This window comes from Nyctibius grandis, chromosome 16, assembly GCF_013368605.1.
Source record: "Nyctibius grandis isolate bNycGra1 chromosome 16, bNycGra1.pri, whole genome shotgun sequence".
NCBI lineage: Eukaryota > Metazoa > Chordata > Aves > Nyctibiiformes > Nyctibiidae > Nyctibius > Nyctibius grandis.
Genome location: NC_090673.1, coordinates 2124077 through 2196165, shown reverse-complemented (window position 1 = coordinate 2196165; position 72089 = coordinate 2124077). Strand labels below are relative to the sequence as shown.

At 43.5% G+C, this 72089-nt stretch overlaps 1 long non-coding RNA gene across 1 annotated transcript; it reads left to right on the top strand.

The window, feature by feature from the left end:
• The first annotated feature begins 17026 nt into the window (after positions 1-17026).
• On the top strand, positions 17027-54828 carry LOC137670693 (uncharacterized). The gene is made up of 3 exons (XR_011049331.1): positions 17027-17116; positions 35949-36052; positions 54752-54828. It is a non-coding gene; the product is annotated as an uncharacterized lncRNA (long non-coding RNA).
• The last annotated feature ends 17261 nt before the right edge of the window (positions 54829-72089 follow it).

Here is a 72089-nt window from a genome sequence, read left to right as displayed (position 1 = left end):
GTTATCTGTGATTTCTCTACAACAACATAGAGGGCTACAACGTCAACTTCAACAAGCCACTCCTGGCAACCAGTCTTCAGCAGAGCAAGGTGGTGTCTACCAGCTGAAGACAACAGACTAACCAGAAACTTTATTTTCTGAATCTTTTTTTCTGCTCCTACAGGTGTAGAAGGCACTTTAACCTGTGGTGTGTCTGCAGCTGGCCCCAAGGGTGCAAACACAGCTCTAAGGGATTATCTGAAATGTGAGCTTTAAGGGTCCCGCAGTTACTGCTCAAGCTCTACTGAGTTACTGCACAGCTTTAGGCAGCGGAGTTTTACTGACTGCAGCAAATTTGCTGTGCTTTATGGAGCACGGAGAAGCTTGTTTTCAGAATTTTAATCGTCTCAATAAATTGTGTTAAGATTGTGTTCTGTTAGACTCCAGGAAATTAATGCGAGCAATTCAAATATGGACATTATTGGGAAAGTGTGATGCTAACAGTACAGTTGGAAAAAAGTTTTAAAATTTGGCTGAGCCAATAATGAGGGCGACAAGGGTTGTAGAGATACACAGTGCAGCTACCCAGGAATCCTCTTCCACTCTTGCTTTGTACCTACTGGGATTCTGTTGCCCCACTGGGGAGTAGCTAGTGATGATTTTCAGCTTGCACTTCACAGAGTGAGGAAACATTAGTAATGATGATCACATAGCTCGGATATAGAGATTGTGAAAAGGGCATTTTTTCTTGTCACGCTATAGTTCTGGATCATTTAAGGCAAAAACAGGAATCACAGCCACTGAAGTTAGCACTTTCATCCTCAGCTGCTTTGTGGCATATGATGTATACTTTAATATAGTAAGAAAAGTAATAAAGGAGAAAGATCATATTTAATGGGGAAGTGCAGTAGGATGAATGTAGCATCTTCTGATACCAACAAATTAATCAGACCAGCAACATCAACAAAAATATTTTGATTCTGTGACTTGAGAGTTTGGTGCTAATGACTACAGCAATGAAATCAGCAAATTTTACTTGTAGCCTCTTCTTGCCCCTGCACTAAGCGGAGGAATATTCGTTCTTTTCACTGAGGGAGTAGTTATGCACCTTCGGGTCAGAGAGTGCACACAGTGCGTGGTTCTCAGCCTTGCTGAGGCTTGTCGTTTGCACAGCTTTCAGATCTTTACTTGCAACATTAGAATGTTTTCCAAAAGATACGCCAGGTTGAAGCCTCTTCATCGCTGTATCTCAAAACATTATATTAGAAAGCTGTAGTGACTGACGAGCATTCCTCATTGCAATTACAGATGAGGAACAGCAACCAACAAATCATGCCACGCTGGTGTATGAATTACTGAGGCGCTCTCTGTAGTCTGGCCAGCAAATCATTAAATCAAGCGAAGATGAGCAAGGGGCTGCCGGGATGTTCTCGCCTCAGCACAAGCAGCTGAGTAAGCTGCTGTCTGTCTAAATCAATCCCTGTTCTGGGAACTGAAACAGTGGAGACATGAAGCCTGTCTGTAGCCACATAAAAGACACATTATGGCTGCAATTTAGGGGGCTACGGCTAAAGCAGTGCTTTGAATCCCTAATCCTGTCAGCTCAAAGGAAAGAAAACGGGGAGGCCACACTTAACTGTGTAAAACTTGTCTCTGACTTTTGCTTGAACTGGGGGATCTGGCCTACAGTTAAGCCAGTTATTGGGGAGTTTATGCACAGTGTATGTTGTAATGGGATTTTACAACATGGATCTTGGCAGATATATTTAATATCTGACAATTAAAATAGCTTGGCTGCCAAACACACTGAACATTGCTAGATTTTTATAAGATCCTGTGAATTCCTGACCTAGATGTTCATTGGAGGAGGGCATTCAAGAAGAGGGAGGCATGAACCAAGTATGGAAGACTGGACTCCTCACTTCTTACCCATTTCCCTTATTTCTTCTGAGTCGTAAGAGTAAAACATGCAAAATGGGGTTAATAAAATGATTTAGGATGATCATAAGGTCAACTTACTCTTAAAGTTGTTCCAATTTCAGTCTTTATATAATTTACCTTATGCTTGGGTACTGAGTAATGAAAAATCTAAACAAACAGAGCACTAAGCCTCAGTCCTACATGTAAATCTGTGCACATGTGCTGCAAACAAGATAGCACCCATGGACAGATTTGTTTGTGTTGCCATGTGAGCCAAATGCTTTGGTTTTGCTGCTTTTGATTATTCAGTCCTGAAAGAATTTACTGTGAAATCCCACCAGGCAGAGATAAGACTAAAAACCTTGTAATCTACAACTGTACAGGAGGGTCAGTTTATGGCCTGAGTGCGCTGGAGAATTTAGATGTGGAGAGAACCTTTCATAGTGAAATGGGAGGAAAACCTGTATTATTTTAGTGCTTTGCAGCATGGAAACTATTTTTGTTGATGATGAACCTAAAGCTTGGAAAACCCACATGACTAGATCTAATCCAGATTTGCTATTCAGATGAATTTTTTCATTCTCAAATTAATTCAGGTTGTCAGATTAGTTCAGTCTCAACATGGCAATGGCAAGACAAATTAATTAGCTTAAGCTCCACGAGTTCTGAGGGTTTTGTCTCTGTACTTCATCTGAGGATACGCATGGCACTGCCTTCAGATGATGGGGCACTAATAGGGGGAGGGTCCCTTTAGCTCGACACCCACCCTAACACCACTCCCAGCCAAGTGAGAAGATTGTCAGTGAAAATATTTGAATGCTCTTACAGTTTGGAACTGAAGACCACATTCCTAGTGCAGTTACAATTATTAAACTATTCTGTATTCTCCTGAGACTGCTGAGGAATCGCAAGTAATGCTTTAAAAAACATAGAATGTTTAGTTGGAGAAAAAATGGCCAGGTCTGGTCTCGTAAAAACAACCAGCCAATTTTTAAAAAATGTTGGGTTCCACAGTATCTGGAACTCTTACACGTCGTAACCTTGTTACATGTCAGATAGTTATGGTAAATGGGTTTTCTGCAAGGGAATCCCCTGACATTCTTACTTGGAAGATTACCTCTCTGCTGCAGGTTCTCCATCAGACTGAGAGTAAAGTCACTCTCACCTCCTTTAAAAATATCACCAGCCAAAGAGAAGACACCACTTCATTCTTTTTTTCCAAAAGGAAAAGAAAGTCATGTCTTGAGAAGAAAGGAAATCAAATAAAAAATTTAATGCTAGAGAAGAAAAGCAAGAAATGCAGTTGCCGTGGAAACCAGAGCATAAGTAGAAACTTTCCAGCAAAGAGCAGAAACTAAAAATGAGAAAGTGGAGTGGAGAGACTTGGCAGATAGCCAGCAGCTTCCACCGCCTTCTCCTGCTAACTTGGTGAGATTTTCTTAGTCATCTTTGGCACATTTTGGAAGTGCTCTGTGCATTCGGAGAGTAAAGCTGGGCCCGTGGGGCGGTGTACTTCACATGGTGAGTGAATGACAGCGTTGCTTGAGATAAGGCAGGCCATGCCAAAACCCACCCTTGGTATGATTCAGCTTGGTGCCACTTCCACTGAAGAAGGGGAAAATTCTCTGGGAATGGGCATAGGGTCATATGAGATGGTTTGGAGAGCGGAAGCTGCTTCGTCTGATTGTCACAAAACACTGAGCAAGTCCTCCTGCATCCTTACCTTGCTCAAACCCAGGCTCTCCGAGTGCGTTGCAGCAATAAGGTGCATAACTCTTGGTGAGCCTGAGTACTTCTCTGATCGCTTTTTAGTAGGGAGAACAGGTACCCGAAAGTCTGCTCCAGGCGCTGCTGTGACTCAGACAAGGCTGGCACGCCGTAACTCGGATCTCTGGTCCTCTGCTCTCATCTCGGAGTCACACGCTGCTCCCTGCCAAGGGCCTGCCTTGGGCACAGGACGTGTTTCGTGTTGGGTTGTTGCATCCGATGTATTTCTGAAAGCGGAGGCATATTTCAGACATTCAGTTCTCTCTAGGGCTCTGGGATTGTTTGTTGCTGGCACGTTTGTGTACAGTAAAGTAATAGAGTCATTGGATTAGCAATTATTAAATCCATATATGCTTTTTAGCATGCCAGGGAAAAAAGCGGGTTGGGAAAGCTGGGAAAGTTACCAGGCAGCGCTGTAAAACCTTTGTCATGGCCAGGAACTGATTTGGATAAAAGATTTTGAGCGTACCTAGGACTGTGTGTGGACAATCCTACCTCAGATGATACAACACCATGAGTTATGAACCCGCCTGTCTCTCAGTTTATCACTAATAACAATCACAATAGGGCCTATGCATAATTAAATCTGTTTTGCCACTGACTTCACCGCTGAACCGTACTGTAACTGTCTCACCTGGACTATTTCTTTGCCTTGCCTATGTCTCATTTAATTATTATTCCAAAACAGAAGGGTTTGTGTTGTTTTTTTTAAGTTGAAAGTGTTGAAGCTTTGAGTAACTCACTCGGATACTTAACTGAGGCTTCCGACCAAGTAAAATGGATGTGATTTTTTTAAATGTTCTTTAGCATCTGTGCGTGAAAATGACTGTACGCAGCGATTGCAGAGTATGACCTTGTATTTATTTCCTAGGCTACTTTTAATGCCAAAAGCAAAGTTTATTCAGCTAAAATAACGAGTACAAGAGGCCTGGCCGCAGTGTTTGAGTTCCTGGTTTCTGGGGAGGGGGAAGGAGAAAAAAATGTTCTCTAAGCTCCGCAAAATGTGTTTTTAAAGAGGAAAACAGCTCTTGGGAGGAAACGTGACCACATGTAGATTGGGTTAATGTGGGCTCTGGGGACTGATCTCCCTGGCAGGGGCGGTTTGTTCCCCGCGTCCCGCAGCAGCGGAGCGGGGCCGCGCGGGCACGGGGGGGCGGCGCGCTCCGGCCGCCAGGGGGCAGCAGAGCCGTGCGCAGCGCCGCGGGCGGCACGGACAGCGCCCGGCTCGGCCCGGCCCGGCCCCCGCCGCTGCCTTCCCCTGCCTGCACCGGGGGCTGCCGGTGGGGAGAGCTGCTTGGAGGAGAACCTGGATGTTCACGGGCCGGGTCAGAGGCACGGCAGCGATGGAGGAATGTACCTGGAAATACAGCTTCGGCCAGGTTAAAGATCTCACGGTGGACACTTCTGGGGGGTGTTGCCTTGTTATGGAAGAATCTGGTGTGACAGAGAAAGCTCCCCTCGGAGAGGTGTTTGAACGCAGGTCGGAATCACAGAATCGTCTTGGTTGGAAAGGACCTTTAAGATCATCAAGTCCAACCATTAACCTAACGCTACCAAGTCAACCACTAACCCACGTCCCTCAGCACCACGTCTACTCGTCTTTTAAATACCTCCAGGGATGGCGACTCCACCACTGCCCTGGGCAGCCTGTTCCACTGCTTGATAACCCTTTCCGTGAAGAAATTTTTCCTAATAGCCAATCTAAACCTCCCCTGGCGCAACTTGAGGCCGTTTCTTCTCGTTCTATCGCTTGTTACCTGGGAGAGGAGGCTAACACCCTCCTTGCCAGAACGTAACAGTATTCCGTTAGACTTAAAAGCGCTGACATGGCACTCAGTGTTTCTGGCATTTTCAGCTGAAAAGGCTTCCTCGCTTCTGCCATGTTCCTCTGTGCTTGGTTATACAACAAATGATTTAAAATCATCTCCTGCTTGTGTCATTTGCCAAGTCCATCAAACCAGTAACCTACTCAGTTACCTACCCTGTCCACATCTGAGTGAGCAGCCCACATCACGAAAGTTACTCTTGCAATTTTAGAGAGATCTTATCGATCTCCTCCTGACAGTAGGCATCAAAACCAGATATAGCAGTATCAACGCTGAAAATGGGCTGCACATAAGAAGGTCAGTGTCCCTACTAAATTGTTATGTTGCTATTTTTTCTCCTCAAGGGGAATTCCCTTCATCCCCTTTCAGAAGAGCCTGTTAAACTCAGCCACTACCAAGCTCCCAACAAATGTCCTTTAATAGTTTCAGATTTCAGCTCCGTGGCCTCTGACTGTATGTTCCTTCAATATATTCACAGCTCCTCTGGGAGAACTAAGCCAGGAATAACCAACACTCTCTCAAGCCAGGCCTCCTGCTTTAAGGCGCTCTGTGTTTCTTTTCCTGCCGTATTCGTACTTGCTCATCTCCACAGCTCACACTTCCTTACGCTTTTGCGTTGCCCGTACTGAAATTAGGTGTTACCGGGCATCTGGGAGGAGAGCGCTGCATCCACTGCTTTCGATTTTGCTGGCTGAAGGAGGACAAAGAACTCCTAACATTTCTCTGCAGTCGCCTCTTGGCTTGGCATACTGTTCATTTCAATAATAAAGTGTTTCCTTTCATTCTCACACAGTCAGGCCCCTGCCAGAGCCATAATTGTTCGCAGATGACTCATGTTGGCTGCGGGATCAAAACGAGGGAAAAGCGCTGTTTGCACAGGCTTTGAAACGTACGAGATGGGAAGAGATGTTCACGCTTGGTATTTGTACCATATGTTGCTTCTAAATTTTATTATAGAGCCTTTACTTTCAAAAGAGATTCTAGTCTTGTCCTGGGGATGACTTAGAAAGAAAAAGAGAAGTAGAGTTTTGAGTTAGACTGAGATTAGCAAAGACCAACTACATAGTTTCAGCTGTGAAGCAGCAGTCTGCAGGGGCTGGGTGGGGGGCTGGTGGGTCTCTTTCTGCTCTGATACATGTATATGTCTGTGCATTGTTTAGGTGCTGCAGACTCCATTGTGGCTCTTATCAAAGTCACTCTGAACTTTCCGTTCTTTGTAGAATTTGTTTTGAAATCTTGCGGTTTGAGTTGTAGCAGGTGTTTGCATTTCCTTCTCTGTAGTGAAACTCTAATGACTGTACGTAGAGTGCTTCTAATGAACAATCACAGGTATTGGTCAGTTCTTTGCTCTGTTTGGGTGTTGGCTCTCTTTTTAGAGTTACGTGTTTACTCCAGAAGTGCCTGTTGTGAGGTTCAGCACAGAGGTGAAGCACAAAGTTCTTTTTTAGGGTGGAGAGTAAGGGAATAGTTTGATGATTCCTGCATTGCTGTTCGTGAGCAAGCATGTACTCTAGCAATTAGGAGCTATTATTTGTGTCTCCTAGGAAGAGTGTTTTGAGGACATCCAGCTATTTTAAATAAAACACCAAACAGGCATCAGCAAACTTTGCCTTCTTTGCATTAGTATATCATTGTGACTATTGAATTTTACAAACCCTGCAAAGCAGATCATCCAAGACTGCTGCCACATGGCTGTACTAGGACCATGAAGACGAGCTGTCGTTGGATAGCCCTTTGCAGGTGCTCAAAGGAAAGAGTTAGACTTGTTAACCCAGTAAAAGAGCATATATTAGGAGAATAAACGATACCCATTCAGTAGGAAGAGTTTTTGCTGTAGCTTTTTCCCTCTAAAAATATAATGGGCATATTAGCGGAATGGGTATGTGTAGACTGGATAGTTACTCTTGTGAGTGGAACATCTGTATGAGTAACTAGGAAGATAAGCAGAAAAAATTCTGTTTGAACTGATACTTGCTGGATGTTTTCTGACATTTTTATTCGGAGTGTCATTTATAAGATTATCAACCAGCTCTCTGCACAGGGCTTGTGAGGTCGTTGAGGTAAGGACATAGCGGTGTGATAATTTGCAGGAGTGGATCGTGACTTGGTAGATCTTAGGGACTGGAGATGTTCATTGTTTTCACTGACATTCCACACTTAAAAAAATCCCACCCCTGGTATTGCTCTTAGATTGTTTTTCATATTTCTGTTATTTTAAGGAGGGTCTTCACTTCTGCAATCAGCTGAACTTGGACAATAACTTCTCTCAGACCGGCACTGTGGTGTTGTGCCAGAAGGAAGAACGTAAATGAAAATAAACCACCCTCACAATGGTATTTAAAAATTGATTGCAGGATTTCCAGTTGGTTTTGTGAACCTGTCTTTAAAAACAATAGCTACATTTTCATTTTTTAACTTGTTAACAGGGTATTCTTTGAAAATAGATGGTGTTTTCTGTGATACAGTCATGTAAGCCTGATAAGGAAGGTGGCTAAAGAACGTACTTGCCAAAATATTCCTTGGAAGAGTAATCTGATGCCAAAAAGCAAATAAACCAAGCAACCAGCTTTGTAGAGTAGTTTGCAAATTACGTGGCAAGGGAAGGAAGAAAATAATCTGTCACATGAAAAATGAAATTTGGATTGTGTGCATATAAATCGGTGATTTGTTATATGAGTGTAAGATCATTATCAGGCATTTAAACATGAACTGGAAGTGTCTAATCTATTAATTAATCAGGAAGTAAGTTTTACATAGCATATGTAATCAAGTTAATCTTTCATTTCACTTGTCAACATAGATGCTGCTTTCAGTGGGACGTTATGAGATTAAACACCGAAGTGTTGATTCATACTGCTGTGTAAATCCCATGTGTCCTTATATTGGGCTTTGGAACCAGCTACGCATCAGGAGGTGAGCACAAAAGTGTCTGCTTCCCTTGGAGCCAACTGGATTCCTCAGGTTGGGTAGATGTTGTTTGTGAGTAACTAGGCTACTCTGACACCTGTGAAACCCTTTTCTTCTCCCCACCTGGAGTTAAAACAGTCTAGACTTCCATGCAAGCAAGGAATAACACAGAATACATAGTTTATTACAATAATTTATTATTACATATAATAATTAGATTCCTAACCTAAAGGTGATGATTTTTTTAAATTTAAATTTTCAGATAAGTAAATATGAGCATCTGATCATGTGTGCATAGGTAGGGAGCAGCACGTGAATGTGTTTTTTGTATTAACATTGATAACTAGTAATAATAACTGAATACCACAGTTCCACATGCAAGCTGTTCATGAGATGTTGGACTTCCCTCTTTAATTTCGGTACTTTCTTCCTTGGTGGCACAGAGTAGGCTGCTAGCTCCTCCTTTCTGCAAGATTTGACTGGCAGTACTTGTCTGACGGATTGTCTTCTGCATTACCTGTTGCAAAGTTTAAGTCTTTGATCATAAAAATCCATCACCTAGGCTCCCTTTCCCACAAAAGGTCGGACCAGATGATTTTTTGAGGTCCCTTCCAACCTGGGCTATTCTGTGATTCTATTCCATGATTCCTGCACCAAACAAGTTGCATGTCTCTGCTACTCACCGTGAATAACAGACTGCATCTGGTCAGGATGGGTACGTGTCTTTGGAAAGACTAAGTGACCGGAGCTGAATTTGGAAGGTGTAAACGTTGGGTTGCTCTGGTTGGTTTGATCTCTGGGAGGTGCAGAGCCATGCACTTCTAAGCTGTCTGGGATCCTCACTGTCTTCCACAAGTTTCACTTCAAAGCTGTCTTAGGAAACATTGACTTTTCAGTCAGTTATCCTCCAACCATCTTTTTAATCTTACCCCTTGAGCACATATTGAGTCCTCATCACTCACGGGAAATCTTACAAACCTGCACAACAGTGAAAAATTGGAGAGAAGGCAGCTCACAGAGCCCACATTCCTCTGGAAAGCAAGATAGATGAGCTGTTTAAAAGGTGATTAAAAAAACCCCAAGATAAGGACATTTTATTTTTTAAATAAAATAAACAACAGCTTTCCTATGCTGTGATGTTTTTGTAATCTGTTTCGTTTTTTCCCCTCAAATTTTCAACGTGAGATTTGGAGGATCTTGAGTATCTTCCCATTTATTTTTTCACAGTAAATAAAACTATTTTCCCATTTTTACTATACTAGAAAAGTGGTAGGGACTAATGTAAAAGTGCTTTTATTTCCAACTGAAAAAATAGTAACATTTTGACAAAACAGTTTTTTCTGAGTATTTCATTTGAACAAAAAGGCTATTTTTAAAATAATCATAACAGGAAAAAAAAGGTGCAAGGAAAAAAATTGCATTACCGTGTGGTAAATGTCGTGGTTAATATTAGCCCAAATCTGGGAAAAAATTCCCATCATTGTATATTACTGTAAATAAAAACCTTCCACACAGTTGCATTACAAGACTGAAGTGAATCATCTCTGAGCAATCCAGGCAACTTTCTTCATTCTCCTGTTGACAAAATCTCTTGAGTCTGGAGCACGAGTGGCCCCCGGTGCCTTTGGTGTCTGGTGTGGGAGCCAGCGTCGCCTGTCAGAGGGAACTCTTTGTGGCGGGGTCCTCCTGCTGAAAGGCCGTGTGTTTGTTTTAGCCTGGCTGGTGCGTGACCCCTGGAAATGGCAGCGTGAGCTCAGCTGTACTCAGAGAATGAGTAGAAACGTTTCAGTGAATACGTTCAAGTTGGCTGTAAGTTGAGTTCAGAGAAGGCCCCATGGGTCAGCTTACAGAGAACTGCTTCAGTTTTGTCTTGGAGAAGGAAATGGGAGATCTTTGGAAACCCAGAGCTGAAGTTACTCCGTTAATCACTCAATGGATCATTGTTAACATTTTATTTTAGTAATAAGGTTTTCTTTAAAGAATAATCAGGCTTAAACAAATATTTCCTCCCAGCAGCTACTCACAGAAGACGCATGATGCTAGGAAGTGTTGTACAGTTCCCGTTTATGTATGAGGAGCTTTGTTTGATACGGGGTTTTGTACAAGATTTTTCTTTCTGGTATGGGAATTCTTGCTCTACAATGGAGATTTTAGGCTCATGTTTTTTCTTTTCTCCTGGGTTATTTAAAGCAGCAGGCTGTGTTGAGGCACGGGATGTTTGATTCTGGTAAAAGTTTGTTTTTCAATTTGTGTTGGACTCCATGTGTTTAATTACTTCATTAGAGCTATGGAAATCATAGCACAAATCTTAAGATAGATTTTGACTTTCTAAATTTTCTTAGCATCATTAGCAGTCAGGTTATAAACCAAGTTATCCAAGCAGAGTATTCTTTGTCGTTAGGAATACATGTCAATAAATTTGGAGTAAGTTAACTGATTTTACTTTGGTCTCCCCCAGCTAGATGAAAGCAGATTTGAAAAAGTTTATGCTCTTTAGCTCTATTGTTCTACTGGGAAGTAGTCAGGAAGCGTGCTCTGCTTTGAGGTCAGCCTGTGTGTTTCTTCCCCGCTCTCTCGCAGCGCAGGGTTCACCGCGCGGCGCAGGAAACGTCCCCGGTGGGTTCTCAGACACGCTGGCTCTCCGTGGCGTTACTGTAACCTGCCCGGGACTGAGCAGCCCTTCCCATGTGAATCACTTGGGGTGTTTTTCACAAAGCACTACACGTCCTTCCAGCACAATGAGTAACGTGTTTGTTGGCCTCCTGTTTGCCTGTTCCACTCTGATTTGGAGCCGGTGTGTTGTGCTGAATTCCCGCTGTCAAGAAGCTGCCTACTGAATGCAGAAAGCAAACGGGGGCCAGAACTCAGCTTGTTGATAGACTTGTTGGGAATTAGAGGCAGAATTCCTGGGCTCTGGTTTTATTTCTCTTGCTTCCTTTTTGTGTGTGATATTTGACAAACGCTTTCATTCACATTTTTAAAATATATTACAACTAGTTCTTAAAATCAGGATATTTATTAGAAGCAAATAACTGACTTTCCTGCTTATTCTTGGGCACATTCCTTTGATTTTTTCTTACCTGAGTGAACAAGAGGAAGTTTGTATGCTTTAAGTACATTAAAAAGCTGAACAAGTATTTGCAAAAGCATCTATGCTCTGTTGGATGAAAGACGCTGTAGAAAAAAAAGGTATTTTTATGCTTAATATTTATTCATCATGAGGGGCTTGTCTTGAGAGAGCAAGGAAGCTCCATTAATTCTTTGGGCAAGGACTAAGGGAGCCGGGGTGTACGCCTGGCTCTGCCCCAGCCGTCCCACTGACCTTGTGTAGATCACCGGGGGCTTCACTGCTCCACTCGTGCAATGGCCGTGGTGATTGTTGTGCCTGCGGTGTGGGCTGTAGTGTGCGCTGAGTTGGATCATAAGTACTGTGGCCAAGGAGTCATCTCTTAATTGGTGGTGTACACAGATCCCAAAACAATGGGACATGGATCTTTTTTCACATCTCTGGGCACTGCCATAGTAAATATATAATAAACATAATGACAGTAAACAATAGTAGTAGTCTGTATGTGGGGAACACTAATGCTAAAAGAATTCATGTCCTGATTTAACTTCTATAAGACCTCCTGAACGCTTGTTTAGTATTAAATTATTCAGACGCACATTCTTCCTCTTGCCTTTTTTATATGGCACTGCTTTTTCTACTCATTAATATCATTAAATATCTATATTATGTGTAATCACTACTTTCCACTAACATTTGGATTTCATCACCATACAGACAACAAGAGTATTCCCTAGTGGCTGGGTAGGTATGGCACCCTTCAGTAAATGGGGAGCAATTAATTCTGTGTACCACTTTGTTGCAAGGCTATGAAAAAGCTGCTACATTCCACCTAAGGTGGTAAGGAAATTAATTTGCCTGTGTGTAGTCTTAAAGTAATAATTGTTTTCCATTAAAATATTAAAAAGAAGTCGTTTACTTTTAATTGTGTGTATGAAACTTTCCTTTCTAGCTCTTCAAACAAATACATCACTGAGGGTTTTGGTCTGGGTACAGCTGAATTGAAAGTTAAGTTATCCTTACACAGAGGAAATTACCTTCCTCTCTGGCTCTGCGTATGGGCTTATGTATCCCTGGTAGCCTTGAGGCAATAAGCCTGGAAATCTTCCAGCTTCATAGTATGCTGAACTGAAGACTGCAATGGACTTGTAACCAAATTCAAGCAGGCACATCTTGAGAGTGTCCAGGATCACTGACAAGAACACTGTTGTATTTCTCATATGTTTTAAAAGACAGATACTTCGTAGAGATTATCCCCTTATTGCTTTTGCCTCAGATTGTGAAAGGAATATAATCATTCTTCAGAGGTCGTGTAGTTACACGTGACAGGGAAATCTGGGCTGCAGTCTGATTTTTTTCGACTTCTCGATCATCTGTCTGCAGTTCATTGACCTAACGCAAATGAGAAATTAAGCTGATATTCACCACTCCTCTCTCTACTGGCCAAGGCAAAACTTTTTCTTGTTTGTTTGTTTCAACTTTTGAAAGCCTCAGTTCAGTTGTGAAAAAATATGGGAAACTGAAATGAAATTACTCAAGGTGCTGTCTTCCTGAAGGTAGTCTGAATTGAGAGGCCGTTAATTACTTGTGTGGACAAATCAGTGTATCCTCATACCTGCACAAATGGAGCTTTTGGGGCCGGGCTGGGCCCCACTGATGGAGCCCTGAAACTTTCACTTTCAGGATAAGGAACCCAAGTTCCTTGCCATAAAATCAGAGGGAGTTAAGAGGAATGATTGTTTCCCTCTAAAGCCCTTTGGGAAAGCAGCGGGTTTAGTGGTAGGGGCTGCCTTGGGAACATGCATTCTGAAGTACAGTCATTATTTTCCCAGCACAAAGCAATAAACAAATGATAAAAAAGGCAAGTGTGAGCCGCCGGGGAGGCATGGCTCTGTGGGCCTCCTGGCCCCAGCACCCCCAGAGCTGAGCAGAGCCGCAGGCACCAGCCTGCGCCTTTTGATGTCAGAGCAAACAAGCCAGTGTTTGTGTAGCCCTCCATCCCAGAACTTCACTTTGGTGCTAATTTAAAATTTATTCCCCTGCTGTTAGTTTTGGTAAAGGAGTGAAATAAATCCCGTTGTAAGAAGGCTCAATGGCCGGGTAACAGAAGCAGGTGACGGGAGGCCGGGTCGGCTGTGGGTGCTCCAGTTTTCCTCTACAGCTCAACAGTGTCTCAAACTGGGTATTTCACTGAGATATTACACTTTGGTGGGTATTTAATTTCATGGGTTAGGTTTGTGTTTGGTGTTGGGGAGGAGGAGTTAACACCCCAAAAATCACTGCTGTGTTGGGCTCCATTTGCTCCTTTTATTGAGAGATTCAGCAGAGCCCGTGACTGAACTCGTCCTCCTGCTTTGTGGAGGGAACAGCCGGGCTGTGATGTGTTATTTTAGAGATAGAGATTTTCGTGTTGTCAGCTTTCCTCCAGAACACTTAATATATCTAACGTTTGCGAGTGATAGATTCTGCTGTACACAAAAGAGCGTTTGTATCAGGATGTGGCTTTCAAAAAGGATAAAAAAAAAGAAAAGAAAGTAAAAAAAAAGAGCAATGCTGGATTAATTGGAAAGGTCCAGACCAGTCACGTTCCCTCCCAGATGGGTCATTCATTTTGTTGCCTGCTGCTATGTAGCATCTGAACTTAAAGCCTTCAAATACGTTGTTGAAGTGAGAGAGACAGAGCCAAGCTGGCTGAACTGCACCGAGCCCCCGGCCATTTATGCTTCTAGAGAAAGGCTGCTTTCTCTTGTCAGGATAGTTTATGGTCCCTCATTAACTTCTGGTTTATGGTCACCTCTACGAACGTTTCTGAAGGTACTAGGATGATTAAAAATAAAAATCCCTGAACAGGGAACAGATGCGTAAGTCCCCGTGGGTGCAGGCGCAGGGCTGCAGGCCCACCCCTATCTCCTGATCATTCCCACCTGCTCCCGGAGGTGAGGAGACCAGCCTGGCGTCCTGCTGCATCCCAGCTGCTCCGCGATGAGTCACCTGGCTCCAGTTAAGCAAAACCAGCCCACGTGAAGCTTCCCCTTTTAGATTGTCTGAGTTTGGGTGAGCTTTTTAAACGGTTTCATTTAAGCTTTCATTTCCATCAGTGCCTTTTTTTGACGTGAGGAAAAATAAATTGGATCGGAAAAATAAACTGTTTTAAAGACATTTCTAGTGATAAAAGCGTAATTGTGAAAGTTTCTCTTAAGAGCTACCAGCTCAGCTATTAAGACACAAAAATGCAGAGAGACACCTGAATATTTGGCTTCTTGTCTATAGCAAATCTTTAACTGAACCTCACTATTTTCAGACTTTCCCATCGCTGTCTTCTAGATGTTCTCAGCTCTGTTTGTGAACCGAATCAACTGCACAGGATGAGTCTCTGGTCATCTGGAAAATGGTTATAGTTGTTCCTGTATTCTTTGTTGGCTTTTTTTAATCTACCCACATATGAAAACAAAATATTGTGGATAACAAGAAGAGGGCAGATGTGTAATAACTGGAGCCTTTTCCTTTTTGCCGGGATCTGCCGTGGGGTTTGGTGGCTGGCGGTGCGCGGGTGGGAGCGGCAGAGGAATGTCCCTGTGCAGCATCCCCCTCGGAGGCGGAGGGAGCCTCTGCTGTCCAGCTGGGATCTGCCTCCTTGACCCGAACTTGTCGTTGCCCTTTTGATGGGCCGTTCCTGCACCGCCCGAAAGCTGGCGCGGAATTCCTTACGTGTGGCCTCAAAACCAGGCATGGACTTCACTCAAGATCGAGACTTGTTTTGTCCTCCTGAAGGGCCTTTCTCAGCTGATAAGCATCATGGGTTTACGACTTGTGGAAATAAGAAAATACAGATTTTGTAGAATTCTGGTGTTTTCCACGACGGCACAAGTTTATGAAATCCTAAAATGAAGGTGGATGGTTGGTGGTGGGGAAGGGACTCAGACCATGGTGAGGGCACTGAAGTCTGATAGTTTCTGCCTCATTATTGAAGGTACAACACAGTGTAATCCGGGGAAGCTTTCAAACTTCTGAAGAGGCTCCTGCCAGCTGGGGAGCATAGCTCGTCCTCAGCCAAGCCGCTCTAGTCCTGCAGCTTCTGAACACACCACAAAGATAAATTTGCACAGACGTCTGGGAAAAATGACAAAACTAGGACACAATACAGAGGGGTATTGTGCAAATGCCATTTTGCGGTTCATCCCACTCTGATGAGGTTTTTCTGTTATCTGCCAACCTGTGAGAAGAAGTAGCGGGGCGTTAAGTTCTTGGCCACCATTCTGGCTTTCTGAAATGTTGTCTGTCGCTCTGCCTTCAGAGCGTTTTTTGTGCCAGCGAGGGAAGGAGCTTAGATGAGGGATTCTGGACAATTCACTTCTGGCCTTTTTAAACTGTAAATGTGGAGTGAAATTTTTTATCTGGTTAGTCTTTTCTTTTCTTTTCTTTTCTTTTCTTTTCTTTTCTTTTCTTTTCTTTTCTTTTCTTTTCTTTTCTTTTCTTTTCTTTTCTTTTCTTTTCTTTTCTTTTCTTTTCTTTTTTCTTTTCTTTCTCATATCTTCTTTTCTTTTCTCTTCCTTCTCTTCTCTTCTCTTCTCTTCTCTTCTCTTCTCTTCTCTTCTCTTCTCTTCCTTTCTTTTCCTTTCTTTTCTTCTCTCTTCTTCTCTCTTCTTTTCCTCCGTGGCTTAAAGTGTTAATTCTGCCCATTGAAATGTAATTTTATTGAGCAATATGAGCCGGAGGCGGAATCTTCACTGCCATCAGAACCCAAATGGTAAATAGGCTCTTTCTCTAATTTGTGGGATGTGCTATAACTCAGTTTGAATGTTGAAAGGAAATGGGCCTCCAGGGGAGTCTGGAGCTCTGTTCATTCAACTTCTAATTAAAGTTTTCCCCTCTCAAGTTACACTTTATTTTCCGGGGCTTTTGCTCCATGATGATTATTAACATGTGTCCCATGGCCAGGAAATCATTATACCCTTCCCCATCCCCGGCTTGCGTCGATACCTCCTGCTGCAGACCAAGCCGCCTGAAACTTCATCTCCGAAACGATCTGATGGCCGGGGCAGGTAGAAACGAGCCGGCACCCTGAGGCTTCCCAGCCGCTGTCAGGCAGCAAGCTCTTGATTTTTTCCAGCACCGTTTGATCAGCTGTCGCTGGCCGGCGGAGAGGATCCACTCCAGGATTTCTTCCAGCCTATTCTTCACGTTTCAGGAGCCCTGGCCAACGCTGGCTTCCGATTCCGACTCCAGCAGGCTTATCTGTTTGGGGGCAGGAATTGTTAGTACAGTTTATCTTACTTGCCGCAAGTCCTCCCTCAGCTGAGACATGTACTCTGTGCTGCGCTCTTTTTTCCCCTCTCTCTCTCTTTTTTTTATGTGTTCTTGTTGTTTTTCTTTTTAAATGTGTAAAGTGAAGAGTTCCTCTTCCCCCCTCTCCCTTTCCACTCCAAAGAACCAGCCGCCAGTCCATTAAACGCTGGAACTTTTGCTATTTTGCCAGAGGGGAGAGTGAACCTGTGCCTGCATGTGTGTATGTGTAAAATAGATACAAAAATGTCAATGAACAGCAGGAAAAGTTCGGGGAGACCGTCTTACTACTACCGACTGCTCCGGAGGTCACGACTTCAGAGACAGCGGAGCCGATCCCGGAGCCGGAACAGGCCGCTTAGTAGGGGTAATTGCAACACCAGTTCTCTTTATTGACAGTGCAAAGACATGGGGGCTGTTACTTACAGGTAGCTAAGAATGACCAGGGCGAGTGTTTGTAAGTGTACCTGCGCCCTGTGAAGTGTATTTTGAGCTTTACAGAAGGTCAGTGGCTTGTGTAGTGCTGCACTCACGTATGGGGAGGGAGAACCGGGGGGTTTTCAGGGCGTAGCTGGGGGAGTCAGGCTCGGGTGCTGTTCTGACAGTGGTGTTAACATCTTGTGTAACTGTAACTAACCCAGTCTTTTCAGTTATCCATGGTTCAGTTTTTTCAATTTGTGTAATTAAGCTAACTACTTTTTAGCTGAGATGTTTGGAGGCCTAATTGATGATGATAGAGATTTGAAAATCCTTGATTAAGAGACGGTATCTATACGCAAAGATGTATTGCTAGAACTTCTTGTTCTTCATGAGCTGAGTATCACCAGGGCTTTTGAAATTACAAAGCTGAGTACAGTTTAGGGGTAGGATTTTCAAAAGAGCCTAAAGATTATGCTCCCGAGGCGCTATGGGACTTGTATTCCCAAATCACTTTGCGCTTTTAAAAATCCTGCTCTAAAAGGGCCTATTTGTCCTCCTCAGCAGGAGTTAGGTCCACAGAGTAATGTTTCTTTAGGGCATACTCACTCATGCAGCCCATTTATGCTACTTGAGGCAGCTACTGACCCAGTTGCATTTTTAAAATAAGCTATTCTGGCTTTCTCTTCCAGTGTGAAGTAAATGTTTATTGATGCTTATGCCTATCGTTAAATGAGTCAAAGAAGCCGGAGTCTTTGAGTTGTTTTGCTGTTGAACTCTCTTTTCAGAAAGGAGAGGAGAGGTCTGGCCTCTAGTGTGACACTCCAGTCGTATTTATAATGTCTTGAGCTTAATCAAAGCCATTAATTCAAACGAATATTATTGTGTGAATAAAAAGCCATAATAAAAAGCACAACTGCAGCACTGCATCAGGTGTTTGTGCAAATCCAGGCTGGTACTTGTCTAACTGGAGTTAATTCTGATTTACGAAGCAGATTGGAAAGCAGACTCTAGCACTACAAGATTTAGCTTAGTGCAATGTCCTCTTTTGTCTTTTCGGGGCATACAGTACTTTTTTCAGGATTTTGAATCATCACTGAGAAAACAATAGGAAGCTAAATCAGTCCCTGAGCTTCATCTTTTCCTTTAAGCACACAATGTTTTTCTTTACATGATTTTTTTTGTGTTTTGCCTGTCAGGGAGGAGTGTTTGTAAACTCACAAGCATGTAACAGTTCCCTTTCCCCCTTTATTTGTATACTGTTCAAAACCAAAATATTTTACTGTCCTTTCAGTTACTGTGACAGATGAAACATGTTAGTTTCGTTTAGGTAACCCAGTATGAACTTAACTGCGTATTTTCTTATGAACACAAGGAATATTTGATGGAAATGGAAATCAGCCCTAATGTTTGTAAGCAATTGGGTTTGAACCAACTGAAATCTTCTCGCTGTTGCTCTCTCCCTGAGTATTTTGTGTTTGTCACCCATTGTCTCTGGGATTCCTGCCTGCTAGCAGGATCCTAACGCTCAGCAGTAGTTGAGCTCTTCTTATCTGTAGATCTTAAAGGGAGTTGCAAATCAGGATGAGAATTTTCTTTTAATTTTTGACATGTTTTTGTAGGAGATGCAGAAAGCAAATTGTGCAGGGGTGGTGCCATACAGCAAGGTCAGTGGTGGGACTCGGTGCGGAGTGTGGAGTCGCTGCCCGTGCTGCCAGTCTGGACAGAGCCGCCTGAAATGTTAATTTTCAAAATCTACAAGCCTGGATGAAGGAAAGAGCTGAGGGTCCCCTTCTCAAATGCTGACCTGCAGTGTAATTTGCTTTCTCTAGTTGAGAGTCAGAGATCAGATACCCTTAGTGGGAGGTTTCCATAAATTCATGACTATTGGAGTTATTGCACAGAAGTTGGCAATGGTCTGTTTTGCACTGGTGTGTTTCCCAGACAGCCTCTTGGCAACTTTTGGCTCTCTCCAGCCTCTGGACCCTTTGCCAGGATCCCCACAGAGCCTGGGTACGCCTGTGGCCCTACCTGCAGGATACCAGGAAGCCACCGAGCTCTCCCAAGGTGTGTCACTTCGGCAGGACAGGGAACTTGCTGAGGATCAGGCAGTTGTTACACATTTACCAGGGGAGCAGGAGATCTCTGCTGGCACACAAGCCCCTCTCCCCATCTGGAATCCTGCACTCTTGGTGCTGCATCCATCCATCCTGGAGGATCAATCCTGATGCGGGTGCTGAGCCGGGAGCTGCCAGTGCTGCCATCTGCTGCCACCACGGCTGCTGTTCCTGCTATCAGGAGGCTCCCGTGATCAGGCCTCCAGTGTGTTTAAGTTATTGCTATTTGATAGTGGATAAACAAGACAGCTTTCACCCCACTGTTAATCTTTGTTAGAATGATGATAATGTCTGAAATCTCCTGGCTCTGCTTTCCACAGAGATTCGGGACACGCTGCAGGTATACATTGATTAGTTAAAAATTTAACTGCAGAAACCCCATCTCTTCCTTGGACCATCTGTTCAGCTCAGAGATGTGTGTAACTATATGAGGAATCACGGCAGTAATTATGATTACTACCAGGCGATCCATCTAATGTGATGGAAGGTACTTGGGAGGCAGAGAGGGCAGAAGGAAAATCACCGATAAAAGCAACACCTGCTTCTGCCTGCAGTACTTTGGTCTGGGGCTTTCTTCATGGTACCTCTGCTTCTCCTTAATTATGGGTGTAATGAAGGAACAGGGGTCAGGGGCAAGTGTTCTGAAAATTCAGTTTGCTCATAGAAACTACTCATGAGTGCTCTGTTCATGGTTCCATGTCTGAGCCAAATGCAGCTTTGGCTGCAGGTCTTTCTTCTGTAAAACTCTGTAGGCAATCCGTTGTCATCAAAGCTCTAAGAATATGAGAATGTTTTGAGTTCCTGATCTTGAAGGTTTAGTGTTCCTGATACTTCTGCCTCTGTCAGCTCCTCAGACATGAATGTCTTGCTTTTTATTAACCAGGCTTTCTTCTTCTTTGCCTTTGATGGCTGCTGTGAAGAGAAAACGAACTGATCTTCAGCAAAGCCCAGTGTTTTAGTACACCAAACACTGAGAGCCTGGGGGCTAAGGTCAGACTGGTTTTTTCTCAGCACAGGCTATTCAGATACACGTCTCTTGAAAATGGCTGGAATTTAGTCTTTCTTCCTCTGTTTGATGAAATCAAAACCTTTTAAGTGACAAATAAGAGATCAACTTATACCCAAATAGCCAGTATCTTAGAGGTTAAGGCACTCGCTCGGGACAAGGTAAGCAGAGACTTGAAAATTGTCCCAGCACGTAACACAATGACAAAACAACAAAGGAGGGTTTATTATATTTAAAGCTAACTGAAATTTGGCACACTTGCCTCTAACGTTTCCTGGCTGAAAATCTATTTTGCAGCATGTTAACAAGAAGTGGTGTTCATCAAGGAATGCCACGTGGAACGTCTCCCTTCCACCTCTGCAGGACGTTGTCCTGGAGCCCAGGGCAGTGCCCTGGCCACGACTGTATCAGCTGGTGTGGAGTGAAGGGATCTCTCATTCTGATTAGAAATTTTGCTCTTACTGAAAATTCCCACTATATTGTTAAGTAAGATCCAGGGTTCTGTAATTACATAATTCACTGAAATGTTTGAACAATACTTTGTTCTTTTCATGACCCACAATTAACTTTTCTTGGAGTTACGCTTTGCGTGCCTTTCGGATGGTTGAAAGCATCTGTGTTTCAAGGTCTGGCTTTTGTCTACGCTTACTCTAAATGAAGTTCAGCTTAGATAGTTCTAGCTACGGCAAGGGCCTGGGTATTCGAATACCTGCATCAGATCCGAACCTACCTTTCCTGACTGATAGATCGGTATTGACCAGAGCTGTCTATCTCAGAACAGTGCCGTAATCAACTAATGAATAAATATGTAAATAAGTAGTTTGTCATGTGCTGCCCAAACAGAATCACTTTTCTGTTCCATGTTGTTTCAGTGTGTGCCCAGCTGTGGCTGGTGATCAAGGCCATTACAGTTAAACCCAGGGCAGCTGCCCCAGGCTGGCCCAGGTGTGTGCTGGGACATTAACGTCAGGGCACTATAAATGGGGAAGCTGCTGGAGATGGGGCTCTTTGCTCTCCTTCCCTCTACTTCTTCTCTCAACGTTTACTATCCCTGGAGGAACTTGCCAGAACTCTATGAGCTAAGTATAATTTTGTGTCTTTTGCATTAGTATAGATAGTAGTTTTCTTATTTTAGTAAATCTGTTTAAATTTCAGCCTATGAGTCTCTCCTTTTCCCAGTTCCCTTTCTCGGTTGGGATGGGGACACTGGGTGATAGAACAACTGGGTATCGTTTAGCCCTGGGTGTGGGCCAGACAGAGACAGCGTGCTGATATGTGCCCCTGAGCCTTGGTTGTGCTTTCTGTGGTCTCTATTTTTAACAAATTGAATAGTCATTATTAATCCAGTCCCACCATCAGAACCCATTTGTGCACCTGCCTGTAAAGGGCTTGTGTTACTATAACCTCCTCTTTCACGCTCACTTCTGTTACTGGGTTGTCCTGATCTTTTGGATTGCATCTAGATCATTATGTAATAAATTTGTTGAGAGAGACCATATCTATCTGACAAACATCTAGCAGCTTTTAATGGTCTGTATGGCTAAAGAATATGTTTTTTTATTAAAAGAAACTGATTCTGCATCAGCATGTAGAAGTTTGAAATATACAGCGTTACCCTTGCAAATACAAGTATGCTTATGTGTTGCACGTATTTATATTGGCAGGCAGAAATCTGAGTAAAATGTTCCAGTTTTACTGTTGTTCTCTGACTCATATCCTACAAAATTGGACAAGATGAGTGATTTTGCCTTTTCCGCACATCTTTCTGTACCAGTGGTTGATCCTGAATGAGATATGGTCAGTAGGAAGTCAAGTCTGGAAAGAAAGATGAGCATAATAACATATTACTGGTCAATCTCCTCTGTGTGAGATTTCTTGAAGAATCCAAATTGTGCCTTAGAATACTTCTATTTTTTTCTAAAAAAAAAATGCATAAACTATTTTTCTTTCATTTAAGGGCTAGGAGCAGGCAAGGGAAGAGTCCAGTAATAAACATTAGCAATAGGGTTTTTTTCCAAGGGTGGTGTCTTTTAAATGTCAGGAAAAGGAGACCTTCCTGCTTCACAGTTTTTAATGACCATTGCTTTGTTTTCCAAGTCTCTTTGGGGCATTTTCTATTTCACCTCAGAACTCTTGCAGTTTTTCATTGAAACTTTAGCAGCGTGGCTGACAGATGCCCATAGAAAAGATATGCAAAATTTGTTAAGCTATAACGTTTGTAGGAAATATTCCCTGGCAGCTGTGCTATTTTTAGCACTAGTGCTCCAGCTGAGACTTTGCTGTATTTGTTCAGTGCTTAATTGTGTAATAAAATTCTATACTAAATTTAATAACTTGGGAAGTAGCACATGATGGAGGAATTCTTGAATTGTTTTGATATTAAAACAATGGATGGAGAAATCTAAGTATCCCTTTAATACACAAAAATTTAGAGTAAATGTGTTGTCTATGGAGGCAAAGGTTAGATTGACCCCTCAGTGGGACCATGGTCATCTTGATCATAGTCCCATACCCGAATGTCCCGTGATCCCCGCAGATGCATCTTTAAGAGGTAACTAAATACAGCAACAGTCTTGATAGAATTGTGAGAACTGTCAATACAACTTAAGAGTAACTCGGGAAATTACTGTCCAAGGAACAGCTCATTTAATGCTGTGACAGAAATTTGGGAATTGTACCAGGAACTTCCAGGCAACCTGAAGATTGACTGTTGTCTCTTTTTGCTCATCTTTTGCTTTATCTCTACTTTAAGTCCTTTCCTTCTGGTAGTAACTTCACTTTCCCCTAACAGTGTTGCTAAGAGGGGCTCATTACTCTGAAAGGAATTAAGTAGCAGAGTTGCTCCCAAGTCATGCAGAGTGAGGTTTTATCTAAAAGCCATAGGTAATAAACGAGAAAGAGGTTAAAAACCCTGGTCTGCGTCCAAAGAAGAATTGCTTCCAAAAGCACGCTGAGAGGGGTTTCAGCAGGCTCTTCACGATCCCGTATGTATTAGAGCAAGTTTGTCTCCTTACAGCTCTGGCAGTCCAAACAATTTAGACACAGAGCTGCCTTTTAAAGCTTTTAAACCTATATTTCCCTTGAAGGTCTTCCAGTGTGCCACTAATCCCTTAAGTTATTGCACTGAAGGCACTCTATAATCCTTTAATTTACTCTGCTCTCCATAGAGACGGGGAACGAGCTGGGGCACTTGCTGTATATGGGCATGATCAGGTTTGGTTTCTTTGACTCAGACACTAGCTGAGGATAGTTTGCTTTCCTCTTAAACACTGCATGGGGTATTTTAAATTTAGATATTAATTGCTTGTGTGTTTGTGTATATGGTATTAAAAAAGGTACACAAACCCCAGAACTTCCTTACTCGTTTCCCTGTTTTATGCAGCCTTGGGCTCAGGCTTTTAAACTAAGTTGCCTCAGGCCCTCTTGGAAATCAGCGAATGTAAAAATTGATGGCTTTTTGAAAACTGTGAATTCATACACAGTACAGAGCTGGTGAGGGTCAAAAACAGTGTTGACCACAGGTAATTTCTGGAAGCCTCATCTCCCCAGACCTACAGGAGACAAAGCTTCTGGCTAACATGTCTTTGGTGGTGCTGAAGGTAAAGCTTTATGGTGGAGAGTAACACTAGGCAGGTGTTATGCTTTTGTTTGATAAGCAGAAATACTATAAAAGGCTGACTAGAGCAACACATTGGTTGCTTGGATTTGGAGTGTTTGTCCTGTCCATTGCTTCTTGCTCACGTGAGGAACACGTGTTTTTATTGTAGGTTTGCTCTTGAGAGCTAGGCTGGGAGTTCTGGTCTGCTCTCAGTTTATGAATGCTGGCTACTCAGCATTGCTGCAGAAGGTCACTTTAAGTTGAGCGTTGAAGAATTCACTTTGGGGAAAAACATGCCCTGCAATTGTAGAGACTTTGAGAAACATTGACAAGAATAAAGATGGCCAAAGTTTTGCTTCATTAACATTTTCACTGAAAGAGGAATCCTCGGATGCTGAGCACTTAATGTTTCTTTTTGAGGAAACCAATTTATTTGAAGTGCAAGTTCCTTCTGTACATTATGTGCTCCCATTTTTGATTTCTTGCAGCACTTCTGCCTCACTGAATTTCTTGTAGAGATGGAGAGCAAGCCTGGGCTTGTTCTGAAGTATCCAAATGTGGTAATAGGTGGACTGTTGTAAAATTTGGCATCTGGAGTTAAATTACAGGATGATGCTTAAGCTTCTTGGTTCCTATAGTAACAAGTAATAGTCATCCTTCATGATTAAGCAGTGTCCATGGTAACCAAACCAAGTTTTAAATGAAAGATGTTTTCCCTTTACATTTTTAGCAGTCAAAGGTTAACAGTTATTACCTTTATACCCTTAGACAGGAACAAATTTTGATCTGGCTGGCGTATTTAAAGTGAGACCATTTGGTGTTCATTTACATAACTTCTAGGACCAGCTGAATTTTGGGTGAATATCAAAATACAATTTCTGAGAGCGGGGTGTAGTGCATTAATCTCCCCAGGAAGAGTGGATGTTGTTCACAACATGTGCTAAATTGTTCTGCAGCGTTGCAGTGTTGCTGAACAGCTACTGTATTGCTCCTCGGAGTGACTGCAGGTCAGTAGTGGAGGAAGGAATCCGAACATACGCCCTGCATGATTTTTAGGACAGAAAATGCAAGTGTCAGTGTAGGTAAGAACATTCTCCCTCCCCAACTCAAAAACAGGATGGGAAATGTACAAGCAAGTGTAGCCCTGCTAGATCCCTTTTGGTAATTACACATTTTTGTTTGGAGGTGAACAGTGGCTGTCGCTTAAAGCGTGGCAGCACACTCCCAAAGCTGCACAACTGCTATGGGGTAGTTGCATAAAGGAATACAGTAATTTGAATGGTGGTTTCTGTGTCCATCTGTGGCACACTGATTATTTAGATGAAATAAGAAAACATGACTGCTTTTTAATGTTTTCTTTCATGTCTCTTTCATCGGCCCTGGCAATATTTGCTTGAAAACCCAAAAGCGAGCCCGTGAAGCTGACGCCTGCAAGTGTGTTTGCAGAGAATGTACGTGTGCGAGTAGCAGAAATACCCACCCACCCCCAAAGGAAACAAAAGCATCAGTCACAATAAATTAGGATCTACGTTCCAGTTGGGAATTGTGAAACGTAAAACAATTGCTTAAAAAGAGTCCGAACAGGTAGAAGAAAGATGTATGAGTAACGGCAGTGAGGAGAGGCAGTGTTTTCAGCAGCTCTCGGGGTATGCAGGCACACGGGTAGATGGCCAGCGTGCTGCGGGCACCCTGTGTCCTGACACACGTCTGTGTGCGTACGCTCCCACGTGCACACGTAAGCAAATGCAGAACATTGGTGTAAGCGTTCACCTTTAAAAAACAATCAGGCTGGCAGGGAAGGTGATGTTCTTTTTATAAGCACTATCTTCTATCTAATGCACATTAAAATGAAGGAGACTGGTTCCTGTTTGCTAGGGGTACTCTTCAGCCTCCTGTGTAAACACTCAGAAAAACAGACAAAAGATTCTCAGCTCGCCCTAAACCTGGCCCTAATCCTAACCCTTGATAGTTGTGACTGGAGGAAGAACAGTGCTTTCAGACTTCCCTGTCACTGCTGCTTTTTAATGATGTCTTTCTGTTGCTTCATCAGGAGAGATGCTGTATTTTGTCCAGTAGCTACCAAAAATTACGGCTATCCAGTTAGGCAAAATCTGTCATTCTTCAAGTGTTTCCAATGAAACTGCATCCTAAGTAGCCAGTGTTAAAGCCCAGCCTTCTGCTTTCTTGAATAGTATTAAAGTTCCATCAATGTTAAGGCAATCTAACTTGGATTAATTGGCTCTGGGCATTAAGACTCTTTCAGGCTGATGTAAGAGCTGCGTGTACTATGTGAATTCCAAATCTTAATGTTTGGTCTATTATGCAGATGGATGTGAACAGAGATATGGATGTGACCCCATTTATCTCTCTAATGAAGTGCCATCAATAGAACATCTGTTTCTTTGCCGTAGAAGATGAAACCTCTGATGAATCATGCTTATAAATTAAGTATTTATTTATTTAATTTGCATTTTGCCAGTACAGACCTGTTATAGCAGCCACCGCGCACGACTGGAAAACGGCTCAGTAATTAAACTGCGCAAAGTTCTCATTTATACTGTGCTGCTGCTCCACACACAAAGTAAACTGTTCTGAACCGCTTTGTAGTTCACCTGCCCAAGTCAGCTATTAAGCAAACCCCAAACCAAACATAACACCTTGCCAACGAAGCAGACCTCGCCAATGGGAGACAAAAACCTGGCTGCGGTGTGGACGGGTACCTCCTGCCTCAGGGGCTGCCACTGTGGCACCATGTGCCTCTGTACTTCTCAGTTCTCTCTGAAATTGGAAGCCAAGAGGGCCACCGTGCCACAGCACAGCCTGTTCCTGCGAGGGTTCCAGCTCCCTTGTGCAATCGCAGGAGTTTTAATGGAATGGGAGGCCTGGCAGGACCCACGTCACCTGTGCTGGAACCACTGGAGCCTTCGCTGCAGAAGGGACGGTCCGTTCTCCAGCCGCTCTGCTGCAGGTTAGCCAGAGGCTACGCAAGACCGTGTGGCAGGTCTCTGTGGTCCTCCACCACCATGTGCTGGGCCAGCAGTGTGCCGCTGCTGGCCACTGACGGTGCTTCAGCACGCTGGGGCTCCTGGCAGTCGTGGGGTAGGAGGGTTGTGTTCTCCATGCCCTGTCCCAGGAGCCGTGTACAGGTGGCATAGTTTACATCCACAGTGACAAAGATTAGAGACTGTAGAAGTTTCTCCTTTGCCTTGGATTGCCCCTGTGAACAGGCAGCCATGCTGATGAAGTGCTGCGAGAAAGCAGCGTGGTAACGGTGTTGGATCTTTGCAGAAATGTTAAGTATGATGGATGAATCTAATTTAAATCTCCCCAGAGCTGACTTCTTGTTCTCCAGGCTCCATGTTGCTTGTCTTTATCATCACATAGGAGGAAGCTGATGTTCCACTTCACTTTATCATCCTTTCCAGTTTAACCAGGGTATTAGCAGTCTCCATGATCTGGTCCCCAACCAGGCTAGAATTTCATCTTTTTCTGATATATTTTTTAAGTCTGTGTTTGATTTCAATTTTACCCTGGAGAAAAGGCTCCTAATGATATGCCGTTAGCGAAAGATGAATTTGTTCTCTAGGCATCATACCAAAGAAAGATAAATATCATACATATTTTATTGCAGAGACTGATAAATAAAAAATAAAAATCCCAAATATATATATACATATCTAATTAAAAAATACCAGACAGTAAACCAGAGTTTTAATAAAGGCTGCTCAATCAGCGTGATTTGCTATTTATTTTTAGAAAGGGGGTTAATTTTCTGGATGCCTTATAGCCTCACCCTGGCACCACGTCTGGGGATCTACAGCTGTGTTTTCATTTGGGTGTGGATCTGGTCCTTTAGTTTTGTGGTGCAGAGAAGTCAGTGTGTATATTTTCAGACTCCTCGTGCTGAGAATTATCTAAGCTTTCCTTCCCTGTGTTTTCGTATTTGTGCTGTTTTCTTCTTTCCTTTTTGCCCTCTGGGAGTATTTTTTTTCTTGACAAATACATCTAATTTGTCTCCTCAGGTAAGGAATGTGTTCCCCAGGTAAGGGATGTCCCCATCACTTCCCACGAGGGCAGGACGTGCCGGGTCCCGCTGGGCAGCGAAGGGGCTTCGGCTCCCTCTAGTGAGGCAGCTCTGGCAGAGCAGCACCCCTTTACCCTGCGCTGGGGTAACAAACACGGTTTGTTCCAGCTTTGAAGGGTGCGAGGCCGAAGTGAGCTCTCCAGGAGAGAGGAGGCTGCGAAGCCGGGCAGCCACAGCCCACAGAAAGGCAAGAGAAAAGGGCAGCGAGTCCCATTGCTGCTTGCGTGCATCAGAAAGCACCTCGGCGTGCTGCTGGGAAGAGTTCCCTTACTGGGTAATATTAGAGAAAACAGAGGAATAGCTACATGTCAAGTACACAGAAAAATAGCACAGCTTTTTCCAGTACTAGATTCAAGAGCCAGGAGCAGCGTGAGGAATATTAAATACCACCCGGTACCTGATACCCGGGAGCCTGACGCAGAGATGAGATGAGCTCCATTAAAGTGCACAGCGTGCTGTGGCAAAGGTCAACGTCACTTCAAATCATTATTTAACGAAGAAAAAGCTCTTCTTCCAGAAGATCTTAGTCCCACTTTGAGAGAAGATGATGATAATTTTTAGCTGATGGGAAACAGGGTGGTCTGATGTTTTCTGTGTGTCTTCAGCTCACACAACTGTCCCAGCCACTGTTCTTGTAGCTGCAGAGGATTGTGTGGCCCCGAGTGGTGCTTCAGGTGTCTTTTGGTGCTTTCAGGCAGGGACACGTTGAGTCAGAGACAGCATTCCCCTGGTAAGCTGAATGTAGTGGGTTTGTAACGCTTAAGTCATCTGTGAGGGAAACAAAGGTAATGGTAAGAAGCTGGATCTGTTTGGTGTAGTCACTGTGAACAGCTTTAACTACAGGCATACAACCAGCCGCTAATTGTTTAATTCTAAATATTTTGTGCTGGTGTAGCACAAAAGGCAAGTAATGATCCAAATTTATTTTTTTATTTTCTATGTAAATGGTTAGATAAGTGCGATTCCTTTTTTTTTTACAAGCTATGGTTCTGTAACCAGTCTCCTTAATTGTCTGAAAAGGTTGTGAGAGCATGAGAAAATGTGAAACTGTTTCTGCTTAGAGCATTAAATGAGTGGGGAGTAAATCACTGATTCTAATGTAGAAGAGTTGTGGGTACAGCCAGTGGGATTGCTGTGCTTTATAGAAGTGTATTTAAGGGAGAAATTCGAAGATGCAAAAAGAAATAATTTTATTCTAACAGAAAAAGTGGTGGTGACGCAAACTTTGATTAGCCTGGAGATTACCCACTCTGAGTGCTCATTAGCTTTGCTTTTAGATGACTCTGATTTTTCAGAGGGCAGCATTACCTGCCCTAAACTTTTGCTTCTCAACCATCTTTATTTAAAAGTCAATTTTATTGCCTAATAAAGGTTGGACTTTTAATGAATTTTGTGTGGCATAATGGTTATAATATTGCTGCAAGGGATCGACTGGCATTCACTGAGGGATCAGCAGGGCACTGGGCGATACGTGCCTGTAAATAGTTCTGGAGGTGGTTGAACAGGGAGACTGGCCCGCAGCTGTGTTGCTAGTCCAGCTGGCGAGCGCAGGAACGGAGCGGTAGCCAGGGCATTTGTGACCTGTTGGTGGCTCTTAACTGACCTCTGTTTACTGGAAATCAGACACTTCTGCATCTCTGCTTCCCATTCAAAGTGACTCGTGCCTCGTGAAGGGGAAAGTTGGCTCAACTCAGTATTTATTATTTTCTGTTGTTGTTTATTCCGGGGGTAATATTTAACTTTTTAAAAATGCCACTAACAGCAGCTTCTAAATACCCCTTTAGATTCAGATTAAAGATCCATCTTTCCCCCTGGACTCACGTGGTCACCTAAAGCTGTCTGAAATGTAGATTTTTCTGCAGCTTCTTTTGAGTGTTCGGAATCAAACAGACACTACAAATATCTGCTCTCCAGGGATTGTTTTTAATTCATAAATGCTACTGTGAGCCATGTTAAATAAATCACTTCTGTCACTATGTGCCTCCTCCTCTCCTCGGTTGGGTTTGTTGTAAGAAGTTATTAGATAATGCAGAAATTAGAGGAATAACACCTAAATTCATTAAGCAATAAAATTAATTCACAGAGTGTAATTGTACGAGCAGGAGACCGGTAATTCCTGTTCCCTCTGGTTTCACAGGGACTCCACCCCATAAGCTCTCTGGGGCACCCCAGAGATGGCAAGCACTGAACCGATGGGGCAGGACAGGGAGGAGCACACCTTCACGGGTGGCATTGCCTGAGGTCGGAGCCAGCCTGACCTCTCGGAGGGCTGCCCGCAGGACCTTTTCCACCAGCTTTTGGTTCTGATGAGCTCTTAGTTTTCTGCATTACATCCAGACGATCTGGTGAAGTTTTATTGTCCTCTAAAGTCTCCTTTCCTTAAAGCACGTCGCTGCGGTGCAGGAACCTGGCCTCCTGCCGCGTCTCCCCAGCGCTGCTGGCTCCTCGGGCATTCCAGTCATACTTCTCTCTCTTGCTGCCTCTGATGAAGTCATCATCTCTACTTCTCCTCTTATTCCTGGCTTGTTCGGGGTGCCATGGCATGTGCGCTGCTGACAAGCACGGCTTCCTTTTGGTGAGTTGAGGGAGACGCTTTCTCATTGCTGGCTTCTCTCATGCTTGTTCAGGTTTGTACCTCCCTGTCTTGCTTGGAGCTGGAACAGTTTCATATCAGAAAATCAACTTGCTGGGAAGTGCCTGCTTGTTCCTTCCAGCCGGTTCTCTTTGCTTTTGTTCATACTGTCTCTTCCACTGGCTGATTCTTGGAATTGCGTGTGAGAGGAGAGGGGGAGAGTGTGAAGAGAGATGAACGAAGAGAAGGAGTTAATGTATTTCATTCCCACTAATGAGAGCATAATCCTGATGATCTCTTGGACTAGCTGTGATTCACAAGAGCAGGTAATGCAAATGTAAAAACATCTCACTTGCTAAGTGAAAAGTAAACAGTATTAATGTTTGTTGGTGTGTTTGTTACACATAATGACCTGCTCTGTCGCAGTGTCAGAAGTTGCAGCGCAGGCGGCGGTGATGTTGAGGGGGTTAAACGAGCTCGGGTGCCAGGAGTTCCTCCCAGCCTGTTCTGCTGCCCATGTCCTGGACGCCTTGGTGGGGGGATTGCTGCGCTGCTCGGCAGCTATTCCGCAGCATGGAGAACAGGCATGGAAAGGTGTAGTAAGGATTAGTTACTCTGTCAATTCAAATGCCTTGAATTAATTAACAAATCAACTGTGGTTGATTACTGTACAGAAACAGTTTCAGAAACATTCATGAGCCCTGGGTCCTAAATGACTGTGGGGTGTTTGCAGCGCTGTGTTAGTGCCCTGTTGGCAGTGAACTCAGTGGGATACTCTCAGCCCTGGCAGCTGAAAAAACCTGGTGCAATACACACCAAGCAGCGTTTGGGACCCAGCTATGCGTGATAACTAGGAGAGGTTTCAGGGGTTTGATAATTTCAAGGAAGTTTCTCTTTGAAGATCTTATCCTGCACTGGGGAAAACCCAAAAGGTCGCAGCCTTCTGTAAATATTTGGAAAAGCAGGAAGCACTTTTGTTTGTTTCTTCTTGCTTCTGTGATTGCATCAGGACGAGCCTCAGTCTGCCGCAGACACTGAACGGTGCTGCTCATGGGGAGACTTGGTACATGTTCATGAACAAGAATTGGGAGGGCCCCCAGGAGCACGGTTCTATGATGTGCAGGGTGGGAGTAAAACAGAGCGTGTGTAGAAATGACTGGTTACCTTTGGGCAAGCTTAGAAATGTACAGGAAAAATGGCATCAACAATGAGGAGGAAATTAGATGAGGAATTTTGATCAGAATGGCCACAGTGCTCCTCAGAGTGACTTATGAACCTTTTCCAGCCTAATTTTGAGAATTTCAAGAGCTTGTAAAGGGACAAGTAATATACTTAGGTGGGTCTGCCTGATTCAGCTGTCCAACAGTAATTAGACAACTTCTCATTGCTCATCTGTATCTGCCCCCTCCTTTATTTGGGTATTGCATTGTGGGCTGGTGGGAATGGCAGAGGATCTGAGAGCCATCCCTTTCTGTGGGCACCTGTTTCTGCACGCCAGCATCTCTGCTGCTGGGTAATGTGGCTTTCCTCGCTATACCCAAGGGATGCATTTTCAGATCCAGTATGCCTGCGCTGTAATCCTTGTTTAATAGACTGTTACTTCAGTGATTTTCAGGCCTCTGTGTCATATAAGGAAGATTTGGAGGTTTTACGTTCATAACAAGTTGAGGACTTTGGGACAGTAAATAGCGTCCTGAGATACTGTGTGTTTAAGTCCCCAGATCAAATCTGATCTAGAGCAAATAAATGGACAAATGAAGGTTTAATCCTGGAATTTCTATGAGCTGAGGGATAGTATTCAGCTAACAGAAATCCACTGTCTAGCGAGGATGTTATCTGATAATACTAAGTGCTTCTGGAAATGTCATTCCGTGGTTAGCTGCCTGCAGTAACACTGTTCCTCATTCTGGGATCCTTTATCTCAGGATACAAAAAGGATGGCAGACATTCAGTAATGAAACCTTGCAGTATTCCCGTGGGATTTTCAAGGTTTTTATCAGTTGTGGATCTGATAAAAAGCATTAAAATGTTCAAGGGTCACCCTGTGAGTCTGTAACAGAGGTCAGTGTAGGACCCTGCACTCTCCGTGCTGTTGGGAGGTGTAACTGCCATGGAGTCTGTCCAGCCAGAAATGGTGTGGAAGTTCAGGAGGGGAGGAGGATGCATTAGAGGTTGTAAAGAAAAGGCTGAAGTCAGATACTGAATCTGATCTCTTGTAGCTTGCTTGTCTTATGCACAAGTGAGCAAAGTTGTCAGAAATCACAGAGAATAAGGCTGGGAGGGATTTCAGGAGATCATCTGGTGTCTGTCCCACGAGAGGGGAGGGAAGGACGCTCATCGTACCTGAACCTCGCCTGACAGGGAGAGCTGTGCCATGTATTTATCTCTCTAGATGATCAGTTCCAATGTATAACTGTCCGTGCCAAGGGAAGACTTTCCGATGGCTAACCTAAATATCTTCTGCTGTAAATTAAGACATTTCTTTTTCAGCCTCTAGTGGCTATGGAGAGAGGTTTTATTATTGCCTTACAGCGACCTTTTACGTGGTGGCTGGCTGCGTGGTGTTACTGTGGGCTTGCTAAAGCAGACATCGCTAATGCTTGTGACCTGGTGTAAGAATTTCCCCTACCCCTGAAGAAGTAAAAAGGGCAGTACAAACCTTTATGTATTCATGTTGATCCCTATGTAAAACTGTTCTGTACATTTCTGGTAGTTAGGAGTTACTAATTTACCTGTAAGCTATTTTTACTTCCCTTTAAAATAAACAGCACCCCCTCTCCTCGCCCCAAACACCCACGCCCAACCCTCGTTCTAGTTATTTCTGGTTTCTCATGACGAGTTTTGTAATGTCTCTCCTGCAAAGCCTCCCCTCTCCAGTGATACCCACAGTGCTTAAACTAAGCTAAAATGGAGATTTGACTCCAAATACTTTATGAACTATAAGCTGAAGAACAAGAGGAAGCTTTAGGTCCTCACCCATCTCTGTATTTTGGTCTGGGTCAAACTGCTGTGTTTGCTGGCTCTGCTTTGGGTATATTTTAATGATGAAATAAGAATGTAAGGGTACAGTTTGTGGCTTCGGTGCAGTCAGACCCACATATTAATCAGCCCTGGGTCATAACACACCCTCCCTTTCTCTGGAGAGGGCTGACCTGTGTGGTTGATGGAGGAAGCAGGTTGGCAGATTACCGAAAGTGAGACAATTGTGCACTTTGGTCTGACAAACCACTGCGGTGCAAGTCAGTAGTGCTGTAACACCTGCACGGAACAGCAGGTTCTTTCCCTCTGTGCCGAAGGCGAGAGGTATGTTGGGCTGGGGAGCGCAGCTCCGTGCCTGTGCCTCAGGCCTCTGGGGAAGGGGATTTCTTGCAGCTGCTTTTCACGTAATACCATCATTCCTGTTTTCCACCCACTCCTATGAGAAATGCTTTAAACAATGTTTATTTTTCTGCTCATGAAGAAAATGCAAAGCAGCTTCTTCAGTTGTCTTGTCATCTTGAACTCACTTTCAAAGTGCTGTAATCAAGTAGTTTCTTTATGACAGTCCAAAAAAAAAGGAGGCCACTGTTCAAAGGAATGGGGTGGGAGCCGTGGTGTGGAAGGAGATGACACCAAAGGACTTCATTGCCTCCTTGGGATTCAGAGTGCAGCATTCTGCAAAGGAAGTGGCCAAGAAATTAGAAGGCTTGTCTGGATGCTGTGAAAGCAGTGAACTGGCTCATCTTGGCTGTCTGGCTCTTGTGCAGGTTATGTGGCCAGTGGTGAGGAATTACGGGTGGGATTTGCAACCAAGGAAGACATTGCTGAGCAGGCACTTCACCCAGTCCACGGGTGGAATCTCACAGTCTGTCCTTTTGGAATAGTTTAAGCTACATCTCGGGAATTGTTGAGTGGAATTGCAGGTATTAGTTGTTTCTTACAAATCGTGGGTGATGGCAGTCTTTGGCGAGGGCAGAACCTTGCTAAGGGGACAACCCTCCTTGCCAAGACCTGATGGCAGCAAATTGCAGATTGCAGAGGCTGAGAATTGGCAGACAAACCATCCAAAAGTTACGCTAGTTATGAGAATATCATTGTCTGAGACACTCTGAAGTATAGGTTGTTCCATCTTTAGATTTCTTTGCATGCTAATTTGTAGAAGCCTCCCTCTAGCAGAGTCTACCATCTAATTTCATTTTGTAGCAGGTATTCTTCTTCAGGCCACCTCTCATTCCCAACCAAAACTCCTAGCAGTGATGTAATATTCATTGACCTGCCTGTTGCATGTGTAATTGTGTATTAGGAGTTCCCTCAATGTTTATTTCAGCTCCATTTTAAAATTTATTTTTATGATCATTGTTTTTAAAAAGAGAAGAACTGTGTGAAAAATCTGCTTTTCAGTGTCATTCTGAAATTGTTGTTGACTTGCTGTTGTCTTTGCTTGGATTCCAAATTGTTTAGTAAATAACTCAGTGTTGCATATCCAGAGACTGTCTTTCAAAAGTTATAGGGGTTTCCTGAGAACACTGTAGTCAGCACACCTGAGGTTTTTTCTTGAAATTATCACTAAATGCCTACAGGATCACAGCCACAGGATCACCTGCCCATTTTCTAGACTTCCTGATCAACAGACTGGAGATGACACAGCTCTGCCTTTTGGGCGATGGAAGTGCTTGGTTGAGAGACTCTCGAATGTGGGAGAAGGGAAGCTGATTACAAGGTCTGAGCACCCTTGAGTGGCACCTCAGAAATAGATCTATTTTTATGAGCTCCATGGTGCTTTCAAAGAGGGTTTGTGAACTGAGGAAACACAGCTCATAATGCTGTTGCTGACCTTACCCAGTATCTTTCTAAATCTTCTCAGTGTCAGACACATTTGTTAATTTAGCCTTTCCAGCCCCCTCCCTTCCTCACCAGCAGGGAAGGAGGTCACTATTCCTATCCATATTTCATACTTCAGCAAATGCAGGATTTAATAATTTTTTCCTAGTTACAAAGCAAATTGCTGGAGGAATTAGAGAGGGAAGTGAAGCATCCTGTGCCTGTAACCCCATTAGCAGTTTCCCTCAGGAGTATCGAGTCCACAAGTGCACAGATCTGTACTTTGCATGTAATTGTCACTCAGCTCAATACATTTTCTGTTTACCCGTCTGCAGACTGGAAATAATGATAATGCCAACCTGTCAGGCATTATCTGAAGCTTACAGTTGTATAAAAAATGCTAATTGTTGAAGGTGAAAGTTGCTGAGTGAACGTTGTTCTGGGCGGCTGTGGGAAGTACGAGCAGACACAGTGGGGTGGTTGTGTTGGCTCATATGCAAGGGCATCTCAAAGGAAGAAGCCACATTTTGTATGGCCTGCTGATGTTCCTGGACTGTCCCTGTGCTTGGGTGTTTGTAACTGTCCTTTTTCTGTGCCATCCACAGAGTCCCCCCCAGAGAGGTGTGGGCAGAGGCGCAGCATGCCCAGCGGGGTCACCGAGAGGAACCCCACCATGGAGCCTGCTGCCACGACGCCCTTCCGCGTCACGGTAAGTGTCTCTTCCCCTCTTAATGATTGTTGTGGCATCTTAATGATTATTACAGGGTTTTGCCAGAAGGGAGAAGAATTTGCTCATCCTGAGAGAAGAGGTGGTGTATGTGAAACTAGTTGATTACTTACTTTTAAGTAAAAGTGTTGTTAGATACTGTTAGCAACAGGCAACTGTAAAATATTTCTTGGTAAAGCAACAGGTCTTGGAGGCAAATGGTCTCAGAGCTGTTTATAGGTTTTCTCTGCAGGCCACACCTACTGTACAGGCTCAGCTACTTCATAACAAACGTAGATGGGTAGAACCAGAATTGCAAAGGAAAGACAATGGTGCAATCTAAAAAAATCTGAGCACACCCAGTTCACCTGAGAACATTTGCACTGATGGATGAATCATTAATACCAGTTTGTCTCAGTAGTTTATTTTAGTTCTATAGATTGTAAGTTTGTGGATGCCTAACGTTCTCTGTGGAGGTATATTCTGTAGCCATTATGTGCAAACATGTGCTGAATATATGAGAGTGGTTTTTGGTACTGTCCTATTTGCTAAATGAAACGGGAAGAAGTGATGAAACAAGTGGATGGCAGGAGATGAGTTCTGTTGTGAAGGAGTGTGTACAGTACGTGGCAAATACTGAAGGCAATGAAACAGAAAAACAATGGCGTACGAGATGTCTTTAAGCGTTTGCTGTAGGGGCATGTTTGGGTTTATTTTTCTGGAGTTGATGAAAGTTCCTCTCCTAAGAGCTCCCTGTTCTAACAGGCCAAAACACAGAGGGATCATCTTTTGTCTGATTCCCCTTCTGGTATCACCTCTTTGCTAAGCAAGGCGCATCTTGTCTCAATGCCAAGAGGGAAACTAATTTTTTTCTCCAGCCCCCTTGTTCTACAAGCCATATGCCATCTATCTGAATTGATTATCAGTTACAAACGCCCTAAAACTCTGAGCGTGGCAGACAAACGCAGTCAAGCTGACTGGGTAGGCATGCTTTCGCTTCGTGCCTTTCATTTATCAGAGTCTGCCTCATTAAATGAGTATCTTTGAACCTTAAACAATGTACTACTTTTTGATGAAAAAGGCAAAGAATGGTGGGAAAATCTGGATTCTTCGCAAGACAGAGGATTTGGGAGTAATTTTCTTAGTGTACTTGTAGTCAGTGAAAAAATAAAATGCTGTTTATTCCTTTTCCAATGGCATATATCCTGCTTTGTGTTTTTAGAGACGTTATTCCTGCCTTTAAGCAGGTTAGCTCTTATTAGCGAAGCAGCCTGGGTTGGATGGGGTTGCTTGCTTTGACTGGCTCTGTTATTCAGTATGGATTAAACAAAGGCAGTCATCACATGGATAACACATAGCGTTTGTCTTTGAGTTACAATCCACTATCACCTCATTTCTGTTCCCGCTCAGCCCTCTGAATGTTATTGCCATTAGTATGAATGGCTTCATTACATACAGTTTTTATGGCTGCCCAGATTTCAGCAGATGTCTGACTTAAGAAATATATTCTTCTTCACCTTCCTTCATTAACCAGAGGAACATTAGCAGTCAGTCCACTCCAGCCACTGGGAATAGTAATTAACGCTCTAGTTTAGCGGTAATGGGATTATTACTTTTGAGCCTGCTGCTATAGGTTTTGATGTTGTAAGCTTTTCATATTTTACAGCTGATTGTTCTTCCCTGACATCTCCATCCTTCTGCTGTTGAGCCTCCAAGGGCCGAGTAAGCTCAGGAGCCGTTGGATTCCGCTGTTTTGACAGTGTTGCGCTCCCAGTTGCTTTCTTTCATTTGAAATCTAAAGCAAACTAGGGTGGAAGTTAAATGGTCTTGTTGGATCCTTTCCTATTTGTCATGATTCTGCCCCTTGGATGGAGAGACCTCATTAACAAGCGCTTCAAGAAAAGTCACTATCCAAGGATAGAAAAAGAAAGAAGGCTTGATGTGGCATGAGGTGTTGGTTAGAATGTTGCTGGCTTGGACAGTGACCTAGAGTTGTCTCCACTGAGAATGGGTGATTGTCAGCCACTGATAACGCTCACAAGCTGTGGTCACCAAGGGCAGATGTGGGACTCTTCTCCCTGCCCAAGGGGAGGTGAGTGAAGCATTGCTGTTGACTGACACTTACCTGTTAGGAGAATACAGAGAGGCATTGAGCCTTTCTGAATTGAATCCAAATAGCTTAAGGTGTGAGATGGGTTAAACCTGAAATTTGTGTTGTGTTTTATCAAATATAGGGGGACTCTGGATATTAAATCCTCCTGCTCTGCCTGTCTTGCAGGGATATCATGGGCAAGGGTGGGATTGCAGAGACTTGCTGTGTGGTGACTTCTCTCCCATCTCATTAGAGTGCTGCCATCTATTGACTGCTTTTAGTAGAGCCTGATTTATTCCGTTCTCTGTGCAAATATCCCAGGACAAGCAGAAGTCCAAATTGCCGAAGAACTTGTGCAAAAGAGTTGGACTAAGTGACTGGATCAAGAAACCAGAATGATTTCTTGCTGCTAATCTACCTCAGTGGCTGTGCAAGGAGCCTCCTTCCAAACAGAGTGAATTAATATAACATGTGTAGTCTGAATATTTTTAAATGGTTTGAAAATGGCTCCCTGCCTTTCTTAGAGCTGTGTCTGAGGAAGCATCTGTATACTCTCTCTTACCCTGAAATGCTAGATAGGGCTTAGGATTTTCTTCTCTCCAGACCTTTAATCCTCAATTCTACTAACAATCATTTGCTTTCCAGGATCTCAGAAAACACTTCTATGCTGCTTCTGGTTGAAGCCACACTGGCTACAAAAAAACCCCAACAAAACAAACCCAAAGCACGTTGCAGCTCTAAGCTACGTGATCAGGCTGTCCGTGCAATGGTGTAAATTGGACTGGAAGGGAAACAATTCTCAGAGAAGCTTCAGAGGCCAAACCCACTGGTATAAACACACTCCACCAGCTCATTGCAAGTCAGGAAGACGAGTATCATCTCCTCGTTCTCTCATGTTCCTTCATCATCTGCTTATTGTCTTTTGTTCTGCACTTCGAGTGTGATGTCTTGGAGCAGGAGCTGTCCTTTGTCGTTCATTTCTCATTGCTCTGCCTTTCAACCCCTTTTTATAGTCACAAAGAAATATGAAATCTTTTTAGGTTTTAGTTCTTCTGCGTGTAATGTTAACTTGTTTTGCAGCAGTCTTTCTGCCTGTTTGGGTTGGGTACACAGCTGAATTTACAGTGATACCTTATAAGCTACCCTTATGGCATTCCTCCATCTATCCTGTTTTTAATCCTTGATAAATGAAGTATTAAATACTAATGGCATACCGGTAAATGGAAACTCCTGGAGAGATGAAAGTGAGTAACCATTCTACCATTCCTCTTCACTGAACATAATCCTAAGTAATGGGATCCTAGTTCAAGCTGCTGTGGACGAGATATTGAAGGATTTTTTCCCAGATTTTTGCCTGTGCATAATATGCTATTTTCCATTTTGTTTTAATATTTTTTTCAAAAGCAGTCATGTAAATTATATTATAGTTTGACTTTGGAGAATTTATCTTCCTGTATTATGTGAAGAGTTGAATCGTGCTTCCCTTGGCATGATCACCCCATCTTTAATTGAAATGTAATTGTTTACTAAACCATTCCAACCAGAAGGGAAAATTACTATCATTTTGGTCTGTGGCTGCATACATTAAAGTGCTCCTTTTACGGGGACTGAATTTAAGGAGAATAGGAACATTATTACAGATGATATACAAACAGAAAGCTATTATCATTAAACTGTCAACTGCAACTGAATTTGGATAACCAGTGTTAGTGGCAGCAAGAAATATGTAAATTCCTTTGAGAATGTAACTGTCGTTTCAGTCACTGTTTCTGGAACAGGACATGCTTGGAAGCTTTGGGTTTCTGAGCATTGTAGGCATTGGAAGAAAAACAAGGTCATTTTGAGCATTTGCAGTTATTTCTCATCTCTCTGGTACTGTTTTGGAAAAATTAGGAGTGTTAACCTGAGCATCAGCTTCCTTTTTGTCAGGTACAACAGCAGCATGTAGACTTTGTCCTCTTAAAGCATCTGTTGGTGATGGATTTCCAGGCCCTCCACAAAGGTAGTTATTAACACCCTGATTTTACAGCTGGGAAAACTGAAGTAGGGAAAAGTTAACTAACTTAAATGTGATCGTGCAGCAAAGCCAGGAAATATGTCCTGAGCTGAAGTTCTTAATTTCTAATTCCCAGTCCTGGTGTTAACCACTAGCGAAGCTACTCCTAATTACTTCTCTGAAATCCTCCTTCAGTTTCAAGAGAATGAAATATTCTTCTCAAACTTGATGCTGTCATGTGAAAACGAGTAAGTGGTTTTCTGGACTCCCAGGTCAGACATGCCTGGCTTTCTTATTTCCTCTGCCAGCACCCCACATTGTCAAATTTCCAATTGCTTGTTATATAAATTAGAGCCCCCTGTCTTATTTTTCTAAGTCATCTTGTTAATGTAAATCTCTGGGTATTTTTGCTCTTTAATTTTTGCATGTACTTTGAGACATGGGGTAAATTCTAGTTAAGGTGTGAAAGATTTTGTTTTTAAAAAAAGGGAATCTTTTTCCACAGTCTGTGCTACCTAGCACAGGAATTGGACAATGAAACTGATTGTAAATTTAATATGTTTAACTATGTGAGTCTGACCTTGTATACTGAGAATTTTCTAAGTAAGCTTAAAGTTTCCAGTTGGGAGAGTACTGGAAGACGGCATGGTTAGAGATGCGTGGGATTGTCAGATTTCAGCACAGAGCTGCAGTTCAAACCACTGTGGATTTATTATGTGCATCAAGCAGAAGACAGGAATGACAGGATAAAAGACATGGTGCTATGACCTGCTTCACTGAAAAGGACTTAGCAAGGCAGGGTATGGATTTTTTTTCCCTTTTGAACAGAGTATGTTCCAGGGAGGTCTCTTTTTCAGAGCCTGCAGCTGTCTAAAGTACAGTTTTACAGAAAGGAAGAGGCATAAGGGCTCATCAACAGCTTAATTCACACACTGAGGCCACTCTTCTTTAAAAGTACTAGTAATCCTGTTTTGGTTTTTGTGGGGTGGAGCGTGGTTTTGGACTGCCTTTGATTGCTGTCAAACTGACATGGTTGGACAGCAAAGCCCTCTGCTCCACAGGCTCCGTACAGCAAGGCTGGCTCTGGTATGCGGCAGTAAGAGGATGGAAGATGACCTGGTGGTGGTAGCTTTGTCTAAGAAGAATTAATAAACCTTGGTCAGCTCCTAGAGGGTGAGGATCCACACAGCCACAGTCAGAGCCTCTTATTTAATCTGAGATGACAGCTCTCACCAAGAGGGCAATGGCTGTGAATCACTGAATTGCTGTGCCCCAGCCGCCACCGAAACGTGTTCGGGACTAGGGGAGAAACTCACATTTTTGCTTCCTGTGTCAGGCCTGGGCAGTGGATTAACGGGGAGCTTATGTTTCTAGGGAAAATAAAGTCAAATACTGTGTAATTCCCAGGTGAGAAAAAGGGAAAACAAACATCAAGTTGTCTGGCTCTGCAGTGGGTGGAAATTAGCATGACTCCATTGATCTCATTTAGCTATTCCAAATGTTTATACTTTCTCATCCTTTGAGGACAGCTGGACCCGCTCCTCTGGGGTATATGAAAGCCAGCGGCTCTTGGAGAAGTGTTGTTCAGGGTCCAAAGGAGGCCAATGGCAGGAAATCCTTGGGGCCGTGACAGAAGATCACATCCTTGTGCCAGGAAAGAGACTGGAGGCAGGGCAGGAGGGAGAGTGAGAAAGCAGCTCCAAGCTCCCTCTTCCTGGGAAGCCTGAGCATGCTTTGGTGGGAGAAGCCTCTGGTGTTCTCATGGGTTTTTGACTCTTCTCTTTAGATCCCTCCATTCCTCCACTCCTGTAGAAGCAGTGCTGTAGCCATATGAGAAGTACCAGCAGTTCCTGTATGTTTTCATGCCGAGAGCCCATGGGAGGAATATTTACAATTTAGGCTGTAAGTAGGGCTAATAGGAAATGCTAATTCACATTTCATTCTTTTGATCAGTGTATATTGAATGATAATTACAGCGATAGTACTTGGCACTTCTGTAGCACCTTTCATCTGAGGCTGTTAAAGTGTTCTGCCAATCTGAATTAATTCGAGCTTGCAGTCACTGTGGGGTTGCAATTTATTATAATGCCTTAAAATAAATGGGGAAACTAAGGCACGGAAAGAGTATGACTTTCCCCATCTTTCGTAATCTGTGTAAAAGAGTTGGGACTGCATAGCAGTGCTGCTGGCCATCTTATAAGGAACAAAACTCAAGGCATCATTCAAAATTATGAAAATGATTTAAACTGTCTGGCTGACTGGCCTTTACTCTCTAAAACATGTTAGTTTGGCCTTTTTTTTTGGTGTCAGTTTCACAATTTAATATCTGCTCAGGTGCTCTGTTGTATTTTTATCTGTTGCAATTGTTTGAATTCCCCCCACAACAACAGACAAACAATCTCAAACTCGCACTGGATTTTTCAACAACATAATTGGATCCATATCAGTTCTTTGGAGTCTTCCATTTCCAAAGGATGACTTGAACAGACGTGGCTACTTCTTGCTCATTTCAAACCTACTGCAAGAAAAAATTTGGTAGTATTTCAAACTCTTTGCAGGAAGTCCAAATGCAAACACCCTTTACTAATTAATAGGCTGTAGGGAGACAAATGAACCTGACTAATTTCATTTCTGTGAAGTGAATGAAAGGCAGAAAGTAAACAAACAAGCTTTAATTTGTTTAAACCTCTAGGCACTGAAAAAATCTCAGGTTGCTGGTAGCATAGAGAAAAGTCGACCATTAAAATATACAACTTGGCACAGTGTCCCTTTAATTTGTTTCTGGGTCAAAGATAAAGAATTGTGCTGCAGATATAAAAGGTAGGATAATAAATATGTTCCATTCTTCCACTTTCAAGAGCACTGATATTGTGCTTTCAGAAAACAAGTGAAATGGTGTAAGGTATTATTTGAATCTCCTAGAGAGCTCCAGTAGAACATGAGTGTTCATTTAATCAGGACCTTCATCTCTGAACTTTTTCCATTTGGGAATCTGTAGTGCTTTAGCTTATGGCTATTAGGTATTAACTTAAATATTAAATTGTTTGCAGTGGAATTAATAGAAATATGTGTCCTGCCACAGGTAACACTGAATGATTATCAATAAATTTCCTCCAAGTTTTAACTTAGTTTCTGAGGCAGATTTTTCCTCACTTAGACTAAACACTTCTCTTTACTACCTATAACTATGCCATATTTTGAGCTATAATTTCTTGGACTTCCATTGTGAGAGATGGTTCACATGTCATCTCTGTACTTTAGTAAGAACTCTGGGTGCCGTGACAGGGAATCATGTACGAGATGCTCCCTCCCAGCTGGAAGTGATCTTGTCTGTGTTGTTCACCCCTATGGAAGTGTCTGGCTTTGAACTGTGACAGGCATGGAGGAGCTTGTGGCACTTTCTGTTGAGCAGGGCTGCTAAGTTAGATCGTTTGGAAGTTGTTTTGGAGGTTTCTTCTTCCCATCCAAATCCCAAACTGGTGCCGCCTAATGTGAGAGTGTTTCTCCAGGGGGTGACACTGTTGTTCCAAACCAAGTGCAGCTACTTGAAGCAGCAGGTCCGATTCGGATGGTCTCATGATTACGTGGTCTCCTGATACTTGCAGTTGAATAACTATTACTATGGGTCTGTGTGTAAACGTGCATGTTGAGATGACATTGATTTCTATAGACTTTTTTCAAACTTTAGTTACCATGGAAACAAGATTCACTTTCTCCTCCATACCGTTGCTTTTCCTCAGCCCTGCACTCTGATAAGGAATAGACTGTATTTGTCCTCCCCGCCCTCTTTTTTTCCTGATGAACAGTGATAGTCTTGTCTCAGGCATCATGGATAATTTGGGAGGGCGATGGCACAAGCTATAGTGCCTTCCCTGAGGTATTTGGGTATTCCTGGCCCTGGTGCTCTGCCAGCAACTTTCCTGTCTTTATCTTCCTCTGTAATTACTGTGGATCATCTCTCACCTGCAACATTCTTCAAAGCACCAAGGAAATTAGCTCCAGAACTAATCATGTCTTTATTTCCTAAGTCGCTCTGTGTAGTTTTGTTTGCTGTTCCGCAGAACGGGATTCACAGTGATCGTCATAACCTGCCTCTGCCTGCCCTTCTCTCCTCCTGTCGTTGCTGCCACTTGCAAGATCATATCCACATATTTCCCATGAGGTGACAGTCTGGCCTGGTTATGCAATGACCAAGGTCCCATGCCTTTAACTGGTGGGAGATTTGCCCAAGTTCCAGGCTATGACATGCAGAGCTGTGTTGACTCATGTCATGTTCAGAGAGCAGCTGGGAGCCCTGAGGGGCTGTGCCGTGACTTTGCCTCCTTGCCACGACCAGGAGAGCTTCTACTTGAGCTGCCCAGTGACCTCCAGCCTGCTGTTCCAAGGCATGCAGGTGGTGTAAGGGAAGGTGGAGCCCAGGTCTGTGTTCACCTGTTTTATGCAGATGTTGCAGGAGTGGGTGGAATCTAGGGTTAGTTTTTCTTTCTGTACTAATTTTACTTAGGAGTTTATGATCTAGTTTAGTACTGAGAGCAGAGATCACAAAGTCTTTAGACATACTTGGGATATGGTATGGAACAAGATGGGAACTCAGCACGTCCAAGTAAAGCTCCCGTATCCCTACACCTATTGGCTTCGGAGCACTGCACTCCCAGGCCACTTTCAGAAGAACAGGGTCAAAAAGGCATCCATATACCTTGCTTGGTGTTTCATACCTCCCTATCAAATCTAGATTTTTTTTTAAAGTTTTACAAATAGTAATTCAAGTTTTCCTAATATGAGGAGGTAGAGGAAGATGCCTTCATAGGAAAGGAGGCACTCAGTTGCACAACCTGTGTGGCAGCTGGCTCTGACGGGGGGACAGCACACAGGCCATGCCTGCCTCCTGGCTTCAGACCTACTTTGCATGTGACCTTCCTTGATAATTAGCAAGTGAGTCAAAAACAGTTAAGGAATAAATGAATGAGACTTAAATCTGCCTGATAGAATTGAAGTTTCCTGCTGGGTGACAAAATTCTGCTTTAAAGATAGTAAATCCACTGCTAATAATGAGGCAAGAAATAATCACTGCTAAGACCCAAAAATAGGATCTGCCACTTAACAATGTCTGTCTTGTTATTTTGCACAGCAATGAACTTAACTTTTGCCTCCAGTTCTTGAAGGATATTCTTTTTGGTTTATATATTTGGCAAGCTTTCAAGTTGAGTGTCCTAGGAAACAGAATTGTCAGCTGTGTAGTTTATTGCTACCTCACATCACATTCTTCACCACCTTAACCCAAAGACCAGACACAAGGTACAAGCTTAGAAGGAAAAGGAAAGGAGTAAAGGTGGAGAAAACCAGCAGGGAGTCATCTTGCATTGTTTTTCATTTCAAGTTAAATTGATGATTGAATATCTGTGACTTCATCTGAGACAGAAAAACTTCTGGGCACTTTTCATTTTTATTTTGCATGGAGGGGGCAGGTAGAGACCTCGCTTCCAGTCTCCAGATGGAAGTGTGCCTATTTCTAGCCTCCAGTTTCTATTTTAATCAGGAGGGGACTTTGAGATTTTGAGAACTATTTTACAGATTTATAAAACCACCTAAAGCTCTTGATTTTTTGGTGGTATAATTTCAAGTAGAAAGATTCCTTCTACCCTCTCCTAAGGATTATTGCCTGTTACAGTCCTAAGCTTTCTTAATCAAAAAATTGTCTGATCTGTGTGTCGTGAAGGACAGAAAAACGGCTGAGAGCAAGGCTGGTATACTCTTGTGTCATATGGGTGTTATATTTATCCCTTCACTGTAATTTTTCTCCTTTTTTTTCAAAGCTGTAAGCAGAAGGTGAATCAAACTGAAATACTAATTTTCACAAATTTTGAGGTTAGGATGGATGAGCTTCATCTAAAGTATTTTCACAATGTCTGGAAATTAAGTTGTCTAGAAAGGTAGATAGGGGAAAATGCAAGAGTGATGTATTATCTGAATTATAGTAGGTATTCACTGTACCTTTACAAAAGTTAACATTTTTGTTTGATTGCAGCTGTAATTATTGCTGAATACAAATGTTCCCATTTAAGCTTCAGAAGTGTGGTGAAAGTCTTTGCAGCCAAGAGCATCTGCCTCACACACGACTTTCATATTTGAATGAGTAACTCTTACTGCAAAATTACACAATGAATCCCTGTACTCAAAGGATAATAATAATTTTTTATTCTAAACATATCATCTACCAACTGCTTTTTTAAATCTATTGGCCTAGCAGATGGTTTTGTAGCAAATGTGTTATTAGAAGCACACAAGATTTGTCAATGAAAATGCAGTGACTTGATGTTGAGACCTTTCTGTAGACTTAGAGCTGGTCATCAATATTGTGGAAAATGGGGTTCTCTCTTCCAGTATTTGCTCTGCTCTGAAGATTTCAGATGGAAGTGAGTAGGAGATGCCTGATGACTGGATGCAACAGGACATCCACATGCTGCTCCCAGGTCATAAATCAAAGTAGAGAAAGCACATAGGAAGCACACTCATGAAACAGCTTACTCTGTATCATATAGCAAAAGTGGACTTTAAAAGAGAACATTAATGTAAGCAGATTTATGGAGATGGTTTTCTCATCTCCCCGTGTGTTTGTTGCTCATCTTGGAGAGCTTTGATACCCATTTTGATGTGAGGCAATGTATTTGAGTGGTTAGACTGCTGGCACAGGAATGAAGCATTCTTGAGAAGTAATCCTGGCTTTGCAGCTTACCTGCTGTATAGTCAGCGTAGCAAATCAATTCGACATCTCTACCTTCAAACTCGTTTCCTCTGTGACCTGCCAAAAGAATCTGTTTTGACAGTATTTCCTACCTGCTATCCCTCCCCTACCTGTGCTCCCTCATTTCTCCCCTTCTCAGACAGTAAGCTTGTTGAAGCATCTTCCTGTGGACTGTCTTATAAAAGGCATATTCTCATTTCTGATATTGTAAAATAATTAAGTTAGTCTGCTTTAAGATACCTTTTTTTCCTGAAATCGAAGGGCAGGTTGGTTTATCTCTACTGTTCATACACAGGTTATGTAGCTGGTATAAATGTACTGAGCCCACTGGTCATTTACCCACTGGAGCTGAAGTTCTGCCCCACAGTTATATGCCAGCACTTTGTGCACAGGCTTGAAGTCTTAAGAACCTGCAGGTGTTTTCACTTGGATGCCTTCCATAAAAAGTCTGAGTGATAGAGACCATCAATCTGTGCAGAGTTTGGTTGTTTTTCATGCCTGAATGGGATCACCAAGCATCCAAATATACACTGCTACCCTGTCCTATAAATTCTTTATTTTATCTTCAGTTAAATCACAACTACTTTTTAAAAGCAGGATGAATGTCATGATTCACAGCTGATATCGAGTGTTTAAGTCATTATTATGTTACAAGAAGTATTGTGAAAATTTGAATTTATAGGAGTGTGAATAATTTTGTCATCTGGGGATTATCCCTTTTAATCTCAAAGGCACTCATTCTCCCCATAGCTGAGGTTTCAAAAATATTTGCCTGATTGGAATCTGTTGCTCTCCATTGTAAAACAAATCTCCTGTGTGTACAGTGCATGGGAGACTGTAAATGTGAAACTTATTACATTTATTGAAAGTCAAATATTTAAAACTATACCACAAACAACTGAAGTCTCTGAACTCATAGGATATGTTTTCAAAGTGTTGAGTAACGGTTTAGCTGTGTCTCTGTCTCCTGGATTTGGAGGTTTTGTTTGAAGTCACTTAAACTCTCATGAGCCTAATCCAGTGAGGATGGTTCTTTAAAAAAAAAATGCATAGAAAATTGTTGTGGGATTTCTTAGGAGTCTAGAAATTGCTTTTCTACCTATGGCCTTCTATCTTGCACTGGGTATTTGCTGAAAAACTGGGTGTTTCCCCCAGCAATGCACTGGCTGCCAGGTCTGTAGTAGCTATACTTTTTGAGGAGCTGTGTCTGGAATAATTGCAGGTGTATCTGCTGTTCCACCAGCAAGAATGGGCATTTTGGAGTGCAAACAGCCCCTGCAAGGTGCTACCTGGTCTAATTGTGTTCACCAGTGTGAAGCGGGCACTGCCCAGCCCTGCCCAGGAGGTGCTCTGCTTCTATCACTGAACATAAACAAGTTTAGTATATGAACAGTTTGTCCTCTGGGATGGTTAACTCCATTGTGCCAGTTAACTAATAAAACTGTTTCACCCCACTGAAATTCTTTCCCAGGTGGCATCCTAGCTTGGCTTCATCTAGGCAGCTTTTTTCTAGTCGCTCCTCTCTTTGGGTAAATAACTATTTTTGTTCTTCAAGGTTACTTGCATTCTACCTGTATCTCTGTTTCTGCATCATTCATCCCTGATTGCTCAATTACCCTTCTCCTACCTTGCTGAGGAATATTTATCTGTCTTGTTTGGATATGAAATGTTGACAGTATAATAATTATGGAACTGGGAACAAATAATCGAGTAGTGTGGTTTTGTTTTAATAGGAGAACAGAAGAATCCAAATTGAAGAACTGGGTGATCCCTGAATAACAATGGCTGTTGAATTGCTGTTGTTTTCTAGATCCTTCCTGGCAGCTGAGTTTCTTCATTCAGACTCTATTAATGTCCTGCCTGTTCTATGTGCATGTTCCATGCAAGTCATCAGCGTTGGTTGGAGAGGGCAGACAGAGACTTCCAGAGTTTTCTGTTACTTTGCCGTCAGGCCTTGGCTTGCCTGAAGTTTCCTGGTAGTTCTCTTGGTCAGGGACTAAGGGTGTGTGCTGGCTGAGGGTGACGACTTCAGAGGCTGGGAGAGGAGTCTTTCCCTTGTAGAAAAGAGCAGAAAAGGAACAGAGTGAAATTCTGCAAAGAAACATTTAGCTGAATATCAGGAGAAATGTCCTGGGAGATGCGCAGCACTGAGAGCTGCCGGGCTGTGTAATTCTTTCTCCAGGGCAGTGGGAGAAGACCTTGTGACCAGACATTTTCAGTAAGATAGGTAAAATCTTTACAAAAATAGAGCATAAGCAGCAATCCTTTATTGGCCAGAGGTGGAAAAAGGATGAGATGTTACACACTGAAGCTATTGCTTCTTCCATTTGTGACTTGCTTATACTTGCATGTATCAGATTTGCCATGTTCATAATTAACCCTCAGTGCCTCTCATTTGACGTAATTCCAGTTTTCATGACCCAGACAGACCCACACTGTCCCTTTGGTGACCTGTGGGACTTCAGTCCATCTTCATCTGATTTTTCAAATGGACTGAGCTGAGTGTTTCCAATGACACTGCAAATTTGATTAATCTCTTGCCATGGAAGGGCAGCGTTGCTAAGCAGCACTTACCAACACGAGCTGTTTCTCACATTCCGGGACTGCTTTATGGCCTGGCTCACTGACATACCCTCTCGTGCACTTAACTACTATATCTCCGTGTTTATTCTCTAACTCTGGATGCCAGAGCACAAGTCTGACCACAGTGTGTGGAACAGCAGGATTTCAGTTTTCGTTGACATCTATCACTGGACACGCAATGTTTTTGCAACTATTTTTTCATAATTTTGTTTTTTATCCCAATTCCAAGATGCTTGTGTCTCAGAGGGGCTTTCCATATCCCTATTGAGTAATGTTCTAAGGTACCATTAGTCAGAGCAAGTTGGTGGTTCATGGATTACGTGCTCTTACTCTTCTCAATATAACTTCTCAAGGTTAACTCGTCAAGGTTTCTCATAAGTTTGGGGATGTCTTCAACTTCAGATGACGCTGGCTGACAGTCCCCTGCCTACTGTATGCCCAAGTTCAAAAAGCATCCCAAGCAAGCACTGCGTGTGCTAGAAATGCCCTCTTTGGGAAGGGGACTCCATAGGGGCTGTCTGTTCGGTCACCTCCTGAATAGAACCCCTTACCACATCGGACAGGAGGAGAACTGGATGATAGGAAAACACCTTAGAACTTACCAGTTCAAATCAAAAGAGCTGACAGTAATAAATTATATATGAAGTGTTTGAAAGGATACATATACTTCCAGGCACATGCCTCTAACACACTGAACAAACGAAAACTATTTGATCCATAAAGGTCGGTGCTATACTTGAAATTCCCTTCCTTGTATCAATGCCAGGAGACCACTCGGTGGATTACTTCTGTTCTTGGGCTTCCAAGAGACACATCTGATGCCTGAACTCGCCCTCAGTGGCTTTTTTTGGTCTGTGTACTTCTTGTTGTAGCTTAATGCAGTCATATTCTACAAAGAGAATAGCAGAGATGTGCACTTAGGTGTCTTTACCTGGTAACAAACAGTATCAAATGCTGCCCAAAAAAGCTTTCTATTTTATTTTGAAAGCTAAGGCTGCCAGCATCGGTAGTTGTAGAAATGGGTAAACTCCCTGTTATTTTTTTTGTACATTTATGGCTAAAATAGGATGCTTAGCATTGGCAAAGCTCTCCTTGGTTCACAAATACAAATATTAATTATCCATTCAGTGGAGCTTCAGTGAAAGGGTATTTCCATGTACTGTGGAAAAGCAGCATAGATGCTGTGCAAGAGCAGGAAAAAAAAAGCTGATTCTAGCATTAAAGAAGTTTAATATATATAAAAAAAAAACCAACCCTGAGATTCTAAAGCCACAAATAAGGACAGGTCTGGTAGAAAAGATTTACCCCCAATTATATACCTGTAAGCTTATCCTTGATGTACTAGAAAACATGGACACCCAATATGAAACACTGCATTACACATTTATACTTGCAGCAAGTACTTATTTATGACAGTTTCATTATGAGCAGTAGTGAAAAAATTCCTGACGTCCTCTCAAGCCCTCTGTCGTTGAGATTTGCTTGAACTGAAACAAAAAGATATGGAAGAGCTATAAAAATAACCCCATCTGTTCACTAGTTCCTGTGCTATGTCTTTGTAGTGTTTATTCTGACTGGTCTTTGGATCAGAGCAGAAACCAGGACTTGTTCCGTGTTCCTGTTAGACCAGTACTCTCCCAGTGCCGGGGTTCAAACCCTCCCACCTTGCCCCATGTCTGTTTGGCCAGCCCCTCTCCCTGTTTTCCTTGCTCATTGTGCTTAGAAAATACTGAGAGCTGCCAGGACTCCGCCAAAGAAAGCTGCTCTTGAGGCATCCAGCTTGATTTATTGATATTTTTTAAAATTTCATATATATTGTGTTTCCATGGTGCTGACTTTTTACCTTTAAAACTTTTATCATGTGGGTTCACTGCAAATGAACATTAATGGTGTGGGAGTCAGTTCCAGACTTGCATCATTACTTTATGTTTAATAAAACAGGAGCTCAAGATTTTGCTGTCTTTAATAGTCTCCTCAGTTGTGCACCCCTTCCTTTTATCTCTCTTCTTTCCAGTTTTCTTATCGTTGGCCCAGGGTGTGTGGGAGTACTCAGTTCCTGCATCTCAAAGGCATACAGTTCTGAGGGGTTTGCACATATACTTTAAAAGTATTCTAATATTAAAATATAATATTAAAAATATTCTAATATTATAACATAATATAAGATTATTTTCATTATTGAAATACAAAACTGATAAGCAGGAAAAATTAAAATGAGAGTTCATCACCTTCCTCTATCTGCAGCCAGATGATGGCATCAGATTTTGGGTTTGTCCAAATATGTAGGAAAAAACCAGCCCAAATCACAGCAGACTTAATTGTCCTGATTTGAATTGTACCTGTCCTGCTTTAGCTTAAGTTTTTGCACTTCAAAAAATTAAATCACTGCACAGTGCGAGCTCTGTGTGTCTTTTTCTTGCTGGGCCAGTTGAGTTCTGTGCCACACGCCGCGGTGGGCTTTGATGGATGGCAAATTTCCATAGAGTTGTGCAGGTTGCATGGTGCTGTATTCTTGACCAGAATGGTTGTCTCTGCTCCAGTGACCCTAATTCAATGCTGCCCACACGTAGGATGACACACTTCTGCCCTAGACAGCTCTCAATATAAACTTAAAAGCATATAAAGAACATGTAATATAAAGTGCAACACTTTAATTACTAGAACTCACAAGAATGCAGCATGGCTAGAGGAGCAGGCAATGTTCATAGGGTAGGATTAGCCTCACTTGCCTGGAGATCAGAATCAAGTGTTGTTTCAAGTCATAAATGAAGAAGAAAAGGGTGATGTTATGATCTCACCAGGAAAACACGGTGGTCACACCCCAGGTCGGATTCTTTCTCTCTCTCTCTCTCATATGTTTGTGGAGACCAACTCCTCTCTCTCTTTTTTTTTTTCCCTTACCTCATCTAAAAATTACAGAAGGTAGTAATTCCCACATTAGACTTTCTGATCTCTGGCGTGCACTATGGAGGTGCAAAGTATTGCTATAGCAGCATAATTTATCAGCATTAAAATCTCTGACGTATCGTTCTCCCAAGGAAGCTAGCAATGAAAACTGAAAATGGCACGGTGTGATCTCCTTCTGGTGGCAATGAATGTAAAAACAATGGGGAACAGAAGGAAAGTAATGTTTTACTGCAACCCTAAATTCTAATTTCCAAGTTCTGCACGAATCATCTAACAGTTGTCGAGATGTGAAATACAAGGTAGTGACAGGAAGCTGGGATCATTTGCTGCAGAAAGTGTTTGGTCTTTTCCTTATCAATTCCCTGTCCAGAGTGCAAAGCTATTACTGGAAGAAGTGGCTTGATAATATGACATATTTGTGGCTAGACTGGCAGTGATAAAGGAAGCCCAGTCTCTTGCTTCTGGGCAAAAACCACTCACTGGTGACGTTTAGGAAAGTATTGTATGACTGGCCAGTTGCGTAGTTTTGATGTTTTCCTTCACAGCAAATATTGGCTGGTGTCTGTAACAGGCAACCAGTGGCCTGATCTAGCCAGAAGAACAGGAGCATGAAGAGCTGATATCATGAGTATGAGACTGATGCCCTGCTCGTATCATGAGTAAGAGGCTGGCGAAGGTCTGAGTACCGAGGGAAATATCTCAGCAATGTTCTAGTGATGCAAATCCTCAAATGGGCGGTTTCGCAGTCACATTTCTCTATACTTTCTCTTTACTACAAAAATTCTGTAAAGGTATTTCTCACGGACAAAACACTTTTGACAAGGCCTTTATCATCTTATGCATTGGCTTTGTGTAAGATGGCAAAGCGTATAACCTGCTGGCCTGTGTTATATACATTGTGCTATTTCAGTCATGCAAATAGCTCCTGGAGAAATACTCAGTTCACATGAATGCATGTTACATATCTCGTTTGTAAGTAGAGTGGCACTTAATAAATGTGAAACACCTTTTGATTATCTAGATGTTTCAAATTCTTGATGCACTTACAAACAGGAACGTCACTTCCATAACAAGAGCCCCAGGAAATTTTGCAACCTGAGAAAGACATAATGTGACCCATGAATATCTGAGGTGGGGAAGGAGGAACAAATGACAGGCTAGATGTAAGTTAGACTGTGATTATCTTCCTGCAAGACACATAAAGGGTATTAATTTATAAAAGGGAGCTGCTAAGGGCTACATGACCTATATCCATTCCTTAAGGTTGACTGGAGAAACTACCGAGACTCATGCCTGGAGTGGAGGAGTGCTCTGGGGGTACGTCTGGGCTGCTGGCGTAGTACCCAATGGAAACATACCCATTCTTCTTGTATTTCTTTCCTTGTGCATGTCAAAATCTGTGCTTGGTCCAGGGGGTATCTTACCCCCTTCCCTGGGGATGGGGAAGGGAAGCGGCGTGTGCAGACCCTTGGGTTGTGCAGGGATTTGCCAGGCTGTTTATATGTAGCTAATTCATTTCTTTGGTGTGACACTGAGTAAAAGGAGCACTTCTTTAGGCTTCACCCCCAAATCTTGGTTTCTCTTTAAAGTGCTACCCCACTTTCTCCAGCTAACATGCTTGACCCACTAAGAGTATTCTCAGATGCTGTAAATGCTGGACACCACAGTAGTGTTATACTTTTATTGCCTTATTTAGCGAAGAGATTAAATGTAATGTTCAGATTATGTAGAACATTAACTCCTAACAATAAGCAAATAACACATTAGAAGCTTTGCTATTAAAACGTTTAGTGCTGGCTTTGCTGTGGAGCACTACAGGGGCCGTGACTTATGTTCCGTGAGGGAGGAGGCACGGACGAGGAGAAGGCGCTGAACGTTCGGTGCGAGGGTCTCTTTCTGCTGTAACAGCAGTCCGTACGCGGTGTTTACGCGTGCTTTATAGGGTATTTTTACATGTAGCTAAAACACCTGTGTCCAATTCTGCCGGGCATGGCTGAAAATCTGGGGGGTTTCGATCAGGTAATGAAGTTCTTGCCTGTGCCCTGGTCGCTGGCGGGGTGTCCCCGTGCCTGGCCGCGCTGGGCCGGCCGGAGCCCCGCGTCGCAGCCTCTCCTCCCGTCAGGAGCCGCGATGTGTTAGTCTTGTCTTTGAGATGGTATTTTTATGTGAGCTGATGGTTGCCAGGGTAACGGAGGCTTCGGGGAGTCTCGCGCCGCCGCAGCGCCCAGGCCTGGGCGAGCGCGGGGAGCAGATGTCGGCGGCGAGCTGGGGAGCCGGGCGGGCGGCGGCGAGCGGCGCTGCCGGAGAGGACAGCAGGCTCAGGGCTCGCCCGCTCCTTCTCCCTTCTTTGTTGTAATTTAGTATTCTTGTCTCACCCCACAGGGGTTCCTCAGCCGTCGGCTGAAAGGCTCCATCAAAAGGACAAAGAGCCAGCCGAAGCTCGACAGGAACAGCAGCTTCCGGCACATCTTACCTGGCTTCAGGAGCGTGGACAATGAAAGGTAAGGGGACGTTTCTCGGAGGGTGTGTGAGAGAGAATGAGGATATTGATTTTTTTTTTTTCCAGGTCTTGTTAATATCTTGCTGGTCTTATTCAGAGCAAGCGCCACATCTGTGACAGAAGTAGACTTGCTTAATTGCGAGAGGGGTGATTTTAATCTGTTGGCGAGTACACAGTGCAAGCCCTCCCTTTTTAGGTTAAGCAACACGTACGGAGAAGCCTGTCTGCTCTGCTTTCTTTGCCCCAATAAATCCTAACTTGATGCACCAGCATATAAATAGCACATAGATGCAGCAGCCAAAGCCGGCTGGTGCGGGTGAGGGAGGGGAGGGATGCTCACACGCTGGACTACATTGAACGTTACAGGGTTACACGTTGTGTGACTGATAACATAGAACAATAACAACCATAATCTCCCCAAATCCCTCTCCCCCTTCCACACACGTACATCTCCAGCGTATCGACTGCTGTCATTGCACTGGGATGGATTCTGGGCGTGTGGCCGGAGCTGCTTGTTCTGTCTGAGCCATGACAGGATGTTTCAGTCCAGGAGGGATGCGTTGCAGGGAGTGTGCAGAGGGATCAGGTGAAGCGTTTGTCATGGGGTGGTCAGTATTGGAGGAAATTGCAAACAAAATAAAGGGGAAACGAGACCTCGGTTTTATTTTTCAGCTCAGTTAGAAAGTAAAGTAGCTCTTTAGTGGATTTGTATGTATTTACATACATGTAGATCCGTGTCCATGTGTGCATGAGACAGACACACGTTCTAGGTAAATTTATATGTAAATTCACATGCAGATCAAGGTCATGGTTGGGTGAGACAGACTCCATTACCAACCACAGAAACAAACTAGTGCTTTGCTTCCAAAAGGAAGAGCTTTCAACCTTACGTGAATCATTTTGGGGAATGGCACAGAAGTATTGAAGTGCTAAAAAAGTCTGTGTCTGAAAAATACACCAAACTGGACATACACTGATGGAACCATTTGTAGCAGTGGCATTTTAAAATACCAAGACAGTACTTTAGAATCCGTTGAGTAAATGCTTCACTTTTAAACACAGTGATGACTTTTATTTTGTTTTAGCTATACTTATTCGTTGGAGGGGCTGGGAATCTCTGAAGCCTGCAAATGACAATTGTCAACCTGTATTTTTCCTTGCCTGACCTATTACAGCCTCCTAAGCTTTTTCCTTCTGGATTCTGCGAGTAAAAGCATTGTGCTGGTCAGTGCAGAGTAATATTTCAGGAGTGCTATCTGGGAAGAGGGAGTTGATTTGATTCCTGTGCTGCAGTTTTCACAAACGCTCGAGGTAGGGCACTGTGTTCCGTAGGGAAGACGAGCGAGCGTAGCCGGGCGGCCGGGAGCCTGCCTGCGCTGCTGCTGCGCTCAAAGGACAGGCAAATTAGACAATGTTTTCCTTCTACCTAGATGAGTTTTGTTTCTTTCTGTGAACTGGCAGTGTAGGACACAGGAATTAACTGTTTTGGCCAGCCCTGCAGCCAAAGTCATTTTCCCAAATTAAGCTTTGTAATTTCCCTGCCCTCCCGGCACAAGAGCCCTGGAGCTCCCTGGGCAGTGTCCTTTCAGACAGAGCTAGATTTAGTGCAACTTTCCTTTTAAGGGATTCAGTGAATTTTCAGTGTAGAGCTTAAAGGGTGAGTTAGAGGAGAGGCAGCACTTGGCAGCCTTGAATAAAGCCCAAGGATTTGCTTATATGAGTATTTAGAAACTGAAAATGAAGGGCTTCCATCAGGCAGATACCACTCATAAATACACTCTCTCTATGATACGTAGACGTGCCCTGATCTGGAGGAAGCTGTCTCACACTACAGCAAGCTTTTTGTCCCCTAGCTGTCACAGCAGTGTCAGGTCTCTCGTGTAAGCAAGTATCCTTCTGCAGAAGATCTTGGCCTTAGGTACTGTTGCTCTCAGAGAAGTGAAAGCAAAGCAGCAGCTGGGCTTCTCAGTCGTGCATCGAGGTTTTGGTGACGGAAGATAATTTTATCTTCCTAAACGTTCCTGTCGACGTCTGCTAAAATGCACAATGCACCCACTTCTGTATGTGAAAGGGCTGGAATCTTTTAGATCACTGCTGTGTTTGCTTGTCTGTCTTGAAATCCAGGAACTGTTTGAAAGAAGCATCTGCTATTGGAATATTTGCCTCTTAAATATTTGATTCTTGACTCCATCTTGTATCTAAGCTGATTGTTCACAAACCGCTCCTTTGCTCCTGGAAGTACCCATTGTAGCAGCGTTCTGTTCTGGAGCTCTGTGTCGTTTTTGTGGGAGATGCCGTAGCAAAAATGAATAGTGCAATAAATGCAGTCAAAACACTCCGGGTTGAAATATTGAGCTATAGTAGATCATAAATGATTCTGTTAATTGGTACTGTGTCATGCCTCTTAGTTTCTTTATTTATCCTTTTCTTGCATGTCCTGTTTATCCAGCAGATGCATATGAATATATGAAATGTGCACATACACGTACAGACAGCAATCTAGGGGGTCGTGGCATGTATGTAGAGAAGAGAATATAAACAAACATATCTATGCATTTGATCCTGTGTTTGATTAATGCATGCATTTAAATACATCATGTAAATTTAGAATGGAAAATTATTACCTCCTACAATAGTGAGAAGTTTGTACAGTGTGAGTTTTATAACAAAGGAAAACAAGGAAATATCATTAAACATTGGAAAAGTCACAGAGTGCCTCCCTGGCATCAGTTCAGAATCGCCTTGTTAACTCTGTGCCAGGAGGTTCTGGTTTTCCTACCTTGCGTTGGCACAAAGGGAAGAGCCAGGTTTCCCGGGGAGCCTGGCAGAGCTGCCCTTACAACGCGGGGTTACAGGGGAGGAGCTGCCAGCTCGGAGATGGGGGGGCTCTTTGTCGAGCTGACGTGCCATCTACCAGGGTCCGGGTCCACGGCCAGGCAGCTGTTTGCAGCTCTGCCACGGCGCGTGCGTGTATGTTTGGAGCAACCATGAAAACTTAGAGAATTCTGGTTTAGTAAAACCTTGGCCAACCATGTTTTCCCTATAGAGAACATCTGAGGAATTGCTCAAAGTGGTATGAGAAAAATATGCTGATTATAGTCAAGCAGAGCTTATGCTTGTAGAAAATCCATGGTGGTTTCTCATAGTATTGGATTTTACATTGACTGAGAAGAGACCTTTTGTTTGAAAAAAGGTGGAATAAGGGGTTTGCACTAATCTCAGTAAATTCCTGTGGGGTTCACAGTGGAGTAGTTGGCCAAATTTTGCTAGTCTTTTGCATACTGATTTCTTCTAGGAGTCCTGTTACAGTAACAGTAATAAAAATATTGATTGCGAAGAAGAGAAGCAAAATCAGACCAAGTCTAACTGCTGTTCTGCCTGGGGGGCATTGATCCGGTACATCAGTTTATATAAATGTGAGATTTAAAGGGGGGTTGTGGAACGAGCGCTCCTTTCAATTTGTTGGCTGGTCAGATTGCTCGTTAGAGCTAAAAAGGGTTCCCTTAACGTGGCTGGTTGCTAACAACGCCTGCTGTATCCTGATTCATTACAGCAGCTAACGAAGTTTTTATCATGGAGCGCTGAATGTTTGTCTTTGTAGCGGCCTCTCTGGAATCGGCCACAAATCAAGCGTTTGGCAGATGGATTTTTCTTAATTGGACCCACATTTCTCCTACAGAATTTGTGCTGGAGAAGGTTTCTGGGTTGGGCTTTGGGCACGGGGAGTAGAGAACCGAGAGAAGGTTATTCTGCAGTTGTTAATTATTGTTGTTAGTGCATTTCTGATTGTTTGCTTGTTGTAGTGACCTTTTCAGTCACTGCTGTCACTTTGTTACAGTAACCTTTGAAAAATAATTTCTGACAGTTTGTCAGGAATTCAGAAAGTCAGTGTATATGGGCGTTGGTTTTTTTTTTTTAAAACTAAATACATGAACTTGGTCTCATCTCCTGTGAAACTGGCAAAGGCTGCTGTGGTTTTACATGAGCACTAAGAGGGCAGGGACACAGTATCGCTTTGTGGGACAAACACCTTCAGACTTTCTTGATTTGGTGAAAAATGGGTACTCTGTAACTCCGTATTCTGATGTGGTCCCCAAGGTGATCACTGCTAGAGACACTTCCTCGGTGCACCTAGAATTCATTAAATGCTAAGGGACTCTCAATTACTAACATTTATGATCCTTTTGCAAGTTTTTTTTCATAGTTCCAGAAGATAACATTCTATTTAAGCTTTTTCTTGGCACTACAAAAGTCTGAGCATATGGTTGATTGTTAAATGAGCCTCAGCCTTGGAAGGGGTACAGCCGTGCATTAATAACAGCAACGACTTGCACTACTGCTCCTTCCTCTTTGAACTGTTTTTATTTTTAATCCTATCAAAAATTATTATTATAACCCACAGAGCGAAGAGGGAGTGTACAAGTCATGTACTGCAGTGCATTTAATTCCTAATCTAGTGCTAACAGAGTCTGCTGTTTGGGTTTTCAAAGGTTCATAAAGCTTATTTTGATGCAGTAGGAGAGCATCAGTAACTTAAGGACGTCTGGACTCTTACAGTAAACCTCGTTTGTGAGTTCTTTTTAGATCTAATTATCCTTTGTTTATACCCAACAAACTTGAACGCCAAATGTGTTTAGGCATGATGAAATTGGTTAAATTTGGTGTGAATGTGGTGAGTGGTGGGTTACAAAGGATGAAGTCCCTCTGTTTCCTTCCGAGAGAGCAGTGACCCATCCTGCAGCACGGGGACAGGGGCAGCCCCAGCGCACGTGAAGGGCTCTCGGATCCGTGGGAGCAAGTGCTGGCGAGCTTGCTTCCTCCTCTGGCTCCTCGCTTAAGTGGCATTAGCCAGGGCAGCTTTCTCATATAGTACCTGCGTTTATATCAAGGCTACCTTGTGCTGAAATATGCAAATCAGCCTTTTAATAGGGTTCCTTTGCAAAATATTCCTTGAACCAGAAAGTTAATTACTGATCTCTAATTAATGGCTATGTTAAGAAGCTAGAGTAAAATCAGAGAGAACTGCTTTGAAGGAGAGATGCAGGAGGAAATTACCGGTTCTCCCCAGAAACTCTTACATTCCTCATCTTCTTCTCATGGCAGTAGGAAGCTTAGAAACTGGTATTCAAATATTTTTAAAAGAATAATGCTCTGCAAAGCTCAAGCACTACCTTGGTCGGCGTTCTTTGCATTGCATTTTCTTGATTAAGGGCAGTAGAGCTCCTGGAAATACGCAGGGTTGCAAATCAATTGCACTGGCCCGTGCACATAGAAATATTTGTTGTAAAGCCCCATTCAGCAACGTGCTGCTCCTTGGCTAAAGCCATTTAATAAACCCAAGAGGGGCAGAGATGGACTGAAAACAATGTGGTGCCTTTCAGCTTCTCCCAAGGCAACAGCAAGGTCTCAGCTATTTCTCCTGTTAAATTGGCGTTTGTTGCACACATACCTATATATTTGTCCAGGCTTTTGCACATGTATGTGCATCTGTGGTTTGTATCTGAGGCTACCTGAGGTAAACGCATTCAGCGTTCTCCAAGAAATACATAAACACTTCCCCTCACCCTACATATTCAAGTCAACTTCCTAATTGAACAGGGAGGTCATGTCTAATATCTCTCAGTAAAAGACTATATTAATTCCTAGAAATTTTTCAAGGCACAGTAAAATGTCAAGGGAAGGGCTAAGAGGCTGGAATTATTTTAATAGCCTTCCTCACGTTTCTCCGCTTCCCGGTTTCCTAGCGGTCCAAACAAGCAGCACAGTGGCCCCACAGGGTCCAGCTCCGCTTTGGCTTGACTCGGAGTCGGGTAGCAAAATTGTAAAATCCTTCCTGCTTCGGCATATGCAGCGCCACTGGGATAATTGGCTTCATGCATCTTACAATTAGCTTGCAAAAATATGTTTTGCATTCCTGACCTTTTCTCTATAAGCAAGGCCATTGTTTCACTGTCCTGCTTAATTACAAAATATAGTGTTGAGTGAGGATGGAGATGACATCGTTGTATCGTTGGCTCTAATTTGACGAGACATCATAATGGGGAGTTTTCATACTGAGGGCACTGAATTAGTGTAGCGTGAAGCCACATTTCTCTAAACCTACTAAATAAGGAGAAGTTAATTTTATGCTCTATCTTTTTGACGTGTGTAATCAAAGCATTGTATTACAGCTGCAGATGGTTAGCATTTGAAGAATGTTTGGTAAATGCCGACAATCGGAAGGCGTCGTTTCTGCAGCGGGAGATCAGGTTGATTAATGGATAGAAGGATGCTGGCTTTCATTTTACTGCTCCCCCACTCTGCATACGTGTTATTGACTCCTTTGGCCATTGCCTGGCAGCCCTGGTGCTGTGGTGCATCAGTGTACACCTCGGGGTTACAAGCAGATAGTTCTGTGCGCATCCTTTCAGCAAAGGCTCTGAGCGAGGGTGACGGTTAAGTTGCGTCGTGGCTGATGGTGTCTTGATATTCTTCAGATCGAAGACAGATACTGCATTAACATTTTGTTTCCAAACAGACCATTTATTCTGACTTTGCCCTGGTGAGATATTCATGTGCATGAATTTCAGTGCAATTACATTAGCATTATTCTTCATGTCAATAAACTCAAAGAAAAAGAAAAAGAGGAAGAAAATGCCATCCCTACAGCTTTTATACCAGAAGACGCTTTCTGTTACTTCTAGACTCTTCTGTTTGCTTTTTTAATTATTATGTGTTTACAATAAAAGCTAAGGTACTTCTATCCCAGGCTTAAACATTCTGGCACGCAATAAAAATGGCTCATGATGAAAACATTACTTTCAAACTCAGAGGAACAGTCTTGCTTTCCCCAGCCCGCTGTCTCCTGGCCACGCGTTCCCTTCGCAGCAGATCCAGCCATCACGCAGTCTGAGGAAGAGCAGCAAGTTGATTCAATGGGAAATTATTCTTTAGGGGAGTGGTTTTCTGTTTGGTGAGGGCACTGAGGCAGCTCATGTAACTGCAGAGGGACGGGAGGATGGCAGAAAAGGACTTTTCCTTTCAATGGCAGCGTGCAGTTGCATTTAGTGGGGTATCATGTCAGACTGTGCTCCCAGTCTCTGCCCCTAGTGCTGTGTAGACCGTGAGGAGGGACATTCACCTGGCATCTGCCTCAGTTTTCCATCTTTCAGAATGGAATTTCCCATCTCATACAAGAGGTACATTGCTTGATGGATCCAATTTTTCTGTCCTCTACTCTGTCATTTCTGTTGGCAATTAGTATTAGCAATAAATGTCTTTCTCTCTTGGAAGGAGGAAATGTTTCACAACAAGTTTACGCTCTGTTCTTTGTTGAAACTCTGCAAAACCTTAATTGGAAAATTTGTGTGAGGGACAAAGAGTTGTAAGCGAGCACATAACAACGGAGGTGGGCAAGGTTTTTCAAGCCTTTGTTCGGAGAGCTGGAAGACGCAGATGTTTGACATGTATATCTTGTTATCCCATTTCATATTGCAGTGGTCGCACACAGAAATCTGCTGATTGTAGCTGGAGGCAGCCCGTGCGCTGAGCTCACTGCTGGCGGTTAGTTGTACAGAGCACTGCTTATAATGATGTTCAAGCCTTGTGAATATAAAATAACTATGTCAAGTTCATCCATCAGCTGGGAGGGAAGAAAAAAACAGGCTGAGGAAAAATATGCTCCTCTGCCCTTCCTCCTTACCATAGTCTTTAATAATACCTTATGATATGGAGCCTCTTCTGAAATTATTATTAGGGAGATTTCAAGTACATTGTTCATGTATGGATGTCTTCTCGTGATACTGATATGATGACCTTGTTTATCTGGTTGGTAGTGTTTATAATTTTAATTTTCAGTACAACTACAGAATGTCTCGCTTAGGTTCTCTTCAGCAAAATCCAGGTCAGGTGTGATGAAAAGAAGCAAGAACTTATTTTAATTGAATGAAACCAGTGCATTTTAGCTGGGATTAAAATGTAATTTGTTTAAAAATACTTAACTGATTTGAATTAAAGCCAGAAATATGAATTTAGCTTTAATCCATGTGTGTTATGTAAGTAATTATATGAGAAAGGGATGTGGCATGCATTGTACATGATTGATAGTGTGCAGGAGGGAGGCACTCATTCACAAAGTGATGTAAATGCATCAGTAATTATAAAGCCATAGGTGTTATGTCCAAGTGTCCCCTTTGCTCACGTTTAGAAACGTCTCTGGGATTATGTTGGCCCTGTGCAGTAGCCCCCGTGCTCCATGGCTGGTACATGAGAGATTACACATGTCCCCTGCTTGAACCCTTCAGTCCTCCTTCCCCATAGGAGTCCCTCTGCACACTAATCCTGCCGTGGTTACCAAATGATTTACATAACTCCGGTGTATGTACCTTGAATACTTAATATTTTCCTGTCCTTGCTGTGTGGGGAGATTTGTTCCGTTATGGATGTTCCCAGTTATCCAGTCCTCTTGGATCTCTGACGTGGAGAGTCTGGAGTTTGTGTGTGTGAGATGTTGGGCATTTTGAATCACGATCAAAGCTGTTCCTTGCTACCTTGTGACATATGAGCAATTTTAGTCCTGGCTATTGCTAAAAAACAGTCAGAAGATAATTTGAATTCAAGTTGCCAGTTGCTTGAATTTGGTGGTACTTGGATCAAGAGGTTTGGCTTAGGGCTATTGTAAAGGGAAGAGACATTTGCAGGATATCATTTCTCCTACATGTTCATGTTCTGCGTCAATAGAGGGGACTGAGGTATAACATTTGGCTGTTTGTGAGCTCTCTTTTATTTTAACCTTTGTGCTTTCAGAAGATCAGGTTTGTATGGTTTAAAGACCATATTGCAGTATTTTTTATTTCTTTTGATACGTGCTGAGATGGTTGCTTTAATGCTGTGCTTCAATAGTTTTAATCACTGACGTGGCATTGCTCGTGATTACCCCACGTTGGGGCATTTTCACTAATGCTCTAAGCAAACGTGGAAGTACGTGTTGTTTGTGCAGTGTCTGTGTTGGCAAGCCCAGAGGGTTTGACCAACCAAGTGTAATTAGTGGAGAGGCACCAGGCTGCGGGCATGGGAGTGCCTTGGTGGGTGCCAGACACCCAGAGGTACCGACAGGGAACCGCCGAGCGCCAGCCCTGCGTTTCCTGAACTGGGCATTGCATCTGCAGAGCCCCTCTGCGTGGAACCTCTCCAGCTCACCCAGAATTAATTATTCACTAATCATCACTCTGACCGTATGGATTAGGGAGCAGGGAGGAGGATTGGCAGGGGGTGGATAGAAGATGGAGCAATTTGGATTGCAATTAGTATTTAATTTCTTTCCTTACTCCCTGTTTGCTTAAATTGGAGATTGCATGTTAGAACCGAGCAGGATTTACATCCCAGCAGTGGAAGCTCCCTGTGCACCAGAAACTGGCAAATCCACCACAGTCTTTAAGCTTCCCGAAGAGATAAAACACTCAGTCAATTTGAGGAGTTGGAACGTCAGGGGAGCAAGTTTTGCTTAGAAAACGTTGCAAGGGAACAGCAGTGCCCAGTCTGCCAAAGCAGGAACACTGCACTAGCCATATCCTACCCTTACGATAAGAGCATTTAGATAGTGTCTCTCTCCATCCATTATCTGTCGTCTTCTCTTTCTAACTTCTTGAGTGTGCTCCTTGCCAGGAGTCTTCTCTGGGGATTAGTTGTGGCAGATCCATATGGATACCGAAGCCTGCCTGGGTAAGCTGTCCTGCAGCAGGCAATGTAAACCCCCACCCACTGGGTGCATCGCCCAGTTACAGGGAATGTAATTTTAAGTTTACGTTACAAAAATGTTAGCCAACAGTTGAAAGTCTGCCTCGCTGGTGAGATTGTGTCTTGTGTTGAAACCTCAAGGGGTTTTCTTGGTTACCCCAGTAACCACAGTCTGGGTCACACTTTGCAATAATTACCCTGATGTCTGAAAGGTTCTTAGAAAGTCCCTGGAGGAAGGGGCCCAGTTGCATTGCAGAAGAATAGAGAGGTATATGCTGGCAAACCTTCAGCACTTAGAGATTTATTTAAGTCAGTTCTTTTAATTGCTTTCTTGCATCCCTGTTCTATTATAAGCTCTATGAGCCATCTAGGGAAGTGAGTCTAGCTAAAATTAATCTCCTCAATCCTTCTTCCTTTAACTAGTTACTCCTGGCTTCATTTACACAGATATTGGAGCCCTACAGAGTGGGTAATAATTTTGATTCTGTTTTAACATTTTCTAACAGAACATGTAACCTAGGAAAAATCATCAGCTGACTTCTGCATTTGGTTTGTTTTTAGCTCTCATCTCTTAAATGTGGCTTATTGTGTAACATTGCTGCTTCCCAAGACTGCTGGCAGCTTCCGTGATATGTATTCATAAAGCAGCTCCAGGTCCTTGAGTGAAACCTGCAAGAAAAGGGCAAAGAATTATTTGTCTTTTTTTCATTATCGTGGCCCTCTTGTACCCGTTCTGACGTGCACTTGAGAGTTTTCTTATTTGATGCCTTTATATCTAAAGCTCTCTGTATAAACCAAGGCAGGGTGTCTTGCCTTCCTTAGATAAAGTCACTCATGGCGAGGCTGTCACTCACTTTATTAGCCTTAGTTCCAGCCCTCGCACGCAACGGGCAGAGCCTCCACGTACCCCTCGTTGGAGCAAACATTTTGGTAGCAGGGGAGTGGGGAAGCAGAATGACAAGAGCATGTCAGGGTGATGGCCCAGGGAGCCCAGTGCCTGGTGGCAGCTCGTGCTTGGCTTATTCCCTGACTCCAGAGCTCCGTTATCTCTTCTGAATGTTGTAAAAAATGTCGTTGTCTTAAAAAATAATAATAATCCTGTTTGAGTCATGTGAAGTTTTTGTTCTCAGTTACATCTTGTATCAATGAGTTCCACAGACACAGAGATATGTACGATACATAATTTATATCACTAACATTTTTTAATCTATTGCTAGTTTTCTTTCATCTTTACTATCTATTCCTTGGCCGTTTTAGTAAAAGACAGTAAATAGAGACAGACGGTTTATTTCTTATTTTACCATGCATTATTTGCTGATAACTTGCTAAGGGGACATTTGTCATGTCATCTCTCCTTGTCTTTTCCGGCTAAAGAGACTCCTCTCAGCCTGTTTTCCATGGTTTATATCACTTCTTGAGGCTTTCTCTAATAAATATATTGCACTTGTACATTTGCACGCCGTTGGAAGAAACACCTTTTCTACCCCTGTTTTCCCTGAAAGCACTGGCACAGGGTGTCTTAGGGACCTGGGACCTGCGACTGAGAGACTGAAACATGAGGAACATGAAGATGTTCGTTTGGCAGCATCCAGATTCTGCACTTTTAGGACCTTAAGAGAAATTCTGGGGTGGAGAAGGAGGGAGAAAACGGGCTGGGTGGCTGCTGGAAGACTTGTCGGCAGGTAGCGTGACTGAATGAGCAGTACAGCGGTACCTGCTGTGAGCCGTGTGTGCAGCAGCACGAGGGCTGTGAACTGTCAGCTCCTCTTCCCTCTCTGGGGTGGTCAGGCCGGTAGCGTGCGTGGTGCTGATGGCTGAGAGCAAGAGCAACGAGGCTGTGAGAGTCTGTGTCGGGTGCCACGGCTCTGTGGCGTTTCAGGCACGTTGAAGTGGCGTGGCCCAGGCAAACCCCACACCTCGAGCAGACAGATGATGCACTGCGTCCGAGCTGCTCCTAGTTAGCACCCAGGAGGGTGCAGGCTACCTCCCCCCTGCTTCGTTCTCACCTCTGCTCCCCTGGGACCCCCCCTCCAGGGCAGAGCTCTCTGGGGGGTCCCTCCAGAGCAGGAAGAGCAGCAGGGGCAGAGGCTCCAGGTCTCCCACGGGGACGGGGGCTCCAGGGCTCCTGCACCACCAGGTGCTTCCTCAACCCAGGCACAACACAACCTGCTGCCTTTATTCCACCCTCCCTTTCCATCTCTGAGACTCCTCATCCCTTCCTGTCTCAGGGGAACATATCCTTTTGTTAAAATGAAGTGATACAGAGTCAGCATTACACAGAGGAATGAGTTATAAAATAATGGGGCTAATAAGCATGTAAAATAACCTGACTGTACAAGAGTGCAGTCTATGGAACAGCAGCTGCAGCAAATATATTCAGGTTATCAGTGTGTGGCTATTTTGTGCTGAGAGGGCTTAGGTGTAATGAGAGTTACTGCATCACGGGAACCCTTGGCAATGAATAGTGACATTTTCCAGTGACAACTTTTAGAAATGAAAAAAAAAATCCTCTGTATGAATGTAGCACTGACTGACAGCTTGGGGATCTCCTCTCTCTGCCCTCCCAACAGCCTACGTGGTGGTGGCAGCTTTTCCTACGCCACCCAGACCACGTGCCTGGAGCCCCCTGCGGATGGCAGCCGGGCTGCTTGTCCCCCTCTGCTCACTCAGCCTGCGCAGCCCTGGGGACACTCTCGGTCATAAGGAGCTGGGTCGGCGGCTCTGGGAGGATGAGGTACCTGCTGCTGAGGACTGGACTCGGGTCACCAGCCTGGTTCCAGGCAACCCAATGGTAACTCTGAATTGCTGTAGTCCTGCGCCACTGCCTGTGGTTTGGAGACTCATCAATAATTGTTTGGGCTAACGCTTCTGGCCTTGGGGTTGGGAAACTCAGGTTAGATTTTTTTTTTTTTTTTTTTTTAAATTAAAATGCAGACCAGGACTAAATAATTCCACCAACCCAATCGTAAGTCTGAAGGTTTTGGAAGAATCAAATTCCCTTAAACATTTAAGATAATTCCCCAGTCCCAGATTTCCCCCAGCCCGTTACCCTTCTTGGTTCCAAAGCAGCATGTGGCATCTTGCTCCTGACTCTAATAAGTTACAGGCCAGAGCAACGTGTCAGTATTTTCAGAACAGGACGAGTGTTGTATCACCTGAATCTCTGGCATTTTTATTTTCTCCTATGTGATGTATTAAAACCACAGACCTTGTCACCCAGAAGCTGAAAAAGCATCATTCATCTCTGAGTAGTTTTTCTGGACACTTTTCTTCCTCTTACTTTTTTTTTTTTCTTTCTATAAATGTCAGTGCATAAAGAGTGCAGGATTAAATTTGATTTGTGCTATTGGTATTTGGTACATAAAGAATAACACTGTTTGGTATCAGTGAAATGTATTGGAGAAATTGACTCCTCCTCACTGTGTTCATCCTTATAATCGAGTTAAACATAAATAGACCTTCAAAACCCGTTGTATACCTCTATGGAGATTAGGGCAGGCCAGCTGTTGGAAACAGTGATTAGTAAACTCTTACTCTAATAAATATTGTTAACTGACATTGTAGCGATTCCTGTCATCTGACCATTGTTTACAGCTAGCTGTAAACCTTAGAAGTTATACTTATTTTATCTCACCTGAAAAATATACTGAAAATTCTTAATTTTTTTTGGTTGAAAAATTATTTAAGTGAGTAATTACCTGACCAAAAAAAAAAAAAAAAAAAAAAGTCCATTTCAGCAGTTTGTGAAGATTACTTAGGATGGGCTATTTTGTCCAGTGACTTTATCTACCATTTGTATCAAAAAGTACCCTGGAAAATGGTTTATCTCAGTCAAGTGTCTGTCTCTGCGTAGCTGGTGGTTGTGCTGCTTCTGAGGTCACGGAGCTCCAGTTTTTCTGTGTCCTGGCACCCAGTTCATAGCAACCTCATCACAGATCTGTTCTAAAGGTTCTACGTGTCGCTCCCCTGGTCAGCTCAATTTGGTGTTAACTAGAGAGAGCGCCAAGTACATTCCTGTCAGCAGTGGCCCCTTCTCCCGGAGCTCAGCCTTGCGCTGCCCTTCGCCGTGTACAAGGGGTCACATTACTCCAGGTCAGTTTGCAGCCAAATCCAGCCTTTTTGTCATGGTCGTAGGCTGCTGCCTGGTGCTGAGCTCTAACAAGCTGAGAATCTGCTCCCTGGTAAATTGTGAGGTTGCATAATTATGGCTTACACAACGCGCACGTGCACACGCAAACAAACCAGGGAGTTAGTGTGTGGGATGGACTGGGGAAGGCTGCGTTGGGCAGCGTTCAGCACTGGTATTCCCCACAACAGGAATTCCTGCTCCCTAATTTACTAACACGTCTATCTGATTTCCAGTTTTCTGGAGAAGGTGGGAAATGTGGCTGGTTTTGCTCTGAGCTTAGGGAATTTTTGCTGTTGCCACTCAAATGACTCGGAAAGGTGGTCACTTTCCCTGAGTCCACATAATGTCTTCCCATCCGTGGTTTTCCACAACAACAACTGGCTTTTACAGCTCTTATTTTAAATAACATGAAAATAAAACAGGCTGCTCCCACCCCGGACTGTGCAGATGGGCAGTGTTTTGAATCCTGCTTGAATAATCACTGATACTAAATATAGGATTCAGGGAAGCCGGCGGGGCTGGAGTCCTCCCCACAAACTCCAGTGCACCAAATCAGGATAATTTCTCTGTCGTGATTTCTGCTGTTCGCTTTGTCTCTGCTTTTCTTCCCCTTTGCTGCCTTTGCACTTCCAGTGAGGGAGCTTGTAACAGTAGTAAGCGCTCGAACGGCTGGAAAATCCTTTCACAGCGAAGAAGATGTGATTGTTACTTATTTATTTTATTTTTGGTTAATACCACTGGAATACAAATGGGGCTTTGATGCCCAAGGGCCGTGCATTCCTGGAGTAATTCCTTATGACATGTGTCAGGCTCTGTTTTATTCAGGTGGGTGGTAGGATATGAAGCAATAAAGCAAGCTTGCATTTCTCTGCACTGTATTTCTACGCACGCGCCCTGGCACGGAGGTGCTTGTTAGCAGGGTGTCACATCCACACCGGCCATACCCGGCCTGAAACGGTTTGCAAATGCCGTGTGGGCTGTAAGAGAAATCACCTTAAATCCATCGGAAAACCTGACACCAGAGTGTCCTTTCTGCCTTATCCTTTGTCCAGGCGAAGATGAAGCTGCAAGAGACGTTCCTTAAGTAATGCTCTAGACGAAACGTTCACGTCTGAATGGAATATCGATTTTCTAATTGCCGTGCTGCTGTTAAATGAGTCGTTAGTGGGGAGCAGGGGGAGAGCAAATTCAAGCGTGTTGCAAGCTAGCTTTGGTTTGTCTCTGCTAAACACGCTCAGGGTGTTAATGTGTGAAATTCAACAAATGGAGTAAGGTGGATTTTTTTTGTATGACACACAGAGAGGGCAAATGAGACTCACCAGTGGGACAAGCTTATTCTCTCACAAAGCACAAAACATCCTTTCGGCGTCAGATATTCACGCTGCGGCACGGGAGGAAAACAAATTGCAAAGCAGTGGCATCTTCTGCAATAGCCCCCAGGAGGTGGGTCAGTCCATGAGCCATCCCTCATGGTCTGTCTGAGCTCCTTCAGGCTCACAAGCGTAGGACAAGGTTGTCCATTCCTCAGACACAGGCAGCAGAAAAGTATTTTTGTTTCCCTGGTACGTATTTGCTGCTCTGTGCCAGCGGCCAGAGGGACAGTCCCCAGCTCAGCCATGGAGGAACTGCTGCTGGATGCACCCACCATCCCACCCGCAGCCAAGGTCAGGTCTGAATCGGGGACCTCGATCGCATTTGTTCCAGTCCCTGGAAGCAGCCTACCTGGGAAGAGAGATGGACCTGTCTGGCTTTTTCAAAGCCTCTAGTCAGCCACTTTGGAAAGCAAAATGCAGTGTCTGAGGTGAAATCTTTATCGCAAAGAATCTTCTTGAGACAATAGAAATAACTATCAGCTATGCCACATCTAGCAGATAAATAATATTTGTTAATATAGTTTCAGAAAATACAGCCTATGTTTATGTGTTCAAACACATCCTCTTAGCAGAAAAATAGCTGCTGTATTTTTCTGAAGATTAAAATACCAAATCAACTAATTATTTTTCTTTGAAAACCTCTACCACATAAAACACATACTGTCTCAATGAACCCAACTGATTTATATTCAGCTGTTAATTCTTTATAGCCCATAATTTGCAGAACAACAAAACTAGTTGGAAAACAGCTTTCTGAATCAGAAGGAAATATGTTGGCACAGAAAAGAGCCGTGGGTGCAGCTGGGGCTGGGGTGGCAGGGGCTGTGCCGGGGCAGGGGCTGGCGGGGCAGCCTGGGGAGAGTGGCCGGAGCTGCTGAATCACCTATAAACTACCAAGGGAATCGTCCTGGGTGAGGTGAGAGCGAGAGGCTCCTTAGTGCAGTCTACAACTACCTGAAGGGAGGTTGTAGTGCAGTGGGAGTCGGCCTCTTCTCCCAGGCAACCAGCGACAGGACAAGAGGACACAGCCTCAAGCTTCGCCAGGGGAGGTTCAGGTTGGACATCAGGAAGCATTTCTTCTCAGCAAGGGTCATTAGCCATTGGAAGGGGCTGCCCAGGGAGGTGGTGGAGTCACCATCTCTGGAGGGGTTTAAGAAAAGACTGGACATGGCACTTAGTGCATGGTCTAGTTGCCATGGTGGTGTCAGGGCAATGGTTGGACTCGGTGATCCCAGAGGGCTCTGCCAACCTGGTTGATTCTGTGATTGATTCTGAGAGCGAGGTGTGTGTCTGCGCAGCTGGCAGAGGTGGGCTCAGATGTGTGGCAGGAACCACTCGGTGTTTTTCCCCAAACCAGGGGCTGCTCACTGGGTTACTGCAGTTCAAGTCTATGCATGTAATTTAATTAGGTGCCGTGACCTTTCCTTTGGGGAGGCTTTTCCAGTGCCTTAAGAATACTTGAAATCTCTCCTAATGTCTCCATTGGTCTTATTTGCATTATCCGTGGAAGATTTTTTTTTTTTATTAGAAGAGTTTAGAAAACTAATAAAATTACATGAGATTTCTTCCAGCATGTGCGTCACTGACTGGAACTGAGATCTTGATAATGAAATTGGAATTTGTGTACCTCTGTTTCGGGGCAGTAATGAGACGATGATAGAATAAACTGGGCATTAGGTACAAAACTGCTGGGTTTTGGCAAATGAACGAGATGTTATAAAAGATTGTGTCTGGCAGGAGGGTGGCTTGGCCTGCGCGCACGGATTGGAAGCGGAGTGGGAGGCTGAGAGGGTGCGGGAGGCCCAGGCCGGGTGGGAGGGTGGAGGCCAAGAGCGTGGGAGGCCCCGATGACGTGGGGTGCCCGGAGAGGGGAGGCCAAGAGCGTGGGAGACTAAACCAGCAGAGGGTTCCCTTGGGGCAGCCTCGTGTGAGCCCTGTGTATGCCCACCGTGAGGGAGGGTCCGGCTGGCTGCGGGTGGGCATCCCGCCATGAAGTCTTTGCTG